The 72,089-nt window shown below is 34.2% G+C and overlaps 2 protein-coding genes, 2 long non-coding RNA genes and 1 pseudogene across 6 annotated transcripts in view; 1 reads left to right on the plus strand and 4 right to left on the minus strand.

Moving 5' to 3' along the window:
* Positions 1-9,426: 9,426 nt before the first annotated feature.
* Positions 9,427-16,497, minus strand: LOC111893590 (formin-like protein 13). Its single transcript, XM_052766500.1, has 16 exons — positions 16,434-16,497; positions 15,213-15,913; positions 14,893-15,138; positions 13,686-14,402; positions 13,532-13,603; positions 13,346-13,444; positions 13,229-13,270; positions 13,051-13,131; positions 12,919-12,969; positions 12,732-12,813; positions 11,314-11,408; positions 11,169-11,240; positions 10,969-11,082; positions 10,419-10,490; positions 10,279-10,345; positions 9,427-10,185 (listed from the first exon to the last, which is right to left on the minus strand). The coding sequence occupies exons 1-16, from the start codon at positions 16,495-16,497 to the stop codon at positions 9,995-9,997; spliced, it is 2,766 nt and encodes a 921-aa protein (XP_052622460.1). The 3' UTR covers positions 9,427-9,994.
* Positions 16,498-17,225: 728 nt separating this feature from the next.
* Positions 17,226-18,841, plus strand: LOC111893595 (uncharacterized). Of its 3 annotated transcripts, XR_008225310.1 has the most exons (5): positions 17,226-17,431; positions 17,542-17,619; positions 17,755-18,179; positions 18,261-18,321; positions 18,482-18,841. It is a non-coding gene; the product is annotated as an uncharacterized LOC111893595 (long non-coding RNA). The 3 variants fall into 3 exon arrangements; XR_008225309.1 differs by having other exon boundaries at positions 17,755-18,841; XR_002850912.3 differs by having other exon boundaries at positions 18,068-18,841.
* A 13,592-nt stretch (positions 18,842-32,433) lies between these two features.
* LOC111893594 (formin-like protein 6) lies at positions 32,434-39,914 on the minus strand. Its single transcript, XM_023889667.3, has 18 exons — positions 39,727-39,914; positions 38,515-39,218; positions 37,469-37,693; positions 35,739-36,709; positions 35,274-35,391; positions 35,092-35,163; positions 34,911-35,009; positions 34,794-34,835; positions 34,619-34,699; positions 34,488-34,538; positions 34,298-34,379; positions 34,128-34,222; positions 33,985-34,056; positions 33,784-33,900; positions 33,376-33,444; positions 33,235-33,301; positions 32,706-33,143; positions 32,434-32,612 (listed from the first exon to the last, which is right to left on the minus strand). The coding sequence occupies exons 1-17, from the start codon at positions 39,797-39,799 to the stop codon at positions 32,932-32,934; spliced, it is 3,150 nt and encodes a 1,049-aa protein (XP_023745435.2). The 5' UTR covers positions 39,800-39,914; the 3' UTR covers positions 32,434-32,612; positions 32,706-32,931.
* Positions 39,915-43,742: 3,828 nt separating this feature from the next.
* LOC111893591 (autophagy-related protein 18a-like) lies at positions 43,743-44,554 on the minus strand (annotated as a pseudogene).
* A 24,980-nt stretch (positions 44,555-69,534) lies between these two features.
* Positions 69,535-72,089, minus strand: part of LOC111893593 (uncharacterized) — a 3,487-nt gene continuing 932 nt past the window's right edge. The window contains exons 2-3 of the long non-coding RNA XR_002850911.3: positions 69,837-69,944; positions 69,535-69,745 (exon numbers count right to left, since the gene is read on the minus strand). This is a non-coding gene — a long non-coding RNA (uncharacterized LOC111893593). The remainder of the gene's footprint in view (positions 69,746-69,836; positions 69,945-72,089) is intronic.

A 72,089-nucleotide genomic window follows, 5' to 3' on the forward strand; every position in this document is an offset into this window, starting at 1 on the left:
CTGGCTTTTCGAGCAGATCAGAATGTCGTCTATGAACACTATCACGGATTTATCAAGGAAAGGATTACAAACCCTATTCATCAAATCCATGAACGCTGCTGGAGCATTGGTTAGTCCAAACGACATAACCAAGAACTCGTAGTGTCCATATCTAGTTCTGAATGCAGTCTTCTCGATATCTTGCTCTCTTACTTTTAGCTGATGATATCCTGACCTTAGGTCTATCTTCGAGAAATAGCTCGAACCTTGCAATTGATCAAACAGGTCATCAATCCTCGGCAACGGATATCTATTCTTTATTGTTGCCTTGTTCAGCTCTCTGTAATCGATGCACATTCTCATACTTCCATCTTTCTTCTTTACAAATAACACCGGAGCTCCCCAGGGCGATGAACTAGGTCTAATGAAACCTTTGTCCAACAACTCCTGAAGTTGCATCATTAACTCCTTCATCTCCGTCGGTGCTAATCGATAAGGTGCTTTTGCTATTGGCGTGGTTCCTGGTAACAAGTCTATTCTGAACTCCACTTGTCTATCAGGTGGTAATCCAGGAAGATCCTCGGGAAATACTTCCGGATAATCACACACCACTGGAATACTCTGCATCACCTTCTTTTCTTTCTTAGCATCAATCACGAATGCTAAATATGATGTACATCCCTTGGTCAAACACTTTCTGGCTTTCATTAGAGAAATGATTCCAGAATTCACTCTGCGTTTGTCCCCATACACCATAAACGAATCTTTCCCAGGCGGGTTTACTTTAACTATCTTCTTCTTGCACAAAATTTCGGCACCATTGGCGCTAAGCCAATCCATTCCCAACACGATGTCGAAACCATTTAGTTCGATAGGCAATAATTCCTCGAGAAACTTATTCCCATTAAGGTCGATCAAGACGTTTTTCATACGATGGCTAACAGGTACAAACTTGCCACTAGCTACTTCGACTAATAAAGCATTATTTAGTTTATCAACAGGCAAAACTAGCTTTCTACCAAACTCATGCGAAATAAAGGAGTAGTTGGCTCCAGAATCAAACAATATATGAGCAGGTAATTCGTTTACGAGAAAGGTACCTGAAGCGACATCAGCTTCATCTTTAGCAGCCTCAAGTGTCATCTGGAAGGCTCTTGCCTTCGGCTTTGGTGGAATGTTGGGCCTAGCTGCCTCCTTCTTCTTCGGACAGTCTTTCAAAATATGCCCCTCTTCATTGCAACCAAAACACATCCTTTTGTTGTTCGGACATTCATTGGCAAAATGTCCAACCTTTCCACACTTGTAGCAGGTCACATCCTCGCTACATTTCCCAAAGTGCCTTTTCTTACACTTATCACACCACTTTGTTTCGCCTCCTTTTCCTCCAAACTTTTTCGAATCCGATTTCGAAAATTTGCTCTTCTTACTGGAACCAGATGTTCCTTCAAACTTCCTTTTCTCACCAACCTCAACCTTGACGGTGGTTCTCCCCTTGATCATGTTCTCAACAGACTTGGCAGCCCAGATAGCTGCCTCTAGAGTAAGTGCTTGACGTACTGGCACCTCGTACTCCCATGGAAGTCCCTTCGCATACCGATCCACCTTTGTCAGCTCGTCTGGAACGATACGCAAGGCAAACTCCATCTTATCGGTGAAGTTATTGGTGTACTCATCCACTGACATGCTACCCTTCGTCAATGTCAAAAACTTATTCTCCAACTCCAACAGATTTTGAGCCGAGCAGAACTTGCGCTTGAACTGCACCAAGAACTCTGCCCATGACAATTGCAGTGGCTCATTAGGGCTTAAGGTCTTCCCTAGAGTGTTCCACCAACGAACAGCTCCACCTCGGAATTGACGCACGGCATAGATAGTTTGCAACTTACCTCTGCAGCCACACGTCATGAAGGCTAGCTCCATTTCGGAGATCCAATCCATAACCCCAATCGGATCCTCCTTTCCATTGAAGGTCGATGGTTTACAAGTCAAAAAGTCCTTGTACTTGCATCCCATTCCATCATTCCTTCCATCATGGTTATCTTGCCTAACTATCGGTGGGTTGGCTGGACCAACAGACCCACTGAAGTTTCCACCTTCCGAGTGCCCTTCATTCAGTTCAGGCTCTTCCACACGAATCGACAGTTCTTCATGATTTTGTTGAAGCAACCGTCTAGTTTCATCCATCTGACGATCCAACATCGTCTGAATCATCAATTGCACACCAGCCATGGTTATTGGCTCAGGTGCTGCTGCTACGACAGGTATTGGCTCAATCACTGGTGGTTGATTCCTGTTTTCGTCAGCATTTCCAACTCCACTTCTTGTTCTCACCATTTTGATCTACACCGAATAAGGTGAAATGAGATCCTCAACCATGATAGATATTCAAATCATCCTTATCACTCCGAAACGTTTACATGCTAGTTCTAATATCGTAGACGTACGCTTAGAATCCTACACACATAAGGTTTCTAGATCCGGTCGGCAACAGACCATAGATCCGAACAAATAATATCATATATGGCAACATATAACATTTAGCACATAAAGCATTTTAGGCAACTTTCCTAAAATAAACTAGTGCTCGTGTCTAAAACATAACAGACACGCATCTCAAAACTTCACTTAGCATTCTAAGTTTAAGTCTAGAAATCCAACAAATTCCTAGTTCGCTTAAACTAATGCTCTGATACCAACTGTGACATCCCCAAAATCTCGGCCAGAAAAGACCGATTTTTCATTTATGCTTTTAAATATTTTCAGAGTAAATCCTTTTGATTTGAAAGAGTTGCGGAATTTGTTCCCAAAAACAAAACATGATAAAACATTGTTTACCGAAGCATTTCATAAAAGAAATGTATTTTCATTATAATCAAAACTCGGGGTGTCATGTTCCGATACAGACCAATAAGCATAAACGAATACATTACAAGTCATATAACAAATATAAACATATGCAGACTTGTAAACAAAACAACTTGATGGTTCATCCATCTCATGCCCTTCCGCCACTACCTGTAATACAATTTAAAACTGAGTGGGTCAGGCTTGGGAGCCTGGTGAGCATATAGGGTTTTCAACCCACAATAAATATCATATTTAATTTTCACCAACCAACAATAACCCAATTACCCATTCCCGTTATTCTCACTTTAATGTCCCTAAAACAACTAACATAAGGGACCTAGTCTAAGAATATTTCATCGGGGCGACAACACATGCTTCGGGGGTACCTCAGCAATATAAGTCAAATAAGGCAACCATGAGGGGGATGGAGTACAGCGAATGAACACCCAAGTTCATTAACACCTACAGGTGGCGAACCTGCTAATGTTTCCACAAGACTGTCTAGAATAGCCAGTGGTCGTCATCTAAACTCCGCTAGATGACTCAATCAAACAACAACGAGGCCTCTCATCTGTTTATTACACACCAACGGTCTACCCATGTTCTACCCAACATATTAGTAGATAAAAATATACATTTGTATACATAGTTTAAAGAAAACCTGTATAGCATGCTTTAATCAACACATATATCACATAACAGATGAGGCACACACACACATAACACGTATCTCATAAAGAAATAAGCAGATCTATAAGATAGAAGAGAGTGAATACTTATTCACACATAACACAACCAAATATATACACATAGCACGTATTTTTATATAAAATACTTCGTATTATTGTATTAGAAGAAAATAACTACACACTCACTTGATCAGAAGATGATCCGACAGCACTTCGGCTTATAGAAGTAGTATTCCTCAGCAGATCTGGAAGATCTCCTCGAAAATCGAACTTCTCGCGGGCAGAGCTTCGACTCGGGAACCGCACTTCTCGGGATCTTCGGGGTCTCGGGACTTGCCTCGGGGCTAGAGTATGATACCGGGACTTCGGGATAGCTTCGGCACGAAAAACGATGCAAAAGACTAGAGAGAAGAGAAGAAAATGAACAAGAATCAAGGCTGTCTTCGGATCCTTTATATAGAGGCTGGAACCTCGGAGTACGCGGGGCGTACGCCTGTACGCGGGGCGTACAGGGCTCCGAAATCGTCATTGCATGCGTCATCCGAAGTGTCGACACTATCGGAGTACGCGGGGCGTTCTCGCGTACGCGGGGCGTACCTCGGATCAGATCGGTGACTCCTTCGGATAATGCTTCCGAATTTTGATTTAAATATAAATACAAAATGATTAATAAACTTCGGAAATTCATAACTTCTTCATACGAACTCCGTTTTCGACGTTCTATATATCCACGCGAAGGTGAGACCACGCTCTACAACTTTCGTTTAGACTCCGTCGGCTAATTTTGACTTTATTTTTATTAATTATTTTTAATAGGCCGGGACAGAAACTTTCGTTATAAATTCATAACTTCTTCGTTTGACGTCCGTTCTCGCCTAACTTTTTATCGTTTCAATACCAACAATGAGATCTTCGATTCTCATTTAGATTGCTTCGGCTAACAACCGCTCGATCTCAAATCGAGTAAAACAGGTTGTATATCGCTAAGCCGGAACTTCGATAAATCATAACTTCCTCATACGAAGTCAGATTTGGGCGTTCTATATATATTCGGAAACCTCGTTTCAATTACTACAACATTAACCAAAGATATTAAGTTTATTTTACACTTAAATTTTGACGCTTATTTTTATTCTTAATTAATCAAACCACATAATTAAGCAATTAAGCACAAAACACATAATACTCAAATAATACACTTTTATTATTTCAAAACAGGTTACAAAGGTCAACCTAGACTATTACATTGCTACAAATGGCAAGCCCGAAACACAGGCGTTACATTCATGGATCCATATTGGAAGAATTGGGATTAATGCATTGAAGAATTGGATAAAGTGGGATTATGAAGGTGGGTCATGGACTCTTATTATTGGGCTTGGACTATTCATTCAAAGCTTAAAGATGATTGGTTAAATTTGAATCATGTGAGGTGCTGATGAGACCAAGGGAGTCTTGAGTAGTTGGGTGGAGTAGTGGATAAAAAGAGCCAATAGTGTTTCAACACCATTTGCATGGGTGGGGTTTCACCTGCACAAGTTTGCGAGGGTACCCACACAACTTCATAATTAGGGGCATTTTTGTCATTTGTTTCATCATTTAGCATGGGGTTCGTTTTAGCAGCTATACTTCGATTTTTCCACCATTAGAGCACCTTGGATACGATTTTTGAGAGATGCATCTACATTCTTCTCATTCTTCTAGTAATTGCTAATCTCTTGATTCTAGAATACTTTTGTGATTTTTATCTTGTTACCATGAGTGGCTAATCTCTTTATTTTGGCTAACTTAGGTTAAAACCCATGGATATTTGTGAGTTTTGAAGGATTCATGTTATGGTTATCATTTATCTCATGTTTATGATTCTAGTTCATGATTCTTATGATTATTTAATACTTTGATCATGAGCTTGGTACTTGATGAGCAATTGTTAGTTTTTTTCTTTGGTTTAGCATTGAATCAATGAATTTGCTTAAAACAAGGGCTTTATGATGGTAGAAATCATCTTTAGCTTATGGATCATGATACCTTTATGGATGTGTAAGCATTAACATCCTCCAGGAATTATGAATTCCTTCATTCTTAAGGCTAATCAATTCTTTTGAGTTTAATTGCTTCAATTGGGTTCTTGATTATGATTAAGAGGGTGTGTTGTGAGCTTCCCCAATCTCCATACTACCTTTGAGGAATTTTAGCATATCATGCTTCATGATTACTTTAACCAATTTGGGATAAATGATAAACTTACATATTGAATCCTAAGCATAGACAAACAAATATTCATGGTGTTCAATTGCCTTGGTTGACTAATTTTCTCTAATATTTGAGCATATCACCATCTTGCTTAATTGCAAGATTTTTAGTTATTCAAGTATTGTAGTTTTCAAACACTTCACAAAACTTCCCATTTAGTTTAATTGTGATTAGTTAGTTTAATTTCACATGCTCAATTGGATTGCACTGGTGATTGAATACTACCATTTTCCGCGTGGATCAATCGCCTTTTTACTATTATATTATAAGCAAAAGGGTTTAATTTTCTTGGTGGACTTGACAACCCACCAAGTTTTGGCTCCATTTCCGAGGAAATTGGTTATGCCTAGGTCTACAAGAATCGGTGACTTTGGCAGGCGTTGGTGGTGTTAAAGTTATCTTGAAACCAAATGTTATTTCAGATCAAAATTTGGAAAATAAGTCTAGTGGTATTTCGATATGTTTAGGGTTAAGAATTGCCATTTTTTAATCTTGATTGCTTTTATAGGAGTGTTTCAAAGTGACTCTGTGTGATTGGATTCACAGGATAGTATTTCAATTCTACTCTGCAAGTCAATGTGAGTTTCTCACTACATTGTGTGATGTTGTGCATCCTTCAAAGTATGCATATGCGAGTCGCACTAGGCCGCGTTAGTGTGTAGTAGGTGTGTGGTATTCACTCAAAGTATCGATGAATAGTATAGAAGGGATCGACATATTGAGTGGGGGATCGGGCGTAGCCATTGTGTCCTAAGGGCTCGACGCACTAAGCAAGGGGGATCGAACGTAGCTGATGTGTCCCAATGGGATTAGGTTCAGGGGATTGGCTTAACCGATGTGTCCCAAGGTATTGACACACTGAGCAAAGGGGTCGGGCTTAGCCGATATGCCCCAATGGGTTTATTGTTGTTTTTTATTTGTTCTTTAAGTTACATGTGTGGTTGTGTAGTTATTGTGATTAATGCATGTATGTTACGGGTAAAGCTTGTATGAGATTATATTATGTATGTGTGAAATTCATTAAGCTTTGTGCTTAAAATTACTTTTTTAGGATCAACATGGAAGAACGTGATGGTACACAATGGCTCGAGTCGGAGGGATAAAGATTTTGATAATACATTGGATTATGTTTTCTTTTGATTTTAAAACTTATAAATTTACAATCAGTCTTTTTGTAATACATTTATCTTGGGGGTGGTTTTGAAACTTTATTTAATAAAAGTTATGATTTTTAGTTAAACCTATGTTGTTTTAAAAAGTAAAAAAAATTAGGACGTTACAGTTTAATAACTTGTGAGTGAATAAATGTACACAATAATCACGATATAATACTAAAAATGTCAGTACAATAGTCATAATAAAAGAAATAGAACATGACTATAACTATTTTATGGTTACCGTTTAATTGCTTGTGAGTGAGTAAATGTGCACAACAGTCATATAAAATAAATTAAAAGTGACTATAAATGTATTATCAATGACGGTTATCAAAATAAGATAAATACATGTCCAAAAACTCGTTACCATACAATGACAGGTTTGACTTATAACAACGGGTTTTCATGAGTTATAATTTTATACTCACAATTAAACGACACATGTCATACAAGGGACCTATTATGACCATACCCCCATAACTTTTCATTAATGAAGCGACCTTTCCTTACATATTGAATGAAATATTCATGGGGTTTTTGCATGGACAAAATCCTTTTTTGTACTAGCGAGTTAAGTATATTGCTAAAATTATAAAGTAAAGTATATTTCTATAATAAACGAAAATACATTAGTATTATGTTCTTATAATACACTAAAGTAAATCGCTATTATGTTCTTATATTAAACTAAACTACATTGCTATTATGGTTTTGGCATCGAATTTCTTACCATTTTTTAGGTTATAAGGTTGTGTTGGCATGATGATATTTTTGAGAGAATGAAATGTGTCTAGTAATCCACATGATGATATTTATTAGGTGATCGATGTGGTCAACTTATAACACTACTAGAAATGTGTTGGCATCCACAACGATAATAGTTTTCTACTAGTAAAGCTAGCTCATCGGTTTACATGACCGTTTAATGGGTCATGGGCAACAAAATCTTGTAAAAACTAAAAAGTTTCCTATTGGTTTCTACCAACTTTATTCTAAAACTTGTATAATGATTATTAATGACCTAGAGCGGATTCATTGAGTTCAAATCATTGTTCAAACATATAAATTCATTCTCGTTAACATGCCTTTTAAGATTAATTAATAGAGTAATTGATAAGCATCATATTCATTAATCTAAGCTCTTAAATCATATAAATAACCATTTTGCCAAGGATTTCTTCAATAGAATGGATACGAAACAGTAGAATCCATATCTAAACACCAACGGTTATCAAATAGTCCATCAATTTCGAATTAGGAAGATAAATCAGGGTGATCCTCTATTGATGGAGCTCAAACCTTCAAATCATAGACAGATACCTTAATTAGATGGTTGAGATGGCAGCTTGAATGGAATTGGTGTACGATATCAACCATAAAATAGCACCTCAAATTCAAGATTGGATTTATAAATAGGGACTTCCTTCTTTTCTTCTCCGAAATGAGAGACTAAACCCTATAGGCTTAAGACACTCATAATTATCCTACTTGTACCCAAACGATACCTCAACTTAGACTATATGCTAAACTCACCCAAGTTAGGAAATTTATAATATTAGAAGTTTAACAATAAGAGGATAAGAAACCTTTGCACATTCAAAACCAAAATACCCAAGATTTCAAATTTTTTTAGAATACTAGTTATAACTATGGATAATTCATTATGTACTTCAACATACTTACATACATACAAATACGACTAATAAATATGTGTGCAATTGCTAATAATATTCAATCATCAAGCCCTCAAGATCTTTGATGTCTCGTAAGGGGATGCAGTCATCGAATACAAATGTATTGGCATCCACAACATGGCAAAAAAGAAAAGAAAAAAGACACCCTTAGTCAAAGCTTTGCCACAATTTAGCTAACATAATGTTGACAACAGATCCCATAAGAATCCAACAATTAATCATGCCCATGAGGTGAGACTTGAGAGTAGTGCTAGATGTATTGAACCCTAGGAAGTCCTCATGGCGAGTAGCCTAAAACGGACAATATCTTAATACATGCATCTAAGACATTAAAACTTATATCATATTTAAGTTGTCTGATACTAGCATGAGAGTTTATACTTTTATTAGTTTTCCAACAATCACTCTTTTTCACAATTGCAACTATTCGACAATGTACGTGGTTAACATGTATATTGATGATACTAAAAACTTTTTAAACGTTGCTACTTTAAAGCAAAAGAATAGAATGTTACAAAATCGGTATCATTAAGTGTGTTAGAGAGAATGTTGGATTCTGAATGGGGGTGGATGAGAGTGTAAAACCATTTCCACATTGGCTAAAGTGGGGAGACAAGCATTCCTTATAATGTTGTGGATACATCTCCTACAAAGACACATTTTAAAAGCAAGAGACAATCGATCACATAAAAAAAAAAACTTTATAATTAAGCGTGTTAGATGTAAATAATCCCATGGCCGAGGGTGGAAGTCCTTCTGCGCCTGGTAGCCTAAAGCAGAAATATCTTGATGCGTATGTGCGGCAGATGTTACATCAATCATCATTTGTATAAACTAACATAACGTGTATAAACTAGTTCCCCAAAAATGTCAGTGGTGGTCAATTATTAATCTGAAATCTCATGTTCCATAAAAGAACTACAAAATCTAAGAGATTTAACTGCAGTTTTCCGCAAAATCAGTGAGACCTAGCTAGGATGCCATCACACTAAATTATTACAAAAAAATTTACGTTTTGCTGTCAGTTGCAGCACTAATATGTCAAATTCATCATAAAATTAAATGGAAAAACATCGAAATAAAATCTTCTCAAATTCTTGATAGAAGTTTGATGATCATGACTAACCTTCACTCTGGTGATCCTCCAGCACAATCAGTTGCAACTAAAAACTTCACACTGCAGAAATTCACCATGCGAACTCTTCTTCTTCATCAACCAACAGATCATTACCATTTTTTTCATCAAAGAAGGCTGGAACACACACACCAGCAGCTGCAACCAGGAAGCGGCTTCTATTTTTCCACCAATTTTTGATTATATAGAAAGGGAAAAAGCAAAAAAAGTATTCAGCACTTTCTATAGCCGTTTTATTTCTTATTGATTCTGACTCCATTTTCGAATGATTTTGTACTTTTGACTTTTTTTTTCATCTGCCTTTAATATTTCTTGTTCGGCTGCTTTCTGTGCCGCCTTCTTTTCTGCAACATTCTTCGCCTCTATTTGCTTGCAGTTTTCAGCATGGGCTTGATTAAACATTCTCACAAACTTAAGCAAAGTGTCAACAACTGAAAACAATATCACAACTTAAAAACTGGAAATCAATTTGTAACAAATGAATATTTGATCATGAACGTAAATTGTTCTGATAATTGATTTACCTTTTTCATACCGGCATTCTTTAGGGTCTTCTCCAAAGTAAATAATTAACGCATCCACACTTTTACCCTGTGTAAAGTGCAATGTTAAAAACTGGGATACTTGTAGCAATTTTTATATTTACAGGATTTTTTATACCTACCAACTTTGAGAAAAGTGGGGTCTCCAGGGACTTCACTTCAGGTTCCGCAGAAGCAAGAAACTTTTTCAGAGACTGAACACGGAAAACCAAAATAAAACATTTACGTTAAAGTTAAAGTAAGACTCTCATTCACAACTAAATCCAACCCAACTCTTTTATAAAAAATAAAATAAGAAATATACATATAAATATCTGAGCATATTTTATTTATTTATTTTATAAATATAACATCTAACTATTAATTAAGAAAAAATTTATAAAAAAATAAATTAAAAGGAAAAATAAGAAAATTGCATGACATGTTTGGTTGCCAAATAGATGGAATACAGTTCCGAGGATCCAATTCCATATATTTATATATAAAAAAAAACTATATTTTAAGTAAAAATGCAAAATATAATCAATTTTTAATTTTTTTATCATTGAATTCCATTCCATTTCCTACCAACTCATGATAGATAGACTGCAATTCCTTGCTATTCCAATTCCCTCAAATTATAATTCCTTTGATTGGTTCCATTTATGGCTCTTATCAACTTTATGTGCATACCTTCCGAAATTTTTTAGACACACCATCTTTTTTACACAATTTCTTTTCTTGGACTACTTTCTCTAATCCTTTTGAAATCGTGTGCATCTCTTCTGCCATGATTTTTATCCGTATCTGAAATAAACATATCATTTTAATAAATAAAAAAAACTAAAGCAACTTTAATTAAAATAAATAAATATACATGAATTTCACAAAACCTTTGATGCAGGCTCCAAGCTGCCAAGTTCCTTGGAAAAGTCTAGGAGTTCAGGTAGTTTGTCTACAAGCACCTAACATATACAGCAAAGATATGCACCATAAACAAAGTGAAAGAAACACAACTAAATAAATAAAAAGCCTTACCTTACAAAGATAATGCATGAGAGTCATTTTATTGCTCTTGGCACGTGTTTCATTAAGTTTTAATAGGCTGTCCAATCTGAACCCAACCGCAGCACCTAAAACCAAAATAATTAGTTAGTTTGCCATTTCAAAAAAAAAAAAAAAAATCTAGGATATTGCGTTTGGTGTTGGATCTGATAGGGTTTTTGGTGGTTGTTTGGGAATGGTGAGAAAGAGGGAGACGGTGGCAGAGGACGGTGTCTTCAGTGGTTTGCACAGCACAAATGGTGTATGGGTGGTGGAGCACTGATAGAAGAAGTGGTGGCAGCCTGTTTAGGTAGAATGAAAGATGTAGGGAAACAAAAAAAAAGAATATTGGTTTTGTGATGGTGGTTTCCGGCGGGAGAAGGGGTGGCAACCGGCTGATGCGGCGCCGGCGATCTTGCCGGAGATGAAGAAGAAAAAGTTGAGAGTGAGAGAGTGTATCTGGAAGGTGAGCTAGTGGGGGTGGTATTAGGGACTTTTTCATTTTCTAGAAAAATCATAATTAATAAAATATAATAGTTAGATTATAAACAAATGAAAAATAAAAGAAAAAGAAATAGAAAGGGTATTATAGTCATATCATCCTTAGCAGGGACGAAACGTGCAAATTTTAACAATATAAGGGACAGTCTGAGTTAATTTTTGAAAACAGAGACTAAACGTACAATTGAGCATTTGGACCAGGGACGATTCGTGTAATTTACTCAAAAATAAATAAAATAAAACTAATAGTAGTAACCTATGGTATCAATAGCGCGCTATAGCGACGCTATAGCGTTTTGCGGTGTTACTAAACCGCTATTTTGAAATAGCGTTTACAAATAGCGGTGACGCTATTAGCGGTGCTATTGACCGCTATTTACCGCGAAACTCATCAGCGCTATAGCGACGCTACACCTGCTTTTACAATTTCGTACGTATTGGGCTACTTTGACAAAGAAAAAAACGATTGTGTGTTATTTCAATATTAAATCTTTATTTTTTTAACTAATCTACTACACCTTTTGTCTTAATAAGTCCAAATAATAAATATAATTAATTACAAACTACAAATCAACAAATGACAACTTCCCTTTCTCGTCTGTTTCGGTACTTAGAAACTACGAACGACTTGAGTTGTAATGACATTTTGACACTTTTTAGTTTCCATATAACTATATTAGAATATTATATATAGATTATGTATGTTTTTATATGATTTTTTATGATATTAATTCCATATAGTATTAATAATCTAATATATAAAATTTGTATAAATATATAATATAAATTATACATAATATTAAAAAATCGCTATATCACTGCTATAACACCGCAATAACCGCGATTTCAAATAGCGGCATGTGACCGCTATTGAAACTTGGACCGCGATAACTGCTTAGGTAGTAACTCACCTCTTTTAGTTCCCTGGTTCAAAGCATTCCCAAGAGAAAGAATTGTCTGCATGACTCTCCTCAACTTTACAGAACTAATAAGCTGATATAATCACCATCAACATCTATAAAAAATAGTAAAATTTAATTTGATCTTATTGTCACTAAATAACTGCATAATTAAAGTGACAGATAACTAATAACTTGCCTGTTCTACTGATAAATATACAATGTTTATGCTTTCCCTAAGTTCTAAAACCTAAATTTGTAAAAAGAACAGTAAAGTTAGAATAAGGTAAACATATGAAAGCAAGAAAGGCGAAGAATAATATCTCCTGACCTCCTCTCTAAATTTTATCATATATGAAAAAACTACGAGTTTCGCTCCCCAACGTGGAACTTTCATTAGCTCTAAGAAGAACTGTTACAAGAAATCAGATATTAAAATTTTATATTTTGGTCCCCAAATTTATTAAAAAAAAAAAAAAAAAAAAAAAAAAAAAAAAAGTACTATGTACCTGTTCACATTTGCCCAACATCTCAGGTTCTCCTTTATAGCCCTAAGCATATAAAATGTAAGTTATACTATGAATAAAAGATATGGGTATGTAATGTAATGTAGAATAAAAATACACCTTAAGTAGTTCCATCTCCTCCTTTGTAGGACAGAACTTTATAAGCTTATCCACCTGATCAACATCCATTGCTAATTCATCCAAATTAAGGACATGTTCCTGTTAAGTTTCACACCGTACTAAACCATTAAAAACATTTATCAGAAAACCTAATTTGTGATTAATTGCATAATGTTTTCAGCTTACCATCAATGCAGGCAATGGTGTCTTCACCTTTGAAAGCATGCTTTCACAGTAATATGCCCGGCTATGCTCAATCTGCGCGCAACAAGTGTGAAATATCAACAAACCTTCCATACAAAGATTTCACATGCAATAAACAAGGAAAATAAATTATTACCAGTTGTACTTTTTTGGGTTCATTAGATGCTTTGGATTTTGTTTTTGATGCCTTGTCAGAATTCGGATTTGATGCTAACAAGAGTGTTTCAAGTTCTGACATATCAATCTCCGGTGGCTTCAGCTTTTTTGCTGGTTGAGTTTTTACCGCAGATGTCATTGATAAAACACACGGTTTATTTATAGGAGGTGGTGGAGATGGAGCAGTTACACCGCCTCCTTTTGAACCTGGAGGTGGTGGTGGAGTTTGTGGACCTGCATCGGCTTGTTTGATTCTATTAACTGGAGTAGGCAGTGGTGGTGGCGGTGCTGGGTTTGCTTTGGGTGGGGGTGGTGCTGGTGGTGGTGAAGGACCTGATTTATGTAGTGGTGGTGGTGGCGCTGGTGGTTTTGATGGTTTAGGTGTTTGTAGTCCTCCTCCACCACCACAAGGAGGTGGTGGTAGTGGTGGCGGTGCTGGGTTTGCTTTGGGTGAGGGTGGTGCTGGTGGAGGTGAAGGACCTGATTTATGTAGTGGTGGTGGCGGCGCTGGTGGTTTTGGTGTTTGTGGTCCTCCTCCACCACCACGAGGAGGAGGTGGTGGAGGAACATGCAAATCCACACTGCTAAACATTTCGTGAACATTACCAAATGCTTCTACCGGGACCCCCCCTTCTTCAAAACAAGACAAATCTACTGGGATCTTAGAAGCTTCAGGGACCATTTCGGAGAAAAGAAGCTTCATCCAATAAAAATTACTTTTATATATATATATATATATATATATATATATATATATATATATATATATATATATATATATATATATATATATATATATATATATATATATATATATATGATTAGGTTAATCATATATGCACACACAATAGATAATAGAAACATTTGAACCTAACTCTCTCTCTCTCTCTCTCTCTCTCTCTCTATATATATATATATATATATATATATATATATATATATATATATATATATATATATATATATATATATATATATATATATATATATATAGTTCACAAGTAGTATGAATGAAAAGAAATATGAAAGGTTTTCTTTTGTGATATTAGCTAGAAAAAAGGATCAATGAAATTATTTTTGATGTTTAGTGATCTATTGAACACAACTTAAGTAACTTATTGAAAAGATTTCAGATGGTTTCTTACCCAATAATCTCATTAATCCTAAAAAATAGTATGTCCTGTGACTAGGAGTAACATGAAGAAAAGTACCTCAGCTTTGAAGTCCTTAGGAAATTGATCCTTTTTATCCCAAGATATATCGACTTCATCACGATTCAGCATCAATGTATTCGATCTGAGGAATGCAGTGTTGAACATGGCACGATACATAATCGTCTCTTTCAGCAGATCATCATTTAAGTTAATACACTCCAGCACAACGTCGCCTTGAATATCGCAATTAATATCAATTTTAACGAGCTCAATTTGTGCCTGAAATGCATGGAAATTATAATCTATCAGAATAAGAAACGTAAACCTAGAAACATTGTAGTGATATATCCTACCTGATTGTAAGACTGGACATTCTTACTCCTCCTTGGGGTTGAGAATAAAAGTTTAGAGGTTTTATCAATTTGTAACAACGGATCTCGTCCATAAATTCTAAATACAGGGCAACAACCTCCTTTTCCATCAAAATCAGGAATCATTCTGATTATCACACAAGCTAATTTAAGTGCTTTATCTGGTGGAGGCCATTGTTCATCAGCATTCCTCTTTGACACATACTGTAAGTACCTCAACTGAGAAGCAGTAGGATCCAATCCGGTCATCAGGGGTAACTTCTGAGATGGGGCCTGTTTGAGAACCATCTCAAGAGCCCTACTTTCAGAAGTGAAATGTTTTCTGTCAAGTAAAAGAGCAGCCAACATGAAAGACAACACAGGCCAACCACCAAGCTCACTGTGCATTAGCACAATGTTATGTTGTCTAAATGAGAGCCAGCTTTCACTTGATTTTAGAAAATGGCGGATCACTTTTATTGTGAGCACAGGGCAACCTTCATAGTCCCGAGGGTAGTCCATTATAGTAAGATAGTCGTCTGCTAAAACTTGGTGGATCTTGTTTATTGTATTTCCTTCTCGTAAATTCATAATCATAGGTGAAAATTCAGGGTTAATTTCTTTGAATTGAGTTATGATTCTCCTCATGTAGCGTTTGTATTCTTCTTGTTCCCAGGTTTCCGTTCTGAAACAGGAGTCAAAGACTATACACCAAATGGGCGCGCGTGTCATCAAATCAAACAGAAACCAAGTTCTAATCTTGAATATATTCAAACTTACAAAGAAATTGACCACACATTACAAACACCGAGTTATACACACATGATGCTCGCCGCTAATATATCTACTAGAAAATGTCATAAGTTTAAGACAAAAACCTTATAATAGGATAGATGATGACCTTGAGAAGGTTTCCCCATACAAGACCACTTTCAGTTACTAATTTTGTCCAAATAATCACACTTCAATATAATACCACAATTTCATAATCCGACACTATTAAAACTGAACGATAGATCAATATTCATAGAATTTTTTTGTCCGGGAAATTCAACTACCTAATGCATCAGACTCCCAAATTAGAAGTAGCATCTTTAAACTAGATAGAAGTGAAGTGATGATTAAAAAAAAGGAGAAAAGTTTTAACATAAAAGGTAATCGTACTACATACATAATTAGATACGCATATCAAACTAATTACTCCATAGAAGGGTAAATAATTACCGTATATTCTTTCAAAGACATCGACAATTCCATCGGGCATCATCTTATTTCGAAACAACGCCATTCGAATTCACTGATTTCTGAAGCTCTAGAAACAATATGGATAAATTCCCCAGGCACGAAGGAATTGTTTGCTTCAGAGAGAGAGAGGACGTAAAAATAACAGTCTACCTTGTAACTCGTAACAACTAACAAACTTTTATTTAGGTGCCGATATCTTAGGAGGTGAGAGTTGTGGGAAACTGGGAATCAGTTTGAAATTCCGAACTCTCTGGGAAAAATAAAACCTGTGAGATGGAGATTGGAGAGGACCAGAAGTAAGCAAAGTTTCACTGAAATTGTAAATTCTACAAAACCATAAGGACCATTTCTGTAAGTATGACATCATCCTTATGGCAATACATATGTCTCCGTGACGAACTACACCAAACACAAACATCGTTTTAATCGATCTATGTGTTAGCTCCGAGTTTACCATTGGTATTTATAAGTATTAAATTAAAATTTTATTATTCATATTAATTAAGTATAATATTAAAATTTTATTATTCATATGTGATACGTTAACAATTTATAGCTAGTATCTTTGCTATCTTATAAAAGAAATCTCACTATTTCTATAAATAAATTGAATATAATAATATTATTTTTTTAAGACGTTCAAACCATTAAGTTAATTGTACAAGTAACGATTAATAAAATAATAGTTTCTTGAAGTCGTACAAAACATAAAATATAAAGTACAATTAATCAAAGCATGTATTTTCTATGGTAGGGCTTTTGACCCGCCCATCTTCTCTTCTCTTGGAATGCATAGTCTATCCTTTTCTTCCTTTGACTCAGAAACCCTCATAATTAGCACTTTGAATTGGCCTTTCAATAATTGAATAGGTCATATATGAGACCCTCTCCCCATATCAGTCCATACCTAGGTAAAAAGGAATCGAATCTTAGTCATCACTCCTCAGTCGATTTCAAAACATAACTCTATATTCAAGGTAAGCAATGATTTCACTCCTAAACCTCCCTCTCGATCTTGATTTCAAGCTATAAACCTCACTCTTTATTTTTGGTTCGGCTTTTGTTGATTTTGGGTTATGTTTGGCAGGGTATAGATTTTGGGTTGAAGTTGTTACGATTTCAAGACCTAAACATCATATACATAAACCACCACTCTCCATTCAAGGTAAGCGACGATTTCATGCCCCGAACCTATCTATATTTTAAGCCCTAAACCTCAATCTTCCATTTCAGTAATTACAGGAACTCGATCGTTTTTTTCAATAATTTGATATCATTTTCTTTTGTTTTGATCAAATAGATGGTGCAACAATGCATACTAGTAATTTTCTTTTTTAATCATTCGCCTTATGCAACTTTCAAAGCTAGAGAGTATCTTGATAAGCCTGCAATACATAAGACAATGATGAAAGTATGTAAGTTATATCTTAGATTTCCTATATAAATAGGGCTAACGTTATGTTGATGTCATCATGTTAGTGTTTTTCTTCTTAAAGAATAGAACCTTCTTTTTTTGGCAGACAACCTGTGTGTAGTCTAAGTGACATTTTTATCATTTTACATGCCGTTCTAAATTTTGTCTTTAAATCGACTGGAAAAATCATATTTTGAAGGTGGAAATATTAAAGGAATAGTTGCAGAGGGAAAGAGAGTTGAGGAAACTGCTTGAGGCTGGATGCACAATGTCAAAGAAGATGTTACCTTTACCAGGCTCCATTGATGAAAGTATGTTACAGTCTTTTCTTAAGTCTTTTTTTGGAGTATTTTTTTTTTTCATTTAATTGGAGGTATGGCATGTTTCAGCAGATCTATGTGTATTGTTGTTTAAATTTGAGGTAGGAGTATGCTACTTCTCAAAGTCAGAAAGGTAATAGTTTGATATCATTTTGGCAATGAAAATTTTAAGCTAACCATCTTAAAATGCATTTTATTTTCGTTTGTTTAAATTCTACCAAGACTATTTTTGTTAAAATCTTAACCATCTCCTGTAACTATCACTTTTTATGATGTGTTTGTGTTAACTTTAGCTTTGAGAAACTCGAAGAGGATTCTTTATTGCTTACACTTCCATATAGTTGCTCAGTTTATAAGTCGAAAACTAATAATGCCGATTGGGCATAAGGGTGGTGACGGTGAGGAAGGACATTCAGCAGGAGGTTGAAATATGTGATTTTGAAAGCATCCATAGAGGATAATATTTACCGAGGGGTTAGAATAAACTGGAATTTAACATTTTATACAAGTAATAATGCATTAGGAAGTGTTATTCAAAGTCAATGAAATGCACATGCAATTATGGTATTATCATTCCAGCTTACATTCTTAACAAGATCACCATTTGAACTTGTAACAAGATCACCATTTGAACTTGTGAGATGGAAGCTGGCTTTGTTTTACGGTTATTGGTAAATGAATAAGGTATCCAACATCCATTCTAACCATTAAAACTCCCAACTAAATTTACAATTACCTTATTCTAGAATATACTAGCTTTTAGTGTGACCCATTAATAAAGTTTATCTTGGAATGTCCTGAATCATGTTTATACAAAAAATTACAGATTTTAATTGCTTGCTTCCAAAGGGTATAACAGTCCCTTCATCTTTTCAGACCGTGGGCTATATGACATATTTTACACAACTTTTTTTTAACTCGAAAATATGACATATTTTCATTTTTAACATGAAAGTATGTACATACTTTTTATCGAATAATATATTTTTATTTTTAACACAAAAGAATAATACAACTTATATATTTGATTACGTGCATCTCATAATTATGATAAATAAACAAATTACGAAGCAATACTATCTATATATTATTCAAATAAAAATCAACCCATATGCACATATATAATTTACCAACCACGTGTTATCAATTAAAACCTACCGTCGTTATCATAATATTTAACTTCAAAAAAAAACTAAAATAAACAATTTTACAGATTTCATGTAACAATAAATTTCATATGTTGTATATGTTAGGTAAACCCAATCAATGGTCAATTAATACTTCAAGTCAATCAATGAACAATTAATATTGTAATAAATTTCATATTTGAATAATCGTTATTTTTTAATTTGTTATGGATAAAATAAAGTGTGTGTATATATATATATATATATATATATATATATATATATATATATATATATATATATATATATATATATATATATATATATATATATATTGTGGGTTGTATAGTTTGCAATGAGGTTTGATGGTAAAGAAAATAAACATAATAATGTTATCCAAATTGATGCAGAAAATACAAAAGGTATGTTTCATATTTGCAATCGTGATTAGTATTTCATTGTTATACATTTTTCATATAAAAAAATGTTGCAGAAAAAAGAAAAGCATATAACAAGGCATGTTATGAATGACGAAAAAAGAAAAACAAAATGAGACGAATAGCTAATGGTGAAGGAAATAGTCAAAACGCAACATATTTGTCAAATGTGCATACAGTAAATAGGAGTCTTATGGATATTACCGATGCATCTCCTACATGCTTATTGGATTTTGGTCAAAGAAAGTTGATTTATAATAGAAACCTTTATCAACGCAAGACAAAACGAAACATAACAAATCAGGTATAGAAATAACAACCCAACTATGTCCGGAGTTATCAAATGAAAATCTAAATTGTACAACATTACATTTAACCATAATCTTTTACGGAGTATTTGAGACATGCCATAATTTACATTCTTAATGAGATATTTTTGATTATACGTAAGTATTCAAAGTCGGCCTGATGTAATACTACCTCCACGTGATGAATTAATAACTCAAATTTCAAAATCAATATGTTAGTATTTGATTTTTACCGAACAATATTATATATATTGGCTAATAATTTTGTTTAATTATTTTAGATTTATTTATATTACATTTAACTACAGAATATAAATAATATTATTTTGTAAATAATTTCTATTAATACATGTATTATTTTATCAAAAAATTTGAGGTGTTGAAGGCAATGTCAATCTACCAGTACAAGATGAATTTATAAGTCAAATTTTGACATCAACAAGTTAGTATTTATTTATTTCTTAATACTTCAATTATGTAATTCAAATAGTCTTATATTTATATATTTTATTTGAATCAAATGTCTATAGATCGACAATGTTGTATCCATGGCAATGCCACTCCATCGGTTTCACGATATGGTAGTGTCCTGGAGGATCCATATACTTTTGTTTTTGCCGGTATCCGTAAAAAACATCTTGTGGTGAAGTTCAATGACATATGCGGATATTGTGGGGCAAAACGACTACAATTTGAATCTGTTGGCTTTTGTTACATGAGTGGAAAGACAAAATTTGCAAACTCATCTATTCCTGACGAATTACACAATCTTTTCACCACGAAAAGAAAATTAGGCAAATTGTTTAGAAAAATATACGTGCGTGCAACACCAACTTTTCATTTGCATCAATGGGCGTAGAGGTGGATGAATCAATGACCAAACATATCACCAAAAGAACTTACGCGCCCCGCCGCTTTACACGGGTACACTACTAGTATATATATATATATATATATATATATATATATATATATATATATATATATATATATATATATATATATATATATATATATATATATATATATATATATATATATATATATATATAATATTTCTTACCCAATTGAGTGTGAGGCTATGCGGTAGGGTTATGTGATGGTTCAGTTGGTTCGACCGGTTGCGGAAAGGCTATGTGATGGTTCAATTGGCTCGACCTGTCCCAAAAACCGAAGGAATAATCAGATGATGTCATATATATATATATATATATATATATATATATATATATATATATATATATATATATATATATATATATAAAGAGAGAGAGGTTCAAATGAAAACTCAAACAAGTTAAAATCCCTAAAAACAATTTTTTAAAATATTTTCACTAAAGTCATTTTGAACTAATCCAACATTTATATTGTATTATGCAAACTTTTCAACTCCCTAGTTTACAAATTACTTTCCACTTGTTGTCGAACCACCGTCAGGCCGCCGTCGAACTACTATCGGACCGTCCTCAAACTAAAATTAAATTCAATGGCATTTTGCTAGTAGTATTCACAATTTAATATAACAAACATTATAGCTCCCATGTATTTGGCAACACTTTTTATTTTTCCAGGAAAATGTATAAAATTTTAGTAAAAAAAATAGAATTATACCTTGATAAATTCAATTATTTTTTCTAAATTATAGATTTATTTAAAAACTATATCGTTTATATGTGGTATTAACAGTTTAATATACCATATTCACTGTTTAATAAATATATTAACTCACTAATACACAGATTAATATTTTCATGCATTCCTTCATTTATATTTTAACACAAAATTTATATAAAATATACAAATTAATATAGTCCGTTTTTATTTTAATACCTAAAATTCACAACATAACATAATAAAATTCATTATACACTAATTCATATATTCAAAGAAGTGAAATTCAAACTATATCACCACCACCACCAACCACATGTGCCAACGTTGCAATCATCCTTCTTTCCAAGTTATATATGTATACAAAATCAATAACGGACGTGGTAAATACTATATTCACAATTTAATAAACCAATTAATTTACTTATTATGAGTTTAATGCAAAATAATTATATAAACGAATACACTCTTATATATTTATATAATGCAAAAATTAAAAATATTTACAAGAAAATTAATACAAACATTCTTATATAAATCATCCATATTTTAACACAAAATTCATTAAAATTTCACAACTCAATATAGTTAATTCATAGCTTAATGTAGTCAATTTAAATCTTTAAACAAAAAAATCACAGTTTAATACACAAAATTAACAACTTAATATAGGCAATTCACAGATTAAAAATACAAACATCACAGCTTAATATATAAAATTCACAACTTATTACAATAAATTCAAAGTTTAATAGAAAAAAAAAGTATAAATTTACAGTTATATTTTCATATTATAACTCTTAATAGTTAATTCACAGTTTAATACATAAAATTCACAGCTCAAAACAATAAATTTAAAGTTTAACACACAAAAATTATACATTCACATCCATATTCCCTACTTAAAACCTACATTTATATCTTCAAATATATATGTTAATTAATGTTTCTTTTAAAGTTTATTTATATAAATATTCACACTTAAATTTTACATACTTAATTTAAATTTAGATAAAATTATGTTTTTGTATAATGCTTCTTTCATCTCATATTTCAAAAGCAAACAAAGAATTCATAAAAAAACCACAATGTAATACAGTCAATTCACAACTTAATAGAACTAATTCATAATTTAATACAATTAATTTACAACTTAATACAATAAATCCACAGCATAATACAGTAAAGTCACAATTTAATAAACAAAATTCATAGCTTAGTATAATAAATTCAAAGATTAAACACAAACATTATATATTCACGACAATATTCTCAACTTAAAACTTTCATTTCAATACCTTAAATCACAATTTAATAAAGCGGGTTATGACTCTCATTCACAATATTTACATCTTAAAAACATACTTGATTTTGTTTAAGTAATTTGTCAAACGTCTTGTGTGCACCATACAAATTCACTGTTTAATAGAACATTTCAAGACTTTCATTCATAATTTATTAGAACAATTCAGGACTCTAATTCACAATTCAAACTAAAATTGAGATTGTAAAAGTCTACATAATAAACAAACCTTTTTTTTAATAGTTCTAACTATATATTTCAAAGAGTTAATTGTATTATAAAAAATCCAAAACAACAATTTATGTAAAAAAAATCAAAAAAATAATTTACGTTTAAAAGAGTTATCATTTATTAGAATATTTAGGTTTACCTATTAATTAATAAATTAATTAGTAAGTAATTATAAAAAAATTAAATAAAAACAAATATTTCAAACAGCCCCTTAAGCTCTTGTAAACAAAAGCTCGTGCAAACATTTTTATAACCCAAAGTTCCTTTAACCTAAATACTTGTAACTATTAACATATATATTCTTAAATAATGAGTCGCCTGATGCATTCCTCTTTATTGTCTACCATACATCAAACACAAAGGACACCATCTAAATATTATTAAAAGAGAACTCTTAATTCACCAATGAAGCAATTAGGACCATTGATTGCATTTCAATCCTATGTTTTCCACCATTAGATTAGATTACTGACATCATCTTCTTCAAAGAAAAATTCAAACACAATTATATTTAATTATAGAATCTTTGAATTCAATAATTACATTATCAATTACAACATATCATTCTATTTATATACGAGATATTAGTTTCTCTAATTAACATTGTTCCTAATTTAACTCCCTTATTTATAGCTTCTGGCTTCAAAATTCAAACCTGTTTAGTTTTTATTTAATTTTTTTTGAAAAAAAACTCATTAAATAAGCATATCAATAATTTGGTTATTAACCTATAAAATCTAATCTAATCCTATTAAATTAGCAAAACATTTAAGAGTCAAAAATAAAGTCAATATTATTTATAATGTATCTCTCGCTATATCCCACGTAAAATAAATCAATTTGAGATAATGGTTTTGAATTTAAAACTCATTAATTAAGCAGGTCAATTAATTTGAAATTTTGATTCAATATAAATGATATTATTTTTTGTAGATGAATAACCGAAAATCTCCAAGATAATATTTTAGGATCCCATTTTTTTGGAAGTTAATGATTTCCTTATCAAAAAACAACCTATATATACGATTACATTGAAGTTATTCTTCTTACGATTTTGGATTGAGTCCTATGATTTACATTGTTCTTCTTCAACGGTCTTATTCTATAATTCTTTTTAATAGGTTCTTTCTTTATCTTGTTCTCCTTCTTCTTCTACAATTTATTGTATTTACTTTGTTCTTATTATTGTATTCCTGTAGAGAGGTCATGAAAAATATTAATCAATATGCCTTAAGTATATTAGTTTCATTCATTTAGTTATAGAAACAAAATTATATCCTTTATATTAATTTTTTTTAATATGTTGACCTATGTTTGTGAAAATTCATTATTATTTATTAGTGTTAACCTTTTGCAAATTATGAAACTAATATTATATTTTTATTCATAACATGTTTTTTTTTCTTGTAATAATTCCTTTGAACATAAGATATGTATATGTGATTGTGTATAACCTGAAAAATCATATTTTAATTCTTATAAGGAAAAAATACTTTATAAATTTACCAAATTAAAATATCTGAATTTGATGTTTATGGTTATGACAATGTACTTAAAACTGTAATGTTTATCGAATTTCTTTGCAGAATTTAATGTTGTTGGTACATATAACAACTTATTGTTGCTTTTGGTTTTACAGGGCCAATATGAAAAGAGTCATGTGATCCTGCATGGAGGTTGGTACACCGGCAAAGTCAATTCATAAAGCTACTATACAACATGTTTTAATTAAGAAATAGCATTATGTTGTGATAAAACAAAGATCACGTGGATCATTTATGTTAAAAATTATTGTATTGAAAAATCAAATTGCTCTAATATAAATATTAAATATTTTTATTTAATAAGTTTGGTTCAAAAAGTCTAAAAATGAATCTAACTAACATTTTTTATTAAAATTTCACCTAAGACAATGCCACCTATTAATGTAAGATGTATTTAATTTATGTTCCCCGCGTTTAATACGGGTCATAATCTAGTATAGGCATATACAACAAGCCTCTAAAAAAGATTAAAATCGCTACGTCTATTTTATATTTCCTTTTAATCATCTACAGTCAAAGAGTAAAATTGATGGGATTAAAATTGAGAGCAAAATATTATAAAAAAACTAAGTAAACAGATTTCGATCATAACATAATACATTTAAAACTAAGATTAACAAAAGTAAAAAAAAACGAGAGATTAAAACAATATTCACAATTTAAAAGACTAGTTCACATACTAAGTCACAACTTAAAAATATTAGTTCAGACACCAAGTCACAACTTAAAAATACTAGTTTTGATATCCATTTACAGCTTAATAGATTACTTCAGACACTCATTCACAACTTAAATATACAATATTTTCGATATTAGTTCAGACATTAAGTCATAACTTAAAAATACTAGTTCCGACGTTCGTTCACAGCTTAATAGATTACTTTAGACATTTATCACAAGTTCAATATACAATATTTTCATTGAGACATTTCATCATACGCCTTCTATGCACATTGTTTTTAGTTATTTTATTTATAAATTTCTCTAGCTGATCAAAGAAGAGAACACAAGGTAAACATTTATCAAACACATTGTATGCATAACACACATCAGATCTATAAGCACAACACATGAGATCTAACTTGATTTGTACATCAAACACCTTAAAAAAGGTCAATGGTGGTGGTGGTTTTCAGTAGTAATGGCGGTCAACAGCAGTGCGACAGTGTGATCTCGTTGGTAGAAAGTAACAAAATTCGATGTGAAATAGAACCAAATTTTAGATCTAGATCAGATCTGAATAGATCAGGTGTGAGAGATGGAAACGACAGTCGTTAGTTGTGGTTCACGACAGATCTGGAGGAGATGAGAATCAAAGATAGTTTAGGCTCCAAATTGCATAGTGGATAATGACGGTGAACTATATCTAGAGTCGTAGATCTTAGATCTAAAAGACAATGTCGTTGATCTATCACCAGTGAAGTAGAGTTTGTAGTGTTTCTAGTTGTTCCGACAAAGAAGAGTGGTTGGTAGCAGGCAGCGGTCAGTGGTCACAACGGTGGAAACAAGCAGCAGTTAGTCGATGATGGCATATCTAAAGGTGTAGGTTGTAGATCTGATCTCTGGACTAGGAACACCACCGGAGACAAGGAAAACCCACCAGAATCATTCAGATCTAAACAGATTTAAGCAAAAAACAAAAAAGAAAGAAACCGTTCGGAATCACGCGACCGGAAACGACAAGCGGAGAAGGTAGCTCCCCGTTGGTTTGAGACAACGACAGGGGAGGCGGTGGCTATCGACGGTGGTGGCGGCTGGCGGTGGTGGCAGCAATGAATCTTGGTGTTTGGTAGGAGAATTTAAAAGTGTTCAAAAGTTTAAGATTTAGATATGTAGAGATAAAGTGTTTGATCTACTCTAATATGTTAATAATGTTTTTGATGTTAACATAACCATGATGTTTTATTGCTTTTCATCGAGTATCAAAACTTTAAAAAAAAAATACTTAGAATTGACAAATATACCCATATTTTTTTTTTTGGGAAAGAGGTCACAGCCCCGTCAAAATACAATAACTAAGAAACAAAACTACAAGTGTTTAATTCATTTTTGGACAAATCCCAAAAATGATGAAAATTCAAACATCTAACAAGTACCAAAACCAAAGGCTAGCCCTTATAACAAAATAAGCATAAAAACAACAAATTATTTTCCTCCAACTCCACAAGTCGGAGTGGTCTTCAATCTTCTAAATCTTCAAGTTCAGCTCCCTCCATCTTATCATCTCCCATCTACCAAAAATGTACACTTCAATCTTCATCGAAATGCAAGCAAACAAAGTAGCAATAGATATCGCATAAGAACAATAAAAAAGATCAAAACAATCAAGCACATGAGGTTGAATTTCCAAACACAAAAGATACCCAAAACAACAACCAACTTTCTTCTTCCCATATTTCTTCCCTAATTCTTCTTAATGCCCATTAAAATTAAATGGCTATAACAATCCAAGTCATCAAACTTTTAGTGTTTCCTAATCCGCTGCAGGTTCTCACCATGTCGATCTATACACTCTAGCATATGTTCAGTATACAACGATGAGAATTAAGATAGGGAAATCTTTGTTTACAACAGACATATAAATCTCCTTATCACTCTGAAAAGTAATATGTCAGTTCTAATACCGTAATTAAACGTTTAGAAATTTGAACACATAAAATTTTTAGATATGGTCGGCAATAGACCACACATCCGATCAAACGATAGCATCATAAATCTTACATGGCATCATATAACATAAATCATTTAGCACATAAAAGTAATTTAGGCATCTCCCCTAAATAAGCTAGTGCTTGTGTCTATTCAGGCATACATCCTAAATATAGCAGACAATCATCTCACAATCATCGCTTAACATTCTAAGTTTAAGTCTAGAAATTTCCTAAAATTCCTAGTTTGCTTAAACTAATGCTCTGATACCAACTGTGACATCCTCATTTTCACGGCCAAAAAAGACCGATTTGTTTATGCTTTATATCAAAATCAAAGTATCCATTTTAAAGAATAATAGTGCAGAATTTGTTCCTAGAAAACATGATCAAGATATTATCAAAGTATTTTCAAAGAAATGTACACTACAAATAAAATTACATTTAGTGGCATAGAAAAAGTGTCACTAAAACCAAAAAAAGTGTCACTAAAGGCCCCCTAGGCAATCAGCAGCACAAAAAAAATGTACCACTAAAAGTGCTCCCACTAAAGGCCTTTAGTAGCACTTTTCCGTTGTGTCGTTGCACCCTTTTTAGGTTTTAGTGGCACTTTTAGATTATGCCACTATAGCATGTTTAGGTTTTAGTGGCACAATTTTTATGCCACTATTTAGCTGCTAAAATAAATTTTATTTTTATGTTTTTTGCAACATTTTTTTAACACAAAAAGACTATAGTAATAAAGTTGGTACTAATTTTTTAAATTTTAAATAGAATAATAATAATAAAACAATTCAGATAATAAATTGAAAACACAATGTCGTTACTTTAATTCAAACTTGTCTAACAACAATATTCTCAATATTTACAGCACATATGTCTTCAAAAAAATTAATCAGTCTAAATGTTATGTTAGTACTCAAAACATAATGCTATCGAACTAAGATAGCTAATGATGTTGTATCCTTCCTCCTATGTAGCTTGGTTAAAAGGGAAAACTCTTAAAACATCTCTGAAATGACAAAAAACAAATCAAGTTAAGAAAACAAAAGAAACATAATAACTTCACATCATCCATCTGTGAGGCGAAGTCAAAACCTTTTCATTGTGTATGGTACTAATGACATGTTCTTCATGGTACATTAGCATCCCTCTAAATGTTATGGTGGCTAACATTCACATTAAAAGCAAGACAAAGTATATCGATACAAAAGATATAGTGAATCAAGATTCTAACTTTTAAATTAAACTTTTAATTAAATCTTATGTACTTACTTAGACCAAGTAGGGAGTAGTATATAGATATGAGAAACAGGGGGAAAATGCTTCTGGAAGTTTGAAAAAGTGAACATACACCAGTTCCAGGCAGAGTTTGTACTGTTGCTATTCATTTATCTTTGATCAACTTAGAATCTTCCTCATAGGCTAACTTTAGTGTTTCCTAAACCATCTTATTGCTTCCCACATTTGAAGATATTCACTAAAGGAAAATATGATATACACATTAGAACACAACAAAAAATGCAAATAATTATAAATTTTGAAAAGATGGAGGCTATGAATTGTTTACTTGATTAAACAAATCATAAAAATCATTTGTTTGTCCTGGTAAGACTATTACAATTTAGAATAAGACATAAATAGAATATTCTAGGCCAAACAGAATGTAATGAACAAACTATTTTGCTCATAAATCATGTGGGAAATTTCATTGCAAATCACAGTTGAAAATAAGACAATTGAAGCTTACAGTGTTTGTCTCTCATGTCGAACATACTCCACATTCTACAACAAGACATACCAAATGATATTTTAACAAATTCAGATCCCTAAAACTTCAAAGATTACTTCCAATAGTCTTAATGGCCTACTCAATGCATGTAAAAAGCTAAAGGTGTCATGATATAGATCATTGAGAAAAAATATGATATATACAAGTATCAAGAATTAAAGCATTATGTGCATGAATTTAAGAATCACAAATGGTTTCAGATGTTATTAAGAATGACAAATATTAACATAATATTTACTTTCTATAAAATTTATATAAAAGATAAATAATTTTATTGCACCTCGAGAAGGCAGTTTAGTTTCAATATGGGGTGGAAGAAAAATCATCCAATATCTCCACCTACAAGCTGAAAAAAAATCATCATCATGTAGGTTCATATATAAAGACCAAAAATTACAAATTAGGTGTCATCTTCTATAGCCCGTTTAACCAATTAACATCGATTTTTGTCTAAGCTAGAGACAAGAAAAACATACATCGAGGACTAAAAGGACAAAAGGTAGGGTTCAATCACCTCATATCGAAAGTAAACTACCTTTTTGAAGTGAACTCAAATTATTTCGAATGGATACATGATAATTGAAAATGAAACTCTGAAAAAATTGAGTTTATGTATTTAACTTGAATGACCAAAAGAATCATAAACAACATAATTCAAACAAAGTCTCTCAGAAACATTGATGTGGAGGATGTCCAATTTATAAAACGAATTTTAAAGAATCAAATACATTGACGTTCATGAAGTAGAAACTTACCCGTCATCACTTGGTTAAATGTATGCCTTAAACTATAAGAATTAGGGTTTACTGCCTTCCATTATTGCTAAATGCAAGGGTTACTGGAAGTAAGAAATTGCTACTGATACTCAATGAAGTAGTTCTAAATCGTCAATGACAGCTAGGGATTTCAACTCAGAAAGCAATAATGGCGGTAAAATATTATGGATTTGAAAGAGATAGGGCAGTTCATGCTATTGATGAAAAGAAGTAGATCCCAGTGATGCAATCAGTAAAAACTAGAAAATACATGAGCATAAACAAGTTACGTTTCTTAATTTTAATGGGGAGGGACCCAACTACAAGCCCTAATTGGAACACAGGTTGTTCGTATTCTAACAACAAGCCCTAATGGAACTCAAAAAATAAACAGATGATCGTAGATGGTTGAGAGAAGCTGATGTAAGAACTCGCCAAATATTCTTACGAACGAATGGAAAACGAGTAGAGATCGATGAGAATTTGGGAAAAGAACTAGGTCATGGAACGAAGATTAAGGTATATGATCAAGACCAGTCTTTTTGTTTTTTTAGTTTTGTGTGAGCGACTACTAAATTAGGGGGAAATAAAAGCAAGCAACTTGAATTTAGAATTTCCAAGGAAATAGGAGCGGGCTACTAGATTTTCGATATATAGTGGCACAAAAATATTTGTGCCCCTAAATATAATTTTGTTTGTAGTGATTTTGTTTATATTAAAACATTGGGATGTCATTGTCAATACATAAACATGATCATAAACAAACTTTACATTCATTTACACTAATGATTTACATCTCCTTTAATCTTTAAGTGTAATGTATCTTCGTATCGACACTTGTAATACAAATAAACTAACTGAGTGGGTCAGGTTGGAAAACCTGGTAAGTATATAGGGTTTTCAACCCACAATAATATAATTAATATGTTTTATCATCAAACAATTAACCCAACTTCCCATCTCCATTATCTTATTTATTCTTAAGGATCTACCCTAAAAATCATCTATTTTTCATTCATTCCTAAGGAATAGGCACGAAGTCCATCGCTGCCCGGGTTTAACTAACAAGCACTAAGTCCATAGTTGTCGATATTATCTATTAAGCACTAAGTCCATTGCTGCCGAAATTCATCTATAAGGCACTAAATCCATAGCTACCAACATCCATTCATAAGGCACTAAGTCAATAGCTTTTAGGGTTTTTAGAGTACATCTGGTGATCATATCATTCACAAATACCTACAGGTTGCGAGCCTTCTAGCGTTCCATCGGACTGCTAGAATAGTCTGTGGTTGTCATCTATACTCTGTTAGGTTACTGGATCATCATTTAAGTCAAGGCTTCTCATCATCTATATCATCTTTCATCTTTCATCTTTCATCTCTCATCATTCATCTACCCATATTTACCCAATATATTTATAGGTATAAAAGTACATATACAATTTAAATCACGTAAAACATGTATAAATCGTTCATCTAGCATAGATATCAGGAACATGGATAATAAGCACATATAGCATGTAATTTATATTAAATAATTCATATCTATGTGTAAGATGAAAGTAACTATACACTCACTTGTTAAAGTGATGACTCGAAATTCGGGCAGCGCTTCGCTTCTAACAACTATATTTTCTTTCGACGAAACTTAGTATCATTATTACTAAATCTTAGTCTATTATTTATTGAGACTAATTATTAGTCTAGATTTATCGTTAACTCCAAGTCTACTTTCATGATCAAAGGTCTTAAACCCCACAATAAATCTGAAGAAAATTATTTTAGGAACTTGACACATTTATCTCAGAAGACCTAAAATTTCATTAACAAACATGTTATAGAAGTTTGTAGAAAAATTGTTGAACTTCCAGCTATATTTGGAACCCGCGCACTAGTTAGTGTTACATTTCTAAACTTGTTGGGGTTGAATAGCCCCATTTAGCTCGAAATAATTTTTAGCCAAATTGTTTTATGTAAGCTCACGGTTTCAATGGATATTCTGTAAAACCCCAAGTACTAGAACAATTCTTTATTTTTCTACAAAAATAAGGATTTAATGGTCAAAAATTCAAAATAAATACTTACAGATGAGATAAAATCTGAAAAATTATAGAATTGATTTATGTACGAATTAAGGATTCCACCTAAATTTAATTTCATACAATTTGGCCACTGTTTGGTATTTTATTCAAATTTTTCATTGAATTAGAGCATGAATTTACAAAACCGGGTCTTATTACTCAAATGCACAATCAAATAATTTTCCCAGCATTAGGAACATTATTAAAACCTGTGCAAATTAATTTGGTTGACTATGTATATTGATGATACTAAAAACTTTTTAAAAGTTGCTACTTTAGGCCAGACTAGAATGTTACAAAATTGGTATCCTTAAGTGTGCCAGCCAGAATGTTAGGTAACTCAAATTCCAAACAATCCGAAATAACTCAAATTCCAAACAATCCGAAATCTCATGTTCCATAAAAGAGCTACAAAATCTATTTAGATTTAACTGTAATTTTCTACAAAATTGGTGAGATCTAGGATGCTATCAAACTAAACTATTACAAATTTTCTACATCTTAATGTCTCAGCTGCAACGCTAAGGTTCCTATACATTTACAAGATGCCAACTGCAAAAAATTACTCACACCCATTTCTCTTCGCTGCATAATACATTAAATTTATCATAAAATGGAAAAAAAATCGAAATAAAATCTTCTCAAATTCTTGATAAGAGTTTGATAATCAAGACTAACCTTTCTGGTGAGTTTCCAGCACTATCAGTTGCAGCAAAAAAACTATGGGTATTATACAATTTTACATTGCAGAAATTAACCATGGGAACCCTTCTCTATCAAACAACACCAGATCATTACCATTTTTTTCAGCAAAGAAGGCTGGAACACATGCACTGGCTGCTGCAACCAGAAACCACTTCTATTTTTCCACAATTTTTTAATTATATAGATAAGAAAAAAAAAATTATTTGGCACTTTCTACAGGGGTTTTATTTCTTATCAGTTCTGACTCCATTTTGGAATGATTTTGTACTTTTGACTTTTCTTTTTCTTCTGCCTTTCTTCTTTCTTGTTCGGCTGCTTTCTGTGCCGCCTTCTTATGGGCCTCTATCCGCTTGCAGTTTTCATCATGGGCGTGATTAAACATTGTCACAAACTTAAGCAAAGTTTCAACAACTGAAAACAATATCACAACTTAAAAACTGGAAATCAATTATAACAAATGAATGTTTTATCATGAATGTAAATTGTTCTGATGATTGATTACTTCTTTCATATGGGCATTTGGCAGGGTCTTCTCCAAAGTAAATAATTAAAGCATCCACACTTTTACCCTGTGTAAAGTGCAGTGTTAAAAACTGTGATACTTATAGCAATATTTATACTTACAGGAATTTTTTATACCTACCACCCCAGAGTAAAGTGCGGCAAGGGACCTCACGTCAGGTTCCACAGAAGCAAGAAACTTTTTCAGACACTGAACATAAAAAACAAAAATGAATTAGAGAATTAGAGTACCAATGAGTCTAACACTACTCAATTCACAACCAAACCCAGCCCAACTATCCATTAAACAACTAATTTCCTCTCTCCCACCTACGCAACCCCACTAAACCTAAATAACCTCATTACATATTTTTTTCTAAAAAAAAAAGTAAGTAAAAACGTAAAAAGACTATTCAACTTTTATTATTGAATTCCATTGCATTTCCTACCAATGCATGATAGACTGCAATTCCTTGGGATTCCAATTCCCTCAATTTCCAATTCCTTTGAGAGGTTCCATTTATGGCTCTTATCAACTTTATGTGCATACCTTCCGAAATTTTTTAGACCCATGTCCATCTTTTTTACACAATTTCTTTTCTTGGACTACTTTCTCTAGTCCTTCTGTAATCGCTTGCATACCTTCTGCCAAGATTTTTAGTTGTATCTGGAATAAATATATCATGCAAATCAACAAAAACGAAACTAGCATAAGTTTAATTAATTAAAATGTGAATGCCACAAAGATTACCTTTGATGCAGGTTCCAAGCTGCCAAGTTCCTTGCAAAAATCTAAAAGTTCAGGCAGTTTGTCTGCAAGCACCTAACATATACAGAACAGATACCATAAACCAAAATGAAAGAAACACAAAAAATATATATTAAAAGTCTTACCTTACAAAGATAATGCATGAGAGTCATTTTATTGCTCCTGGCACGTGTTTCATTAAGTTTTAAGAGGCTGTCCAATCTGAACCCAACAGCAGCACCTAAAACCAAAACAATTTTCTGTAACTCCAAATAATATTTAAAAAAAAAAAAAAAAAGTAGTAGCAGTAACTCACCTCTTGTAGTTCCCTGGTTCAAAGCATTACCAAGGGAAAGAATTGTCTGCATGACTCTCCTCAACTTTACAGAACTCCTAATCTGATATAACATACATAAAAAATAAAAAATAAAAAAAGTAAAATTTAATGCAATCTTTTTGTCACTGAATAACTGCATAATTAAAGTGACAGATAGCTAATAACTTGCCTGTTCTACTGATAAATATACAACGTTTAGGCTATCGCTAAGTTCTGAAATCTAAATTGGCAAAAAGAACAATAAAGTTAAAATACAGTAATAGAAGAAAGCAGGAAACACGAAGAACAATATCTCCTGACCTGTGTACTAAACTGTATCTTATATGAAAAAACAATCAGCTTCGCTTCTGAACGCGGAACTTTCATTAGCTCTAAGAAGAACTGTTACAAGAATTTAGATATTCAAATTTTATATTTTGGTTCCCGAATTATTGACATACAAATGATATAAATCCAGAAAAATTGCACTATGTACCTGTTCACATTTGCCCAACATTCCATGTTCTCCTTTATAGCCCTAAGCATATAAAATGTAAGTTATACTATGAATAAAAGATATGGGTATGTAATGTAATGTAGAATAAAAATACACCTTAAGTAGTTCCATCTCCTCCTTTGTAGGACAAAACTTTATAAGCTTATCCACCTGATCAACATCCATTGCTGATTCATCCAAATTAAGGACATGTTCCTGTTAAGTTTCACAACTAAAGCATTAAAAACATTTATTAGAAAAATAATTTTGAAATAAATACGTCATATATTGAGCTTACCATCAATTCATGCAATGGTGATTTCACCTTTGAAAGCATGATTTCACAGTTATATGCCCGCCTATGATCAATCTGCAATAAGTACAAAATATAAACAAATATCCCATAAAAAGATGTGTGAAGTCAACCATAAGTACAGTTAAAAATTTTGCATGCAATCAAGAAGGAAAATAAATTATTACCAGTTGTACTCTTTCAGGTTTATTAGCTGCTTTGGATTTTGCTTTTGTGGCCTTGTCAGAATTTGGATTTGATGCTGAGAAGAGTGTTTCAAGTTCAGACATATCAATCTCTGGTGCCCTAATGAGAAAATTAAGTGAGCAAAACTTAGTAGGAGATCAGAGGGTGTTTGGGATTGCTTTTTAATTGAATTTTTTGCTTTTGGCTTTTTCAAAAAGTCAAAAAATTAAAAAAAAATGTTTGCCAAATAAAAAAGTGCTTATGAAAATAACTTTTTGCCAAGAACAAAATGGTGGGTTTTCAAAAGTTAGGAAATCCTATCTTTTTGTGACTTTTAGCCATTTAAAGGGTAAATTAGATTCAAAAGTCAAAAAAGCTAAGACAAACATTTTTAAAACCAACTTTTGGCTATTGCTCCTCCAAAAGTTAAAACCAAAAAGGACTTTTCAGCAGTTAAAAGTAACCACCTTGCTGCTTCACCAGATTTTTCTGATTCAGCCCACAAGCTTCCTTGTCCTACTCTATTTATTTTTAACCAATGTAAAGGCTTCATCCTTTTTGCTGGTTGAGTTTTCACAGCAGATGTCCTTGATAAAACACGCGGTTTATTTATAGGAGGCGGTGGAGATGGAGCAGTTACACCGCCTCCTATTGAAGCTGGTGGTGGAGATGGTGGACCTGCACCACCTTCTTTGTTTCCATTAACTGGAGGAGGTGGTGGTGGTGGACCTGATTTACGTGGTGGTGGTGGCGGCGGGGCTGGGTTTGATTTCGGTGGGGGTTGCACTGGTGGTGGTGGTGCTGGTGGTGGTGCAGGTGGAGGTTTGTCACCTCCATCACTCTTTGGAGGAGCAGATGGGGGCGGTTGAGGCGGCCCAGGTGGTGGGCTGGACGCTGGGACAAAAGGAGGCAAAGAAGATGCCCCACCATCATGCAAACATGCCTCGAGTTTGTCAGAAACAAAAGGATGTGTACATGTCAAGATTATATGAGGTGACATGGATTTAAAAGATGAAAAAGCTTTTGCACCACCATCCAATGATGCTTGTAACTGTTTTGATGATGGTAAGTGTCTAGGAAGCGAAACACTTCTCGGCCCCAAAATACCAGATGAGGTCTTCTCATCACCAAGAAATGAACTCTTTGACTTTGTATGAGATACTTGAGTTCCTTCTTTGCCTTGATTCTTTTTGGGAAGTGTTTGAAGTAGATTGCTAGATTCAATGCTTTGAATCCCCAACATTTCATTAACAATATCAGATAAAGCCATATTATGTAGCCTATTCAAAGCCGCATCACTTTTAGGTACAAGCCAATCCACACTACTAAACATATCTTGAACCTTTGCAAATGCTTCCATTGGTAGCCCCTCTTCTTCGAAACAAGACAAATCTACTGGAACCGTAGAAGCTGTAGCGTTCATTTCCGAGAAAAGAAGCTTCATCAAAAAAAAAGCACTCAGATAGTGTGTGTGTGTGTGTGTGTGTGTGTATATATATATATATATATATATATAGAGAGAGAGAGAGAGAGAGGAAAATTCTTTTGAGAACTTAAAGATTTGCGAGAGCTCAAGAACTCCTAATCCGCTCAACATTTTTCAAAACCAAACCATCATTTGAATCCTAGAGCTATGTCTGAAAAACATCCATGATCAAAAAAAGATTTGACGAACCTTGTTTTTAGGAAATATGCATATATGCACATTTATGTTTTCTGTGTATTTCTTTTTTTTAATGTTTTCAAGTGGTAATTCTATTAATCGCTCATATTAGAGTCCCATTGTTGTATTCGTTTCAATTAGGAGTTATCGAGTTCTTGCAAATCTTTAACTTCTCGCAATAACTTATATATATATATATATATATATATATATATATATATATATATATATATATATATATATGAAAAGCAATACGAAATGCTTTCGTTGGGAGGTATAATTGCTATATAACATATTAACAGGTTCAAAAAAGAGCCAAAATCATTGAGGATCGCCACTCAATCTTGGCCCTTAATCGGATAAAATTCTTCCGATGGCCAAGATCTATTACTGCCAAACCGTTTTGTAATGGTGGCCCTTGATTTTTTTTTTAATCCAGGCAGTGATGTAGTTCTATGTTTTTCTCGTATATTTTAATTTTTTTTTATAACTTTTGTGATTCCTTATGACCGGAAGTAACGTATAGAAAAATACCTCAACTTTAAAGTCTTTAGAAAATTGATCCTTAATGTGCCAAGATACATCGATTTCATTACGATTAAGCACTAAAGTATTTGACTTGATGAACGCTGTGTTGAACATGGCACGATACATAATATCTTCCTTTGCCATGTCATCATCATGCAAGTTAAGACACTCCAGCACAACGTCACCTTGAATATGGCAATTAATATCAATTTTGACCACTTCACTTTCCGCCTGCAATGCATAGCAAAGGTCAGAAGATGTGGAATCCATATACAGGTGAATCCAATTACTGACATTAATAATCTTTTAGAATAAGAAACAATGAAACATGGCTCTAAAAAATTATTGGTTAATGACATAAATGGGTAACAAACTATATGATATATTTACCTTCAATGACCTGAGTTCTAATTGTGTTCAATAGAGCATTAGACATCAACTTATTTATCAATGTTGGCAACGTATATATTGTAGCCTATTATTTGTAGCCGGTTTAACAGGTTTTATGCAAAATTGACAAGCTGATTTTTTAACAACATAATAACAACAAACTATGTAAAATTTGCTCATTCAGTCACCAAAGTTCTAATGTGTCCTATAGAACCCTAAACATGTGGCATGCAGCTTGGCTCCTACGTGGCAAATTAGCTTGGATCTTATGTGTTTATATTATAGCATTTGAATTTTTTTTCTTGGATAATTTCATCCAAACAAACCAGTTGAAATATAGATCAAATCTATATAACATAAATAAAAACTAATTTTCCATGTATATAAGAGTACTCAAGCCGGATGTCATGTCGACATGGGTACTGGAATACCATGTCAGGTGGCCAACATTGTAACAAATATTGATGTTTAGGGTTCTATATTAGCCCAAATTAGAACTTTGAGGACTGAATGAGCAAAATTTTGTTACGAGTATATGTCATTAACCCAAAATATAGCAAGGGCAAGAAAGATTTAAATTTCTTAGAGCTGGCAATATATATATAAGATGATTTAGATAGACCAGTGGTATAGTATACTACAATCACCATAAGATATCTTACCTGATTGTATGAGCAGACATTTTTACTCCTCCTTGGGGTTGAAAAAAGAAGTTTAGAGCTTTTTTCAACATGTAACAAAGGATCACGCCCATAAATTCTAAATATAGGACAACAACCCCCTTTTCCATCAAAATCAGGAATCATTCTCATCACCACACAAACTAATGTGAGTGGTTTTTTTGCTGGAGGCCATTGCTCATCAGCATTCCTCTTTAACACAAACTGTAAGTACCTCAACTGAGAAGCCAACGAATTCAATGGTGACAACAACTGTGAAGACACACCAGATGGGGCCTGCTTATAAACCATCTCCAGGGCCCTATTTGCAGCAGTGTATTGTTTTCTGTAAAGTAGAAGAGCAGCCGACATGAAAGCCAAAACTGGCCAACCACCAACCTCACAGTGCATTAGCAAAATGTTATGTTGTCCAAGTGAGAGCCAGCTTTCACTTGATTTAAGAAAATGGTGTATCACCTCCACTGAGAGCAATGGGCAACCTTCATAGTGCCAAGGGTAGTCCATTATAGTAATAAAGTATTCTGATAAAAATTGGTGGATCTTGCTTGCTGTATCTCCCTCACGAAAATTGAAAATCATGACTGAAGATTCAGGGTAAGTTTCTTGAAATTGGCTTATGATGTTGCCCACATAGGCTTTGTACTCTTCTTGTTCCCAAGTTTTAATTCTGAAACAGGAGTCAAAGACTACACCAAATGGGTGCAGTATCAAATCAAACTGACATAAGTTCTAATCTTAAATAAATTGGTACTTACAAAGAAATTCGACAAACATTATACTTGCCTCTAATCTACTAGAAAATTGATATAAGTTCAAGAACGAAAACCTTATAACAGGAGAAATGATAACCTAGAGAAGGTTCCCCAACACAATCCTAACTTAATGTTCACAGCTTCAATTTCTAATGTGTAGACCACTGTTTTTCAACTTTTCAACTAAAGCATCGAATCATCCAATAATCACACTTCAGTATGATGCCACAAGTTCATAATCCAACACTAGTTTAAAGAGTAAAGCTGAACGATGAATAAATTACTAGCTCTTTCAAACCCGCATATTAGAAGTAGAATCTAAAACCTAGATAGAAGTGAAGTGATGATTTAAGGAGAAAGGTTTAAAGAGAAAAGATAATCGTATTACATACATAAACATACCAAATTAAACTAACTACTCCATAGAAGGGTAAATAAGTACCGTATAGGCTTTCATAGACATAAACAAGTCCATCGGGCGGCTTCTTATGTAAAAATTTACGTAGCAACGCCATTCGAATTCACTAATTCTGAAACCCTAGAAACAATTTTGATAAATCCCCCAACCTCTGTAAAACATGTACATTTGCGTTGTTGTTTTGTACGTGTGAAAAACTGTAGAGCCTTTGGTTGTCTATAGAATCTAACAATGACGATTGATTCGTGTCAGGTTGTCGATATATATATATATATATATATATATATATATATATATATATATATATATATATATATATATATATATATATATATATATATATATATATATATATATATATATATATATATATATATATATATATATATATATATATATATATATATATATATAGGTTTAAATGAGAACTCTTAAATATTAAGAACCTTGAGAACCTACTTAAAATAAATGAAACAGTGGCATTATTGTAAATAAAATGAAATGACTAGCAAATTTCCATAAGTCATTCCCTAATCCTACGTCTTTTCTTCTTCTCCAGCATTTCAGAAAATCCCCAAACCTCCCTTCCCCTTTGATGTCTCTACCACCGATCAAAACCACTTATAGATCTGGAAAAATCGATGCCACCTACCACCGATGTCGATCTTCTACACCTCCAAATCTATGATGTGTGCTTCATCTCCGATTGTTGACCTCGCTAGAACACCAAAAAAACGTTGTCTTCCTCCTTCCTCTTTGATCTCTGATGCCCTAACACCAACAACCACCTTTCTTCAGATCTACAACTCCGGTGAGTGCCAAACCGTTGATGCCTTTCCTTCGCTGCATCGATGAGCATCTATTGTCGACAACATCAAACCATCTCCAAATCTGTAACAACGGATGCCAGCTACCGCCGATGTCGGCTTTCTACACCTCTAAATCTGTAATGTGTGCTTCGTCTCTGGCCACTAACCTCGCTAGAGCACCATAAAGCGCTGCCTTCTTCCATGATCTTTGGTCTACTACTTCGATGCTCTAACTCAAATCAGGTAAGATGACTTCAAATTTGTTTTTATGCTTTAAGTTTTTATGATCTAATAAAAATTTAATACAAAACATTTAGATTAGTTATCATTTTATTTATATATGTAGATGTTATTTATTTGATGTTTGGAAAAGAAGTATTATGTATAAATATGATTTTCTATCATTTTGAATAAAGTATTTTCGGTGCACACAAAATGTTTGATGAAATGTCTCAACGAAATTCGCATAGTTATTAAGCTGTGAATATGTGTTTTTATGTATTAATTTGTGAATTTGTCTGTTATTAAGTTGTGAATTAATGTCGGAAATATTAAATTAAGCTGTGGAAACAATGTACACACAAGGTGTTTGATGGCAATATATGGTAGTTGACGGTGTTGATGCTAATGGTAGTGGTAGAGTAAAGATATGTTATATTTCTCACTCATCTTCATCTTCTTCGTTGATTTAAGATAAGTTATCCTCTTTTAAAAGTCATGTATATGTTTTTATTTTGATGTTTGCCTCTGAAATAAGTGATAATTTATCTATGTGTTAAACTGTGAACGAGCTATTTATACACTGAAATATGAGATTATACTTGCCAATGAGTTGTAAAGGTATTGTGTTAAATTATGAATTTTGTGTATTAAGTTGTAAATTTTATTCACAACTTCATATAATAAATTTACAACTTAATACACAAACATTCCTCCAAATATGAACGTATAAATGTGAGTTTTAAGTTGAGAATATGGTTGTGAATATATAATTTTTATGTATTAAACTATGATTTTATTGTATTAAGCTGTGAATTTTGTTTATTAAACTGTGAATTGAATGTATTAAGCTTTTGAATTGATTGTATTAAATTGTGATTTTTTTATGAATTAGTTTTGTGTTTGCTTATGAAATATGTGAAGAAAGAAACATTATACACATATATGATTTTCTCTAATTTTAAATAAAATATATAAAATTTAAATTGTGAATATTATGTAAATTAAACTTTGACCGAAACACTAGCCATCACATCTAAATGTATAAATCTTCAAGTTAAGAATATGACATATATGTCTATTAAATTGTTAATTTAGTATATTATGATGTACATTTTATGTATTAAATGGTAATTGACTGTATTAAACTGTGAATTGAGTACATTTTACTGTGATTTTTTTAAATAAATTTTGTGTTAAAATATTAATGGTTTATGTATGAATTTTTGTATAAATGTTGTGAATATTTTTATTTTTTGTGTTGTATACTTATATAAGAATGCATTAGTTTTTTATAATTGCTTTGTATTAAATTCAAAATGAGTAAATTAGTAGGTTTATTAAACTATGAATGTAGTATTTAACTTCTCATTGCATTACTTTATACAAATATCTGATTTGTAAGGAATCATGGTTTCAATGTTGGCGCATGTGGTAAGTGGCGGCGTGTGGTGGTGTTAGTAGTGGTAGAGTTTGATAATTCTTAGAATTTGTGAATTAGTATAAACTTGATTGTATTAAGTTGTAAATTTTACATATTAAATTATAAATGGACTGTATAAATTTATATTTTATATAAATTGTGTTAGAATATGAATGAATGAAAATATTAGACAAAAAAATTATGATTTTGCGATTTTCTTTCCAAAAAGAAAAAAATCAGGATTTTAACATATGTAGTAATATTCACAATACATATTTATTTAAGAAATGGAGGTTCTTAGGGTTCTTAATCTTTTGTGGTTCTCATTTGAACCACTCCCTATATATATATATATATATATATATATATATATATATATATATATATATATATATATATATATATATTGTGTTATTGTATGCATAAATGTGAGCCAATCAAATTTACTTATTTTAAGAAAGTGATTAACATATATTATTGAATTAAATATAATTGAAAAAATCATTTTAATTAATTACAAGGGTAATTTAGTCAATTAATATAGATTTAATGAAGGAAAATTGTATTTTTAAGGGATCATAGATTCTATTAATTTTAAAAATCCGATTTTACGAATTATAATTCTTTTAATACGGACATTCTGACAGAATATGTTTATGAGCATATTCAAAAATAAAAATATTGTTGAACCATAAATAATAAAAATATTCTTGAACCTATTTTTTGATGTTGACTTTAAAAACTTCTTGAAGAATAACAACTTCTTGTAGAATAACAAAATCTTGAACAATCAATTGAATAATAAAAACAAAAAATACATTATTTCTTAAAGAATACGGATAACAATTGTTAAGAATTACATTTATTGTTAAAGAATAAAACTAAAAAAAATCAAAACGGGGAATAAAACATCAAAATCTAACAACGACTAATACATTCTAAAAGAATAATATGGCTCGTTCTTCAAGCATCAACTTCTGTGATTCCAACAAAATTGGAATTCGTCATTCGATTCAAACAGAATTGGAATTCGTCATTCCATTCCAACAGAATTAGAATTCGTCATTCCATTCCAATAGAATTGGAATCTCACCAATATCATCCATTGAATCATCTACATAAATGAATAAGATTATTCCAAGATTCACAATGTACAGAAAGCCAGACAGGATCTGAAATAACAAGAAAGATATTAAGCCAGCAACAAATTTATGTAATTGTGAAATACCAAATGCAAGTAAAAAATCACCTGGGCAGGATATAGCTGGCCTCCAGTAACATATTGTATGTCACCTTCCTTCTTTAACAACAAAATCGATAATTAATGTTTAAAATATATATGAGAAAATGAAAGAAAAACCATTGAAATATGAATTTAAAACCTTAAAACGGTTTCTTGAGCTTTTGTTCTGTTCTTTGACATTTTATGGTCAACCCATTGAAGTCTGAATTGAGTCCACCGAAGTAGTCCTGTTTTCAGAAATGACATAACGAATTACATTCAGGACCTGTATACTAAAAATAGTAGATAAAATGTTTGGTAGATTGTTTTAATAATTCCTGTTTTTTTTAAAGATTTGTGAGAAAATATGAATAACTACATCATACGAGATGAACTGGTAATGAGGTTTGGATTATCGACAGATGTGATGCTGAAAACATGAATAGTACCCTTATCACTTGAGACTGCAAGCCACTCAGCCGTAGGAGAAAATGCAAGGCTATGTATTTCAACTCTATCTGCACCCTTCCTTGCCTAATTGTTATTACTTATTAGTAGTATCCCAACCCACCATTAAATGAGCTTGGTTAAAATCATCAAATTTGTAATAATTACAAAGACATGTGTAAAATTATCCAGAATCATAAATGAAGTTAACCAAATTAACGCCTACCTCGTGCAACAATGACTTGTTGTGGGTATTGAAGATACGAACAAGAGTTCCCTTGTTGCTGGCTGTGGCAAGCATATTTCCATTCTGTGATAGAGCGAAGCACGCAATCTTGAATCATGAGCTAAGATAAATTTGTTCGCTTCGAAGCATAATGCTCAACCCTGACTTGTCCCTTCCGCAATCCAAGACAAACTAGCACAAAATTACCAAAAGCTTGTGAAGCAGCACAAAGGCCCCTGGGATTCGCAAATGTCTCGATCTGTTGCAATAACTTCAAATTCGTGAAATTGTATACGAATATCTTCAGCTCCAAAATCACAATTATCCGATCTCGCCTTAACCGAACTCCACGAACCTCCGATCGAAAAGATAGCTCACCAAGCATCGGCCCTGATGATCATCCCAGATCATAACCTTATTTAGAGGGTACTGAGGCTGAGAACCGCCTCCGACTAACGCAAGTATATTGCATAGAAACAGCATCTCCACAATCCTAATACCGCCTCCATTTTCAAAATCCTGATGGAAGATCCCAATACCACCACCAAGACCACCTCTTTTCGATGCTTGATCGCTCGATTCTTCCCTCTCCCAATCTATGAAGAAGACGATGAAGGGTCGCTGGTGTCGATTTGTTCAATTTAGGGTTTTCAGAATCGGTTTTTAGATAAAGAGGATAACGAGATTTAAACTGGAGAGATACCATGATTATAGGGATTATTTTTGGAATTTATTAAACAAATTACTAAATTACTCTTATTTATTTATTTAATTACTTAATTTTTTATTTAATTTTGATTGTCCCACATTTATGCATACAATAACACAATACTTAATTAAACATGTGAAAATCCTATTTTTTTTTCTCTTTTTGATACAAAAAGTTCAAAATTGTAATTTTTGCAGTATAATATTTTTATTCTTATATGCTCTCATATTTGAACACAAAACTTATATAAATTACAAGTTTATACATTCCATTTATAGTTTAGTTCACAACATTTACAACTTAATGATGGGTTTTAGGTCAAACAAATAAACTAGAAAACAATTCCTAAGTTCACATGCAACCTACTTTGGATCTATGTTTTAACTATTGAACATACAACTTTGAATTGCAAAATAAGAACCCTAGAGGAGAGAGGCTATAATTAAAATTTATAAACTAGGGTTTAGTAATTACATACCTCTCAATTGTTATAGTAAACAATTGATAATTCCCTTGATCTTGATCTTGATCTTGATCTTCTTGGAAGCTTAGCACTACAAGTGTAATGCCTCTAATGGAATCACACCCAAACTAGCAAGAAGGAAAGTAAAGGAGAGAGGGGAGAGGGAGTATGCAAATTTTCGGCCCTTAGGGTTTCTTCAAAAGAAAGAGTGACCAAAACATGAACCAGGAGGCTCCTTATATAGCTGAGGGATCTAGGGTTTAGGGGAAACCCTAGTTATCCTTTGCTTAGGGCCTAAGCAAACCCAATGGCCTTATCCAAGCCCCTATGGACGAAATTATTAGGGTTTCCCCTGAAGATTTCGTCCACCCTCTTCCAAGGGGGTTCTAGAGCCTTCCACTCAACTATTAGATAATTGCAAACTAGTCCCTACACTTTATAATTAATTCTTTTAACCCCAAAATTAATTCTAATTAATTTTTGGCTAACATATAATTAAACATAATGATTTCTAATTAATATATTAATCTTTTAACATATTAATAAATTCATTTATATTAATTTATTAATCTTATAATAAATTAATATCTCTCCTTTCATAATTTCCTTGTCTGGTTGCTAGGTTTGAGGGCAACCCAAAAGGACTGTGCTGCTATGAATTCAAGTACATACCAATTATAGTTATGGGCTTAGACACCTAATCCAACAGTCTCCCACTTGGATAAGCCTGTAACTATAATTGCTAGTATGCCTTCTAAATTTGACCAGCAAATTGTAGCTTCCAAAAAGTTGCTGCCGAACTCTGACCCAGTCAGTTACGTGTCCTAAGATAAGTGATCATATAATCCTTCGTTCTGCTAGATATCTCTAGACAAAAGACATGGAATGCAATCAACCTCTTTGTCCAGAATCTATGTTTCCCGATTCCTGATTTGTGATGATGTAGGACTTCTAATTGAACACATCAATTTAGTCCTGGCTGGGCCCAGCACATAAGTCAACACCAAATCATGAGGGGCCCACAAATATCGCTTTTCCGGTTAGGGCAAAAGGAATGAATAAACGTTGACTCATATGCTTGTATCTTTTACTCATCAAACCATACATGATAATACATTTTATAACACCAAGTTACTGATGCATTCTCGTATCACCAATGCATGACCGTCTTGTAACTTACAACTCATATATCTTCGTTTTAAGATCATAAGATATTATTGTCTCAGTATTACTCGTGATGAATTCCATGAAGTAATACTCTGAGCGAGGGTTTATCCAATACTCAATTCTCAATTTCTGAGTACTCATGAACGTTGCAACAAATCTATTGCCATGTCTATCCTTAGACAATCTGCAATCCAATTCATGACAGTCTTAATTCACTACCTACTTCCAAAAGTACGAGCGACTGTGGAGTTTGAACAATCATATTATTCGGGAAGTAAAACATGCAAAATATGAAACACAACAATAAACAATTGACAAAAGGTAGTAAACCCATAAATAATACTTTATTATTTAATCACCAAAAGTCAATTACATTTACTTTGTTACAAGTTTCAGGACAAAACTAATCTAACTACTAAAACTAATATCATCTTTCAGACCTATGCTCCGAGCATGCTGAATATGCTTAGCCCTACTCAGACCCTTTGTGAGAGGATCTGCTAGGTTATCTTCAAATGACACCCTCTTCACTATAAGATGGCCTTCTTCTACTCTATGTTTGATGAAATGGTACTTTCTGTCGATATGTCTGGTTTTACCATGATCTCTCGGTTCCTTTGTCAAGGCAACCGCTCCTTCATTATCGCAGAACAGTTCCATAGGCTCCTGGATGGTTGGAACAACTCCGAGATCCCCGATGAAGTTCCTCAACCAAGCTGCTTCTTTCGACGCTTCACTTGCTGCTATGTACTCTAATTCACAAGTAGAATCAGCCACCGTATCTTGCTTGGAACTCTTCCAAGTAACTGCTCCTCCATTTAATAAGAATACCCAGCCTGACTGAGAACGGAAGTTATCTCTATCCGTCAGAAAGTTGGCATCACTGTAACCATCTACTCTCAAAGTATCATTGCCACCAAGTACAAGGACCCAATCCTTCGTTCTTCGCAAATACTTGAGTATATTCTTCACGGCTATCCAATGAGCTCTACCTGGGTTTCCCTGATAGCGACTGACCATGCTCAAAGCAAATGCCACATCAGGGCGAGTACATGTCATAGCGTACATGATCGATCCGACGGCGGAAGCATAAGGTACACGACTCATGTCATCTATTTCCTCATCTGTACTCGAGCATTGAGTGTTACTCAATTTGGTATTGCTCTGGATAGGTAGCTCTCCTTTCTTGGAATTTTCCATACTAAACCTCTTTAGTACCTTATCTAAGTATGTGCTCTGACTAAGTCCAATTAGTCTCTTCTTTCTATCTCTCAATATTCTAATCCCAAGAATATAGGCGGCTTCTCCTAGGTCTTTCATGGCGAAACACTTTCCAAGCCAAGACTTAACTTCATTCAAGGTTGGAACGTCGTTACCAATGAGTAATATGTCATCGACATATAACACCAGAAAAGTTACTATACTCCCACTAGCCTTGATATACACACAAAACTCATCTTCACTTCTAGAGAAACCAAACTCTTTGACTTTCTCATGGAAGCAAAGATTCCAGCTGCGAGATGCTTGTTTCAATCCATAAATGGATTTTTCAAGCTTGCATACTCTATTGGGAAACTTTGCATCAACAAAACCCTCTGGCTGACTCATGTAAACATCCTCAGCCAACTTCCCGTTAAGGAAGGCAGTCTTGACATCCATCTGCCAGATTTCATAGTCATGAAAGGCAGCTATGGCGAGCAATATCCTAATAGATTTAATCTTAGCCACCGGCGAAAAAGTCTCATCATAGTCAACCCCTGGGGTTTGAGTGAAACCTTTTGCAACCAGTCGAGCCTTGAACGTATGCACATTCCCATCCATGTCTGTCTTCTTCTTGAAGATCCATTTGCACCCAACTGTCTTCCGACCTGGTGCACTATCAACCAAATTCCAAACTTGGTTGTCATACATGGACTTAATCTCGCTGTCCATTGCCTCTTTCTACTTGGAAGCCTCTGGGCCTGCCATTGCTTCCTTATAAGTGACTGGTTCATCTAAGTTTACCAGTGTTCTGTCACTTATGAATGTGTCACCATCTGAAGTAATATGAAAACCATACAACTCAGGTGGCACACTCACCCTAGTGGATCTTCAAAGAGGTAATGATTTATCAACCGGTTCAACATGAACTGTTTCCTCTGGTTGAGTGCTAGTGTCATCTAAGGTTCCTTCATTGGTTGACTCTTTAATCTCTTCAAGGTCAATGGTACTCCCACTGTCCTCTTTGAATATGAGCTCTCTTTCCAGAAAGACTCCTCTTCGAGCTACAAACACCACGTTTTCACTAGGTCTGTAGAACAAATATCCAAAAGACTGCTTTGGGTAACCAATGAAAACACATTTCTCACTTCTAGCTGCTAGCTTGTCGTGAGTCTCTCGTCTTACGAAAGCTTCACAACCCCAGAATTTAATATGTGCTAACGAGGGAACTTTCTCTGTCCACATTTCGTGAGGTGTTTTGGCAACCTTCTTTGTAGGGACAAGATTAAGGATGTGGGCGGCTGTCTCTAAGGCATACCCCCAGAAGTGAATAGGAAGGGAGGCATGACTCATCATAGAATGAACCATGTCTAACAAGGTTCGATTACGCCTCTCAGCTACACCATTTAACTGTGGTGTCCTAGGAGGAGTCAATTGTGAGACTATCCCACATTTCTTTCAGATACTCGTTGAACTCGATACTAACATACTCCCCGCCTCTATCGGATCTAAGTATCTTTATCTTTCTGCCCAATTGATTTTCGACTTCATGCTTAAACTATTTGAATTTTTCAAAGGTTTCTGACTTATGTTTGATCAAGTAGATGTAACCATATCTGCTATAATCGTCAGTGAAAGTCACATAGAATCGATTAGTATCCCTTGTGGTTGATCTGAAGGGCCCAGACACATCTGTGTGTATGAGATCCAACAGACCTTCACCTCTTTCACAAGACCCTGTGAATGGTGATTTTGTCATATCTCCCGAAAGACAAGATTCACACATATCATCTGATTTTAGGTCAAATGATTCCAACACTCCGTTCTTTTGGAGTTGGGCTATGCGTTTCTTGTTAATGTGTCCAAGACGACAATGCCACAAGCATGCCTTGTCTACACTATTAGACAAGTCAATATTAAGTACACTATTTCCTAAGCTATCAACACAAGTCACTGTTTCATACACACCATCACAAGGTAAAGCTTCAAACACAAAAACACCATTCTTATAAACAGAAATTGAACCATTCAAATCATTAAAAGAATATTTAAAACCTCATCTGAACAATGCATGAAATGAAATAATGTTTCTCGTCATCTCAGACGAATAGCAACAATTTATTAAATCTAATCTAACATCATTACTAAGCAAAAGTTGATAAACTCCGATCTTGGTAACTGGTGAAGACTTTCTGTTCCCCATGATCAAGTTTATTCTCCCATGCTCTATCTCCTCACTTTCCCTTAGCCCCTGCAAATCAGAACAGATATGAAAACCACATCCTGTATCAAGGACCCATGAACGAGAAGATAATGAGTTATTAGCAGAAATAGTGTAAATACCTGCCGAGGATGGCTTCACTTTGCCATCCTTGATATCTTGCAGATATTGTGGGCAAGATCTCTTCCAATGCCCCTTTTGATTGCAGTAAAAGCAAATGGCCTCTTTTGGATCAGAAACATGGGGAGTGGAACCGTTGGGCTTAGCTTTCGGGCCATTACTAGATAACACAGCTTGAGCCTTGCTCTTCTAGTTTTGCTTGGGAGGACCTTTCCTCTTCTTCCCTTTTCCCTGTCCAATGGCCAAGACAGGGGCACTTGCAGGTGTGGAGGGTATACTTTTACCCTTCATCCCTGCCTCAGTTGTCTGCAACTGTAACATCCAAAATTTCAAAACAATTAAAACTTTTCAAAATCACCCATTTTATTAACATTGTTACAAAAAGGTTTTCAATACATTATTAAACAGAGTAATTTCCCAGGTTCATATCATAAAACACCAACGCGAGGAACGGTACGATCACGCCCTTGCCTTGCCACAAACTCTTGAGAACCTGAAACATAAAACCACAACTGTAAGCCCGAAAGCTTAGTGAGTTACCCCCAGAATACCAACCACATATACGCCTTTCCAGGCCCTGACCTTTCGGTCCATGTGTCTCAGGGGACTTCCGTCCCTGCTGGGTAAACCTTCTGGTCCTACCCACGCCGACCTTCCGGTCCATCACACAACATATTGTCTTCCGGCCCATAACATATCGCCTTCCGGCCCATAACATATTGCCTTCCGGCCCATAAGCATAAAATGCATATATAACATAACAAATAATCATATAGCAGTTCATAGACAACAATCGATCAACAGATCACATATCATAGCATTACTCTAAACAAGATACCGATCTAGCCGGTCACTAGCATAACATTACCCTATGAATCAGTCAACATACTAAATGCATACATACGCCTTTCCAGGCCATGACCTTCCGGTCCACATAGCAATGCCTTCCGGCCCATAACATGTAATGTCAACTACCCGGATTTCCATCCGATAAAAGGGTCGGCCTTGGTGCCATAAACCCTAGCGATATAGTGAGGATAACTCACCTCGAAACTGCTGACTGAACAGATAGCTCAAGCTGCTCCGATCACTGATACGATCTCCACCTCTGGACAGCCACCAATGCACTGAACTCAAACAATAACAACAATTACCAAAATACCCCTGGAACCACTGGTAAATCCTTGGTCAAAGACAAGGTCAAAGTCAACCCCTGACTGACCCTACTCGCCGAGTCAACCCTATGACTCGCCGAGTCCCCATACTCAGAACTTCACCCAACCCGCGATCTAACTCGCCGAGTCACCCCAAGACTCGCCGAGTTCAACGGCTCTGGGTCCACTCGCCCTTAACTCACCGATTACTTAAGACACCCTTTCTACACGTCGAGTATCCCCTTTTTACTCGACGAGTTCCTCCTGGAAGAATCGCGGGGCCACCCCGACTCAACTCGCCGAGTCTAAAGAACAACTCGACGAGTCCCAGTAAATCTTCAAGCTACTCGCCGAGTCTGTTCATTGACTCGGCGAGTCCATGCCATGCAACCGCTCAAACTGCATCCTGGGATAAGTATGGTTCCGAAATACACAAGCATGGGACCTTCTGGACCTCTAAAGGTCCTAATACAGGGTTATATTCGTTTGGGTAACAAGGTAATAATCCATCTAATCACCAAATGGGTTCCATAAACCCTAGATCCATGCACACATCAATATAACAGAAATGATCCGAAATGTTACCTGAATAATGCACTCTCTGTGTCCCCAAACTTCAGAACTCGAATCCCTTGCAGTTCCTTTAGCCAAAACTCTTCTCCTCCTTGCACCACAATTTCTTCAAGTCACCAATGGCCTTCAATCTTGCTCTAGATGCCCACAGCCGCTTAGGGTTCTTCTCAATCGACTAAAAGACGAACAATGACGGCATATAATGCGTTATATACGACCCAAACCTGAACGGTTAGGGTTTTCGCTAAACAGCGTAGACTCGCCGAGTCCATATCTGGACTCGTCGAGTCCAGTCGCGAACCCGCGACCAAGCCTGCGATCCTACTCGGCGAGTCTAGGCTCCAACTCGCCGAGTCCCCTCTTAAAACACCCCAAAATCATCATTATTACAATACTTGAAATTCCGGGCTGTTACAATTCTCCCCCACTAGGATTAGACTTCGCCCTCGAAGTCTCACTCTGAAAATAGTTCCGGATGCTGCTCCCGCATCTCACGTTCCGGCTCCCAAGTCATTTCCGATCCCTTCCGATGTTGCCACTGAACCAATACCAGAGGTACCTCCTCGTTCCTCAGAACCTTGATCTTCCGATCCCTGATGGACACTGGTCTCTCAGCATAATTCAGGCTCGCATCCACCTGAATATCCTCCAATGGAACCACTGCCGACTCATCGGCTATATACTTTCTCAATTGCGACACATGAAAAATGTCGTGGATTTGTCTAAAATCCGTGGGCAACTCCAAACGGTAGACCATCCGGCCTACCCCCGCAATCACATGAAAAGGCCCAATATACCGGGGCCCCAACTTGCCCCTCTTCTTGAATCGAATCACCCCTCTCCAAGGAGAGGCCTTCAGGAGTACGATGTCGCCGACCTGAAACTCAAGCTCGGACCAGCATCTGTCTGTATAACTTTTCCTGTCGGCTCTGTCGAATCTGCTCTGTCGACTGAAGCACGATCTCTGTACTGCACATCACTCTCTGTAACCGAAAATTACCCAAGATGCAACTCTGCTCTAAATCTCAACGATCACTCGACCCATAAGGGCTAGGAAACCATGAACCACCGGATCCCCGATCCAAAGCCCACTTTGTCCATTCCGGACCGACTGAGAGATCCATTCTCACTCTCAGAGCAACTCTCACAAGTTCTCCTCTTGCCATCACATACACATACGGAACTAGTCCCAACACCCGCAGGTTGAAAGACCCGATACACTGATGATATCCTCGAACATCTCCCAAGATGAACCACTAATATCCATCCTATACCCTGATCAGAATCACATTGAGAATTCAAGATTCTCTCTCCCCCTGCATCCCTTCTGAGTCTCGATAGTCATCCCAACCCGGATGGGTTCCTACTTCACTGCCGCGAACACGATGCTCGAAACCATACTCGAAATACTCTAACCATAACTCTGCTCTGCAGCTTTCACTTTCGTGAACTTGCACCCCCTTCGGAGTTACACACTTTCCTCTTTTCCTTCCAAGGGACCCTCTTGGCCATAATGCCACTCCAACCGGTGCTACGGTGCTTGCCCCAAGCGACACCACCCTTTTTGCGTAACCGCTATTCACATACTCTGGTTCTCATTGCAGGGGCTCTCAATCCCATGCACTCTCTCCACTCATCAAAATCACTACCTCAGCTAAACATGATCACTAACCCGGGGCCAGACCTTCCAATGCAATCACACTGCAACATACACAATCCGCAATCTCAAACTGATCCAGCAATACCAACAGAGTCTCCAGCATGACTGGACCGACTCTCATAACACATACTAGCCACTCGAGGCTATATCTCTGTGGGTCCGTACACCCAACTCTGCGAACCCTCAGGTTCTAACTCTGGGAACCTTCCGGTTCCAGCTCTAGAAACATGCACAACATAATCCCGTGGGATTAATGCAGTACAACCCATCACGTACCTCAAACATACCAATACTCTGATCGCATAACCCCGGTTACTTACTCAAGCTTGATCCCGGCCTTCTCTCAGGCCTCCACAATCAAATGCCCTAGGTCTGTATCCCGCCCCGCATACCCGACACTCGATCTCGTCGGCCTATACTCTGTGCTGACAAACACTGCTGAATCCCAACAGCTAAGCACCCTCACATACTCATCGATCTCCCGGAGAATTCTCCAATTCTCCCCCACTAAAGCACTGACTAACTGCCACCGATCGTCATTAATGACCTTTCAGAACAATCCTGCACAAAGAGAACATTTACCCACTGACTGCTTCCCACAAGCATAAGCAACCCTCAGCAAAACACATCTCCTCCCTGATCAATCCGCTCAAAAGAATCCGGTCTTTCAATTATCCACTCCACGACTACAGATGCTACCCGACATTCAACCCAGTGCCACATCTCCACTATCAACCCTCACGAACGATAACCAACGGAATTCCCAAGCAATAACCCATAACCAAACCCACAACCTGAAAAAGGATGAATACCGCATCTAAAACCACACAAGGATACCGGCACCAAGACACCAACTATAACCATACCAACCATCAGGGAACAACGAATGCCAAAGCAAAAACCTGAACACCATTCCTTAACCATGCCAAACCTGCGAAACAACGAATATTGCATCGAAATCCACACAAGATACCAGCACAACAATACGCCACAATCAACGCAAGATAATCAAGACATCAAGAAAGCATTATACCCGCAGCTACCTCCGGCACTGCTCCGTCTCCCTCTGCCGCAAGCCGATAAGCATGACTCTGAGCCCTTGGGGCTCCGCTCCATCCTGTCCTCCTCCTGAACTCCTCAAGGTGGCCGGTGCTAGAGCCTGCACCGGTCCTGCAAAAAGCTGTGGACAGTTGACCCTCAAATGTCCAACCTGCCGACAATGATGACAAATCCTCAAATCCCGAATCGGCACTGACTGCTGACAATCCTGCGCATAGTGCCCCTCTTTTCCGCACTTGCGGCATGCACCACCGGACCAGCAACTCCGGTGTGACCCCTCCCATACTTCCCACAAGTGTGGCCGCTCCAATCCCCCGTTCTAACATCAACGGTACTGGACCGTTTCGGCGCCGACTGCGACTGCATCGGGGTCTGCCTCAGCTCACGCAACTGTAACTCAACCTCTAACTCACGCCACATGGCGGCCTCCTGCAACTCCAACAAGGTCTCACACCTCTGCGCAGACACGAACTGTCTGATATCCCTCTTGAGCATACTCAGATATCAGGACATCTGAGCCTGCTCCGAAGCGAACTCAGGGCAAAACATCACCCTCTCAATAAACATCCTGGTGATCTCAGTCACCGACTCCAAATCCTGCTTCAGCTCAAAGAACTCCCGAGCCAATCTCTCCTTTTTATCCCGCGGAACATAGCGAGTACTGAACATCTCTCTGAATTAATCCATGAAACCGCAACCCTCTACGCATCAGAAAATGACCTCGTAGTCAATCTCCACCAATCCTTCGCTCCTAGCCTCAACAGGTTCAGAGCACACCTCACCCTCTGATCGGCAGGGCATAAACTCGTGGAGAAACACCCCTCCAAGTCTGATAACCATCTCATAGCAACAATCGGGTCCTGAACTCCATCGAATGTGGGAGGCTTCGTATAATAGAAGTCCCGATACTGGAAACCCCGACTAGCTCCTCCCCTTGCCGCTGCTACAGCCGCTGTAGCCACCGCGGCAGCCGTCTCTGCGAGAGCCGCATATCGCTCATCAAAATACTCGATCATGGCGGTCATGATCGACCCAAACAATTCCGGCAACTCAGCCCGGAACAATGCAGCAACCCCATCACGCAGGATCTCACGAATCCTCGCATCCCGCTCGCTCGTGCTCGTCCGAACGATAACCTTCGACGGCACCGATCCACCCGGAACTCGCTCTCCAGCTCCCGATCCTGATCCGGATCCACTATCATCATGCCTCGAGATCTCCATAATGAAGACACCCTACCAATCTCAGACACTTCCCAAAATCCTGGGATCCAACTCTCGCAACCCTACCCCAGAGACCATGGTTTCCCTGATACGCGTATGGGTCCTGTGCTTTCAGTAGTATGGGCCCATACTACCTTCCACACCTACCCATATTTGTATGAAGTACTACCACAATACCCTAGGGAACATGCATAACAACTATCAACCCTCACCACTAGAGGAACTCTGAGAGCATCCCATAGGGGACCCTAGGCTACAGGCATCACATATCAGGCAACATTATCATGAATTCCTGAAGATCCCTAGCCTAACTCTAGCATGTTGTGCTATCAAGCTCAAATAAACAAATATCATGTATGGTATCTTGGGGTTACTTACTGGCTCCGGCTGATCGTACCTCCGCGTCCTCCTTTTACCAAATTTGAAAACCATTTTAATTTCTCATTTTAATTTTCTCTTTTTAAAATCCTCCTCGATTTGAGACTGGAGTCACATGAATGTTTCCCCAATTCACTCAAACCAAGGCTCTGATACCAACTTGTAACATCCAAAATTTCAAAACAATTAAAACTTTTCAAAATCACCCATTTTATTAACATTGTTACAAAAAGGTTTTCAATACATTATTAAACAGAGTAATTTCCCAGGTTCATATCATAAAACACCAACGCGAGGAACGGTACGATCACGCCCTTGCCTTACCACAAACTCTTGAGAACCTGAAACATAAAACCACAACTGTAAGCCCGAAAGCTTAGTGAGTTACTCCCAGAATACCAACCACATATACGCCTTTCCAGGCCCTGACCTTCCGGTCCATGTGTCTCAGGGGACTTCCGTCCCTGCTGGGTAAACCTTCCGGTCCTACCCACGCCGACCTTCCGGTCCATCACACAACATATTGCCTTCCGGCCCATAACATATCCCCTTCCGGCCCATAACATATCGCCTTCCGGCCAATAAGCATAAAATGCATATATAACATAACAAATAATCATATAGCAGTTCATAGACAACAATCGATCAACAGATCACATATCATAGCATTACTCTAAACAAGATACCGATCTAGCCGGTCACTAGCATAACATTACCCTATGAATCAGTCAACATACTAAATGCATACATACGCCTTTCCAGGCCATGACCTTCCGTTCCACATAGCAATGCCTTCCGGCCCATAACATGTAATGTCAACTACCCGGATTTCCATCCGATAAAAGGTTCGGCCTTGGTGCCATAAACCCTAGCGATATAGTGAGGATAACTCACCTCGAAACTGCTGACTGAACAGATAGCTCAAGCTGCTTCGATCACTGATACGATCTCCACCTCTAGACAGTCACCAATGCACTGAACTCAAACAATAACAACAATTACCAAAATACCCCTGGAACCACTGGTAAATCCTTGGTCAAAGACAAGGTCAAAGTCAACCCCTGACTGACCCTACTCGCCGAGTCAACCCTATGACTCGCCGAGTCCCCATACTCAGAACTTCACCCAACCCGCGATCTAACTCGCCGAGTTCAACGACTCTGGGTCCACTCGCCCTTAACTCACCGATTCCTTAAGACACCCTTTCTACACGTCGAGTATCCCCGTTTTACTCGACGAGTTCCTCCTGGAAGAATCGCGGGGCCACCCCGACTCAACTCGCCGAGTCTAAAGAATAACTCGACGAGTCCCAGTAAATCTTCAAGCTACTCGCCGAGTCTGTTCATTGACTCGGCGAGTCCATGCCATGCAACCGCTCAAACTGCATCCTGGGATAAGTATGGTTACGAAATACACAAGCATGGGACCTTCTGGACCTCTAAAGGTCCTAATACAGGGTTATATTCGTTTGGGTAACAAGGTAATAATCCATCTAATCACCAAATGGGTTCCATAAACCCTAGATCCATGCACACATCAATATAACAGAAATGATCCGAAATGTTACCTGAATAATGCACTCTCTGTGTCCCCAAACTTCAGAACTCGAATCCCTTGCAGTTCCTTTAGCCAAAACTCTTCTCCTCCTTGCACCACAATTTCTTCAAGTCACCAATGGCCTTCAATCTTGCTCTAGATGCCCACAGCCGCTTAGGGTTCTTCTCAATCGACTAAAAGACGAACAATGACGACATATAATGCGTTATATACGACCCAAACCTGAACGGTTAGGGTTTTCGCTAAACAGCGTAGACTCGCCGAGTCCATATCTGGACTCGTCGAGTCCAGTCGCGAACCCGCGACCAAGCCTGCGATCCTACTCGGCGAGTCTAGGCTCCAACTCGCCGAGTCCCATCTTAAAACACCCCAAAATCATCATTATTACAATACTTGAAATTCCGGGCTGTTACAGCAACAAGTTGTGCAATTGGGCCAATGTCTACTCAGTGTTGTTCAAATGGTAAGTTAAGATAAACTGAACATAACAATCAGGCAACGAGTTCAAGACCATGTCAATGGCCAATTCCTCATCGAAGTGAATGTTGAGCTTGACCAAATGCTCTATGTAGCGTTGCATTCTTTGCACATGAGATACAACCGATTCCCCCTCTTTCATCTTGCAAGCCATGAGTGACTTGACTACCTCAAACTTTTCTTGACGAGCTCGCTTATGGTACTTTTCCATAAGGTCCTTGTTCATCTCAAAAGGCCAGTAGTCCTCATAGTACCTCTGCAATTCTGGGGACATAGTTGCAACCATGATGCATGCCACTTTGGTAGCATCATCATAGTGTTTCTTGTAGGCAGCATACTCTTCGGGAGTGGCTTTTGACTCATCAAGTTCTTTGAGCTCCTTTTCAAGGACATACTCTTTATCCTCGAATCTGAGCGCCATCTTGATGTTACGCATCCAATCATTATAGTTCGAGCCATCCATAACGACTTTGGAGCAGATGTTGAGTAAAGAAAAGTTGTGGCTGGAGGATGATGAAGCAGAAGTGTTTCCAGGAGTAGACATCTGAAAAGAAAGATAGTTATTGTCAGATTTCAAGACACCTCAATATAATAACCCAAAGATATCATATCAAGGTTAGGATCCAACTATGACGATTTATAACTTAGAAATGGGATGCCGAGATCCAAGTTCAAATCTCATAAAGGTAGGTGAATGACGATTCACCAATTCCACCATTAGACAAAATAAACGAAGTGAAATTCCTAATTCTTTTTAGATACATTAAAACTATTTAATGGCATGTTTTAATCTCGGATTATGCTCTACTATTTGTGACTGGGATACCGAGGATCACAAACTAGATGTGAATAACCATACAAATGTGCTTGGTAACCTTATTGTTTTATCACTAACTATTGATGTGCCGGTAAACCACACGCGCTCCATCAAAATGATAACTATAAGATACCCATTACTACTCTTTATTAGTGCCTTTTAGTGTGCCGGTTAACCACACACGCTCCACTAACGACCAATAAAGCATAATGTGCAATTTCATGGATTAGCACACTTTTCACATTTTTCATAAAGTAACTAGAGTTGGGATTTTGAAAAATAATGTTCTAGTACTTTCTTTAATAGCATTATACTTTTAATGAGAAGTAGTTGTCCTATCAAATCCGTTCTGCTAACGACCCTCCACTAATCAAGGAAGCGGTGGGTGAGAGTGGACACCCATTCAACTACCATTTTATAGGCAGTTTCCTTATACCCCCCTTATAGACTAGCTTCGTGAATGAGGCATACTAGCGATTTGACTGACCATATTCTTATACATATATAATATTTAACTTTTAATTATAATATATATAAGGTGTGTTTTAAAACATTTTAAAACTCCAAGGGTTTATATAAATTTTCGAAATTTAAACTATTAAATTTTAAATTTAAATAAACCAATTAATTAGATTTAATATTTATCTATTAATTAACTTTTAATTAATTTATTAAATCTTGTAAGGATTATCCAATCAAATTAATCAATTAATTTAATCCTAATCCTTATCCCTCTAAATTTCGAAATTTTAGGGTAAAGGATAATTATCCAATTAATCTAATCAAGTAACAATTATCCAAAGCAAGAAACCCTAAAATATCTAGTAATTTCGAAATTTACAAGGGAGGCGGCTAGGGTTTTTCAAAACCCTTAACCCTAATTTCGATTAGGGTTCTTTGGAGGCTAGGGTTTTTGAAAACCCTTTGATCCACAACCCTAAAAATTGAAAAATGGCCTTTAGGGTTTAATAGCTATAAACCCTAATTTGCAATTCAACAATTATAACAATTCAATTTAAAACAAACAAAGACTCTGATACCACTAATGGGTTTTAGGTCAAACAAATAAACTAGAAAACAATTCCTAAGTTCACATGCAACCTACTTTGGATCTATGTTTTAACTATTGAACATACAACTTTGAATTGCAAAATAAGAACCCTAGAGGAGAGAGGCTATAATTAAAATTTACAAACTAGGGTTTAGTAATTACATACCTCTCAATTGTTATAGTAAACAATTGATAATTCCCTTGATCTTGATCTTGATCTTGATCTTGATCTTCTTGGAAGCTTAGCACTACAGGTGTAATGCCTCTAATGGAATCACACCCAAACTAGCAAGAAGGAAAGTAGAGGAGAGAGGGGAGAGGGAGTATGCAAATTTTCGGCTCTTAGGGTTTCTTCAAAAGAAAGAGTGACCAAAACATGAACCAGGAGGCTCCTTATATAGCTGAGGGATCTAGGGTTTAGGGGAAACCCTAGTTATCCTTTGCTTAGGGCCTAAGCAAACCCAAGGGCCTTATCCAAGCCCCTATGGACGAAATTATTAGGGTTTCCCCTGAAGATTTCGTCCACCCTCTTCCAAGGGGGTTCTAGAGCCTTCCACTCAACTATTAGATAATTGCAAACTAGTCCCTACACTTTATAATTAATTCTTTTAACCCCAAAATTAATTCTAATTAATTTTTGGCTAACAATTAATTAAACATAATGATTTCTAATTAATATATTAATCTTTTAACATATTAATAAATTCATTTATATTAATTTATTAATCTTATAATAAATTAATATCTCTCCTTTCATAATTTCCTTGTCTGGTTGCTAGGTTTGAGGGCAACCCAAAAGGACTATGCTGCTATCAATTCAAGTACATACCAATTATAGTTATGGGCTTAGACACCTAATCCAACACTTAATACAAACTATTTTACAATAATTCACAAACTAAAAGAAATCAAAATTTCAAACTCTTCTACTACCACCACCACACACTACCACCAACCACCTGTACCAGTATCGCAACCATGATTTTCTTCTAAATCAGATATGTAAATAAGGTCATGTATTAATAACTTAAATACTATATTCACAGTCTAATAAAACCATTTATTTCACTCATTTTTAATTTAATGCAAAACTATCATTAAAACTAATGTATTCTTACATACTTATACAACACAAAAAATAAATATATTCAGAACAAAATTAACAAAAAAAATTATACATAAATCATTCATATTTTAAATTGTGAATTTAATATATTCAGCCATAAATAAAATTTACATTAATTCAAAAGCAAACAAAAAAAATTATAAAATACTCACAACTTAATGTCAATTCATTCACAACTTAATCCAGATCTGTAAATAAATAAATTCATGCATTAATAACTTAAATACTAAATTCGTAGTCTAATAAAACCATTTATTTCACTCATTTTGAATTTAATGCAAAACTATTATTAAAACTAATGTATTCTTACATACTTATACAACACAAAAAATAAATATATTCAGAAGAAAATCAACAAAAAAATTTATACATAAATCATTTATATTTTAAATTGTGAATTTAATATATTAAGCCATGAATAAAATTTACAATATTTCAAAAGCAAAAAAAATTATAAAATAATCACAACTTAATTTCAATTCATTCACAACCTAATACAACCAATTAATAATTTAATACACAAAATTCACAGCTTAATATAGTCAATTCATAATCTAGGAAGAAAATCCACAGTTTAATGCAGTCAATTCACAGTTTAAAACACAAAAATCACAATTTAGTACACAAAATTCAAAGTTTAATGCACAAAAAGTATGCATCCACAACCATATTATCAACTTAAAACATCTATTACCATTAATACACAATTTAATATAGAAAATTCACAAACTACTATAATAAATTCAAAGTTTAATTCAAAAAAAATTATACATTCACAACTTAATAGCAGTTAAAACTAAGATTAAACAAATTATACGACAAATGAGAGATTAAAACATCAAATTCACACTATAACAAAAAAAAAAAAAAAAAAAAAAACTATATCATAGAGATCACAACAGATGCATGTAGAAAAACAAGTAGAAAACAAATACTTATGCATTCACAACTTAAAATTAAAATTTCTTATTGAAGAAATTTTAATTGACAATAACGTAAAAAAACAAGTAATGATTTATTGGGAAGAGGGTTTCTCTTATTTTTCTTTACAATTTACTTCTTTTTCTTTACACTTTACGACCTTATCAAGGAAAAATTGAATTGATATTCTATATTTCATTTTTCTGGAGTGAGTTTTTTTGTACAGACTCTGCACTGACTAAGAAGCAAAGTGGTTCTAGAGATGTGAAAAAAATGTCCCGGATGCTTTTTTTATTTGTTTTTCATTTTTTACCGATCTCGTCTTATATTTTGCTAAGGTATGAATTCACAGCCTTATTAAGAAAAGTAAACAAATTCACAACTCAAGACGAGTTGCCGGTGTTTCACCGAAGCGCAAGGTAGCAACGACGGCGGCGGTTAGCGACGCTCTGTGATATGATCTGGCAATATCGGCAGAGCTCGAAAATCTGGAGGTGTAAATCAAAGATCTAAAGTCAAAAATTATTACTTGTCACCGGAGATCATATATCTAGACCATACCACTTCAGATCTAAGAACCTCGTTAATGAAGTTACATGTCTAGGGTTTCTCCTAAGGTTTTGGAACGAGAGGTAGCAGAAGGAACACTGTCCAGGTGCTTTATTGAAAAAAGTGATGTCACCGGAGAAGGCAACGGAGGAGAGAAGTGGTAACGGTGGACCAATGGTGGTTGGTTTCAGTTCCCAGGAGGCATCAGCCGTCGATTTTAGTGGTGGTGATTTCAAGATCTAGATTTGATTCGTAGTGGCGGTTTCGAGATCATGATTTGATGTAGATCCGATGAGATTTCTTGTAGATCTGATGAAATCTCATCTAAATCAAGTCAGATCTGATGCAGATCTGGTGATTCATTGGAGATCGAATATGACGGTAGCAGAAGTGAATGGAGGAGACGATAGCCGAAGTGAACAGAGGAGGTGGTGCTGGTGGTGGAAAATCGTTGGAGTAACGTTGTTTGCCAGTGGTAGGGGCGGCGGTGGTTGGTGTCACCGGAGGAAGGAAGAAGGGAAATATGAAAAGTGTTTTTCAAGTAAGGTGAAATGAAACATCTGATCAAACAATCTCCCTTTTCTTTTTGACAACCTATCAAAGATTTAAAAAAAAAAATCAAAACAAATACGAAAATACATTAGTGATAACCTAAATATAAGTGGTTCTTAGGTTCCTAATCTTTTTTGGTTCTCATATATATATATATATATATATATATATATATATATATATATATATATATATATATATATATAATGTGGACAACAAATATTATGTTGTCATAGGAGTGACTCTTAACCAATGGATGAAAAAATATTGATGGGGTTTGATTTAGGGTGCATGATATTAAAATGGTAGGGCATGTACAATATAATATCACTAATATCCTTGTAAGGGTATTTTAGTCGTTTAAACAGATTTTAAAAAGGAAATTCTAGGTTTTAAAGGATAATGGATTTTTTTAATTATAAAAATATGATTTTTGAGGAAATTTCGGACTAGATTTAAAAAAGAATGCATATTCTGATTGAAGACATATTCTTATAGAATACCTAATATGATTAAAATATATTCCAACAGAATGAACATCTTTAATAATAATGTCATTCCTGAATCTTAAATTAAATAATACAACATTTTTTATATGTTCATAGAAATCCAGAGTAAAATACAAATTCATATATATATTCATAAAAAATAATGGACTTATACATTTTTATACACTTATACATGTACTAACAGAATCCAACATAAAAAATGACTATCTTAAAAACCCTTCTTATTTCTCTATTGATAAAACTCAATGATCGCGCTTTCTTTTACATGTATGGACAATACATTCTTAAAGAATGCATTCATGAAGAATACGTTCTTGGAGAATACACAAGTTCCTTTTCTGCATTACCTCACCCACCCGAAGACAATCCACTTAGAAATTAGAACTAAATTTAAAATTAAACCTTCAAGTATAAAACAAGAAATCAAATGCAACCTACTAAAACATACAAATAGTCAAAAAGAGTAAAAGAAAAGTACTTGTCATGGATTCAATTTTGACATTCCCCATTTCTTATACGTTAAGCACAACTCAGAAGGGAGCCAATTGCTACAATTTGTTTCAATACATCCACTCTCCTTTTGGTAAATTACATAACTTGAAGTTGTCTCTTGCAATTTAGAGAAAGATTGAACTTCGTTGCAAGGGTTGCTCATCTCCATCGTTGCTACTTATACAACACTCAACAAGTCTGTCATTATTTTTTTCAATGCCAAGGCTTAAAGACAACTTAAAATGCTTTACAGGTAATAGGGACCTCTTTGTCCATAGAATTACAATTACTTCCTTTGAATTCTTCAGCGAACTATTCAGAAAGATCTTTATTATGATAAAACATAACATGCCAGAAACATAAAGGGAAGAGAAGAATACCATTGGTTGTCTCTATCTGTGGTATGCGACCATGATCGGAGCATGAGATAAGGTGGGCGAAACTTCACTTCCATTGATTTCTTGTTGAATAGAAATAAATAGACAACCATCCATATAAATTTGAAGGAGGAGAAAAGGCAAAGCAAAAAGTTTGACAAACCAATTTTTTCAGAAACACAGATGGTTCTCACCCAAGTTAATAACCATAATTACAATCTGTTTGAGGCGAAAAAAGAAAGCAGCAGGTAACTGATGATCAATGATTAGGGTAGAGGCATCACTTGTTTGAGGTTCCTTGGTACCTTTGAACAAACCGAACCAGAAGAGAAGAAAACTGAAAATCGATCTTGTCGTGGAAGACGATATGGGAAGGAGAGAAAAGGCAGTCGTGGCATCTAGGGTGAATCAAATTGACGGGTCGATTTCTACTGGTTTTTTATGAAGACGAATTAGGCGAGAATTAATATTGGTTTCCTGTTTTAAAAGGTTATTAATTAATTTAACAATTTACCATAAATAATTATTTTTAAGATTACCAAATTACCTTTTTATAGGTTTTTAAAATAATTGGTCCTTATTAATCCTTACATCCACACAACAATTGTCAATCCACATTTGAAACACCCCCCCCCCCCCCCCCCCCTCTCTCTCTCTCTCTCTCTCTCTCTCTCTATATATATATATATATATATATATATATATATATATATATATATATATATATATATATATATATATATATATAGGGAGTGGTTCAAATAAGAACCCAAAAAGGTTAAAAAACCTAATAACCATTTTATTTAAATGTTTTTATTATGGACATTTTGGAAAAATCAAACATTAATATTATATTAAGCAAACTTTTTCATTTCCTACTTTACAACTAGTTGTCACTTGTTGTCATTTTAGAAAAATCGTTGGACCACTATTGGACCGCCACAGGACCACCATCGGATCACCGCTAGACTAACTATAAATTTAATGACATTTTCTGATCGTATTCACAACTTAATAGAATAAACATTGTAGGTTTCAATTCTTTGGTAATACTTTTTAATACATACCAATTTATTTTTGCAGCCAAATATACAAAATTTTAATAAAAAAATAGATATATGCCTTGACAAATTCAATTATCTATTTTTTCTAAATTGTAGATTTATTTAAAAAAAATATACCATATATAAGACATATTCACAGTTTAAAATACCATATTCACAGTTTAATAAACATATTAATTCACTAATAGTGTAATTTTTTCATGCATACGTTCATTCGTATTTAACACAAAATTTATATAATATATACAACTTCATACAGTCCATTTTTAGTTTAATACATAAATTCACAACATAATACAATCCATTGTACACTAATTCATAAATTTATATATTTTATTCAAAATTAAATTAAGTCACACCTATATATAGTGTTATTTCATCTCACATTTAAGAAGCAAACAAGGAATGCATAATAAATTTATAGCTTAATGCAAGAAATTCACAGCTTAATACAACCATCATAACTTAATACAATCAATTCACAACTTAATATAGTTAATTTACAGTTTAATACAGAAAATTCACAACTTAAAAGTTACATTTCAAAACTTTAATTCACAGTTTAATAAAGCAGTTTAGACTTTCATTCACATTTTCTTTAACTTAAAAACATATTTGATTTTAATAAAACAGTTTATACAACCTTTTTAAAACATTTTTATAACCTTTTAAACTTTTTTTTTGTAATAAGTTTATAAATGATGATTTTTTTAGAACAATAACATATTTACATGGTGCAAAGGTAAAAATGTAAGGACTTTGCCACTATAATTATTAATAAAAAAAAGTTTATAATTAATTTTAAAATGATAAAAAAAAATAAAAACTTATAGTATTTATTTAGGTGATATAAATAATAGAAAGTACAAGACTAAAAAGGTTAAAAACCCTCTCATATTCATATCTCCATTTCACTCTAAATTTTGATGCACTTAGAAATTTCGCTTGACGGGTGCCGATTCATATTTTGTACGTGTGTCGATTCATGTTTTGTTTTTATAGTAATGGTCTCTGTGGTTTGGGATAATCTGAGTAGTTGGTCCCTAAGAAGAATTTTTAACTCGGATAGTCCCTATTGTTCAGTTTTGTTGCGTCGTTAGTTCGTGTTTGACCTAAAATGACTTTTTTTACCCTTATTAATTTCTTTTTTAATTTGTTTATTTATTAATTTTTATTTTTAATTTATAATTCTAAAAACAAAAATACCCACCCACCACAACTTCACTGGTTCATTCCTATCCCATTGCTCTCTCTCTCTCTCTCTCTCTCTCTCTCTTCAATCAATGAAAACGTAGAAGTCCTAGACCAAGCTTCCTACAACCTCCATAGTTCCTCCGGTAGCCTCCACAATCCTCTGCCACCTGGAAAAAAAAAGGCAGGTAACTGACCAATACAACCAACTCGTCTTCTTCCCCATATGCTAAAAGATCCGGTGACAATCAAAACAAAATCAAACGTGTTAGTAATGAAAATCAAACTCAAAGAAAGTTGAAACTAAAATCGATGTTAATCAAAACTGGATTTGGTGATAATCAAAACAAAATCAAACGATCAAGATGAAAATCAAAATCAGAATCCGATTCATGAGCTTACTGAAACGATTTTCAAACAAGGTGTAAAAATCAAAGTAAGCTCCGATTCACATGGTTTCTAATACAAATTCCAAATGGTTGGGGTGGCTCTAGTTCACTTCAGACACCGACGATTTCAATCGGGAATTTTAACGGTGCCTTCACCCTATGAATCACCAGTTTCAATGGGAGGAGAATGATGTTAGGGTTTTTGATATAAGGTGTCGACAGTAAGGGATAAATGGGTGGGGTGAGCAACGGTATGGGGTTAAATAGAGGGACAACCCGTCAGACTCTCTGTTTTCTTCGGATTCCTTCACTTTCTCTAGTGATCTAGTTTATGTAAGCCTGCTTTTCGTGATCTGATATCTCCGACGATTTTCTTCCAGTTTGATTTCCACATTGCTTCAGATTTGACAGTTTCTATTCCTGGTTTCTTCGACGTTTTTTTTGGTGGAGGTTTTACGACAACCTTGCTGAAGAAGAAAGAAAGGTTGATGGTGGTTGGGTGGAGGATTACTGGAAGAAGATGGTGAACGGCGGGAGGAGTGAAGGGTTGGGTTGGATTAGAGGAGGAGGTAATCTAATTATGTTTCTCAATAATAATAATAATAATAATAATAATAATAATATAAATAGTGAAAATAAGAAATAATTATTAAAATGATTTTTTAATTAAAAAATAACAGTAAGGACAAAACAGTATTTTTAAGAGTGGTAGTGACCAAACACACAACAAAACCAAACAATAGGGACCTTACGAGTTAAAAATTCTTCTTAGGGACCAACTACGCAGATTACCCCAAACCACAGGGACCATTCGTATAATTTACCCTAGTGTTATATAAAAAAAAATTCACTTACATTGTTAAAAATGTTTGTTATTAGATAAGTAAATCAAATGAAAAAAAAAAAAAAAAGTTAACGAGAATTAAATATGGGGTAAAGTTTTCAATGTAAGAAAAAAGTTAATTCTAAATAAATAAGTTAATGAGGGGTGCTTATTAGGTAAGTAGTCTTCGACCCTACTTCTCTAGCCTTATTGCACTATTGATTTTTTTTTTATTCAATTTTATTTGCTAGTTTATGATTTGTGTGCTACTTTACGCCACCATCAACATCATATATATATATATATATATATATATATATATATATATATATATATATATATATATATATATATATATATATATATATATAGAGAGAGAGAGAGAGAGAGAGAGAGAGAAAGAAAGAAAGAAAGAAAAAGAGAGGAATGATCATTTGAAAACCTATAATTTCCCGAGAACCTGAGAACCAAACAAAGACCGTTAAATCAAAATAATAGAGGGTCAAGATGATCTATGACATTTTTGTAAATAGTTAGAGAAAATAAGACACGGGGGGTAGAGAAATTGAAATGAATCAAGGTCATTTTAGGAATTATTTTAATTCCCTGATTAAACCTCTCATTTACATCTCTCTGTCTCTCTCTCTCTCTCTCTTTCTCTCTCTCTCATGTCATCTTCTTCACCGTATCTCTTCCCTGTTTGTCCTTCCTCGATTGATCAACCACCTATACTTCTGCAGACAACTACAATTCCAATGTCATTCATCTCCAAATCATCGATGAATAATCCACGATCCACTATTATTCTTTACTGAAATCAGAAATTCATCATCTCAACTTGATAATCGAGATTTTTACAGGTTCTAATTTGCGTTGACTTCCAATCCATGATACCTAATTTCTAAATCGTCTGCAGATAATCGATGAATCAACAAATCGACACCATTCTACGGGTTAACAGATCTAATCTATTCTGAAACAACCATTGCCAGCTATGAAGGTATTTCTCATGTTTCTGTATTTCAAAGTGAGATCTCTAGTGTGTTTCTGCAATATCAACACACGTTGCTTTGTCTATACGTGTTTGATTTCAAGCCACATTGCTTTGATTTAAAGCTTCCATCGCAACTTGTTCGTCACCATTAATGCATCCATGTTGAGTTCATCATTAAGTATACCAGGTGAAATTTTGTTCAATCATTGAAGACTAATTCTTTTTCTTAATCATAGGACTTATTTCACATTATAATTTGGAGTTAATTACAGCTTAAGGTGTGTTTTTTGCTTGCTAATATGTTACAGTTTGAGTTTATTTGAAGCGAGTTGTATTACCTATTAGGTGTTTGACAAAATGCCCCAGTGAACTATTAAACAATTCATCTCTAATTATCTTGTCAAATTTTTTCTCTGTTCTTTGTCGAAGATTAAGTAATGGTAGCCACTCTGATAAGAATTTCAGCAACTTCATTGACTGGATACAGGATACAAATAATTAATATCACTCTAATAATGTTGGTTTTTTTTATCAAGATATAAAATAGTAAACACTAAACTCAAGTTTTATCATATTTTAACTTTTATATTCTTAAAGTTGGCCTAATCTCTTTGTATCATATTTCTAATTTTATTTTGTGTCATTTTTATCTAATCAAATAAGGCCTGAATGAATATATGTGCATGTATAAATAGTCAAATTCAGGTAAAATTTATGGCAAATCAATTGAAAAAAATGGTTGTTTACTTCATGTAGTAAATCGATGTGACACATTAATTTCAAATTTATGGCAAATAAGCCCTCCACTCTAGGTTCTCTCCAGCAGGTAAATACACAAAACTAGCACCCAATGCATTTGCCTTCTGCTTATTGCAGACACTCTACAAATAGAAGAACATTTAAAGCAGAATCCAACCGGTGAAACAGATGTAAATAAAAATGTAAATGGAGCCAAAGGAAATGTTAACAAACCTGAGCAAGTGAACCTTCAAGGGCATAAACTCCATAGTACTTCAAAGTGACATAATATTCTTGTATGACGAATCATGAATTTTTTTCAGGTAATTTCTGCCTCAAGAGCTGTTAAACATGAAGATGTTGTGGGTCAGGTAAAAAAATGTTCACAAAGCTCTCCACCAATCCTATGACTACAACACAGTTAGTAGAAAAGGAGCCTGCAATCTTTACTGGATCATAGGTATGCATTATTATTATTATCCTTATTTATTATCCATGAAATTAAAAATTCCAAACTGATGAAATTAATAATCAGATTCGTATGAGGGACGATGATATACCTCTTTTAAATTGGTATCTATCCATGTACATATTTTTTTCACATAGTTGTTTACTAACTTGGTATCTATACATGTACAAATTTTTTCACATACTAACTTGGTGATTCACTTGTGATTCACATATGAATTACATGTGATTCACATGTAATTCACATCCGAATTACATGTGATTCACATATGAATCACATGTGACAAACATGTAAATCACATATAAATCACATTTGAATTACATGTGATTCACAAGTAAATCACATATGAATTACATGAAATTCACATATGAATTACATGTGATTCATATGAAATTCACATATGAATTACATGTGATTCACATGTAAATCACATTTGAATTACATGTGATTCACATGTAAATCACATATGTATTTATGTGAGTGTTTTTGCATCAATCAAATTCTTTTTAATTTTCTTGTAGATTTCGAAGAAATTGTGGTGAATATTGAAGAGGTGGAAAATGATAAATTGAAGAAAATATGGAAATATTGACATGAAGACATGAAAATGCTTGGAAATTTTGTAGCATTTTTTTGTTTTTTATATTTTATATTGTATCGAATAAAATACTTATTGTATTGTGTTTATAGATTAGTAAATAAAATGAGTTTCTTACATATATTATAGTATATGAAATATGCATATATGCATTTGTAAAAATATGCATAAATGTACCAAAAATGTTGATTTTTTTGGTTAAAAAAATATAGTATTTTTTAATTATTCTAGTTTTTTTATTGATTTTTAAATGATTTTAAAAAAATGCAGTTTTTTAAAAAAAAATATTTTTTTCAATATTTTTTCAAAAATTCATGTTTTCTATAAAAAAAACTAAAAAATCTGCATTTTTTATTAAAAAAAACTGAAAAAAATACTATTTAAAAAAAAAACTAAAAAAATACTATTTTTAAGAAAATCTGCATAAAACAGATTTGTTTTTCAAAAATTCATGTTTTCTTTAAAAAATTAAAAATCAGCACTTTTAAAAAAAACTGGAAAAAAAATACTTTTTTTAAAAAAAATCCAAAATTTTGATTTATTATGTAATGTTTTAGACATTTCTATTAATATGTAGAATAACACAAAAAAAGTAAACATTAAATGAAATCGATAAGATTACGATCATGCCCTTAATGAATTATTTTTGATCTAACGCTTCACTTTTAGTTCTCAGGTTCTCGGGAATCTATGAGTTCTCAACCGATCTCAACCATATATATATATATATATATATATATATATATATATATATATATAGGGTTAGGTTATTTTGTTTTCACTTTCTATTATGTGCATGTATAATTGATTCTGGACCAATCATTTTAGTTATTTTAACAAAGTAATTAATGCATATTACATGTTGAAGATATAATGTATATTAATTACATCTTTAGCATTTAATATACATTAATTACTTGCTTAAAATAACTAAAATGATTGGTCTAGAATCAATCATACATGCACACAATAGATAGTGAAAATATCTGAACCTAACTCAATATATATATATATATATATATATATATATATATATATATATATATATATATATATATATATATATATATATATATATATATACACTTTGATTTTTTATTGTTTTTTTAAAACATTAAGTCATCTGGGTTCAATTACCATGTTTGTTGTTGTAAAAAACCACTTTATTCGATACTTTATTCTTTAATGGTGATTGTAGTTTAACTATTTAATTTTATTGACAGCAATTTCATGGAGAATATTACAAATATATTTAATATATAACGATATGAATGTGATACAAATAAATTTATTCATTTAATAATTATGTATTAAACTTATGTAAAAAATAAAGTAGTAAATATTTTTCGATAATCTATTTTTATTTGCCCTCATTTGGAAAAGTCTGGAGGTCATCTCTTGTGTGCACCACACAAATTCA

This window comes from Lactuca sativa, chromosome 8 (assembly GCF_002870075.4).
Source record: "Lactuca sativa cultivar Salinas chromosome 8, Lsat_Salinas_v11, whole genome shotgun sequence".
NCBI lineage: Eukaryota > Viridiplantae > Streptophyta > Magnoliopsida > Asterales > Asteraceae > Lactuca > Lactuca sativa.

Coding starts and splice junctions, on each gene's coding strand:
- LOC111893590 (XM_052766500.1), bottom strand. CDS start 16,497: ATGGCGTTGTTTCGAAATAAGATGATGCCCGATGGAATTGTCGATGTC. Junction 15,914..16,433: donor TGTCTTTGAAAGAATATACG/GTAATTATTTAC, acceptor TTTGGTGTATAG/TCTTTGACTCCTGTTTCAGA. Junction 14,403..14,892: donor TTTTCTTCATGTTACTCCTA/GTCACAGGACAT, acceptor TATTGGATGAAG/CTTCTTTTCTCCGAAATGGT.
- LOC111893594 (XM_023889667.3), bottom strand. CDS start 39,799: ATGGCGTTGCTACGTAAATTTTTACATAAGAAGCCGCCCGATGGACTT. Junction 34,836..34,910: donor AGGAGATGGAACTACTTAAG/GTGTATTTTTAT, acceptor TTATATGCTTAG/GGCTATAAAGGAGAACATGG. Junction 33,901..33,984: donor GCTTGGAACCTGCATCAAAG/GTAATCTTTGTG, acceptor TATTTATTCCAG/ATACAACTAAAAATCTTGGC.